At 37.4% G+C, this 71,825-nt stretch overlaps 4 protein-coding genes across 6 annotated transcripts in view; 1 reads left to right on the top strand and 3 right to left on the bottom strand.

Annotated features, from left to right (window-relative positions):
• Positions 1-601, bottom strand: part of LOC120778531 (CUE domain-containing protein 1) — a 1,629-nt gene extending 1,028 nt beyond the window's left edge. Inside the window, exon 1 of the mRNA XM_040110373.1 lies at positions 1-601. This exon is cut by the window's left edge and continues 529 nt beyond it. Coding sequence (XP_039966307.1) covers positions 1-345 — 345 coding nt within the window. The 5' untranslated portion in view covers positions 346-601.
• An 11,069-nt stretch (positions 602-11,670) lies between these two features.
• On the top strand, positions 11,671-23,952 carry LOC120777394. Of its 3 annotated transcripts, none has more exons than XM_040108687.1 (5): positions 11,671-11,827; positions 20,725-21,021; positions 22,799-23,057; positions 23,237-23,248; positions 23,332-23,952. In XM_040108687.1, exons 2-5 carry the CDS (start codon positions 20,791-20,793, stop codon positions 23,400-23,402), a joined length of 573 nt encoding a protein of 190 aa, XP_039964621.1. In that variant the 5' UTR covers positions 11,671-11,827; positions 20,725-20,790; the 3' UTR covers positions 23,403-23,952. The 3 variants fall into 3 exon arrangements, with proteins under 3 accessions (XP_039964621.1, XP_039964624.1, XP_039964623.1); XM_040108689.1 differs by lacking the exon at positions 11,671-11,827 and adding an exon at positions 17,715-17,806; XM_040108690.1 differs by lacking the exon at positions 23,237-23,248 and having other exon boundaries at positions 11,672-11,827.
• A 3,519-nt stretch (positions 23,953-27,471) lies between these two features.
• LOC120778552 (partner of Y14 and mago) lies at positions 27,472-29,630 on the bottom strand. Its single transcript, XM_040110403.1, has one exon. The coding sequence runs from the start codon at positions 29,534-29,536 to the stop codon at positions 28,829-28,831; it is 708 nt and encodes a 235-aa protein (XP_039966337.1). The 5' UTR covers positions 29,537-29,630; the 3' UTR covers positions 27,472-28,828.
• A 1,659-nt stretch (positions 29,631-31,289) lies between these two features.
• Positions 31,290-34,705, bottom strand: LOC120777719 (BRD4-interacting chromatin-remodeling complex-associated protein). The gene is made up of 3 exons (XM_040109208.1): positions 32,805-34,705; positions 32,515-32,734; positions 31,290-31,479 (listed from the first exon to the last, which is right to left on the bottom strand). Exons 1-3 carry the CDS (start codon positions 34,638-34,640, stop codon positions 31,439-31,441), a joined length of 2,097 nt encoding a protein of 698 aa, XP_039965142.1. The 5' UTR covers positions 34,641-34,705; the 3' UTR covers positions 31,290-31,438.
• Between the last annotated feature and the right edge of the window lie 37,120 nt (positions 34,706-71,825).

Raw genomic sequence — 71,825 nt, 5'->3', positions numbered from 1 at the left:
ATTCAATAACACAGCATTAGCAGCAGCTGCTGCATTTTGTTGACTACTTGGTGCAATTGTAGAACATCCGTCAGATGTATCAATTAATTGTGCTGTTGGAGGCTGATTATCTATGCCATGAAGATTTATAAGACTCCGTTGTGGTGATGTTTTTGCGTCCAATTCATTACGCAGCTTTTCATTTTGATTATCCGTCGACATAGCTAATAGCTGATCAATTGTGGCATCTACAGCCCCTTGATTTGCGCGCAAAACCGCTTCAATTACTTCGCGATCCATGTCTGGAAACATCGTCTTAAAATCAGACATGGCCTGCGAAAACTCTAGCTGCATTGTAGAGGCCATTCTTGTATGTAGTCGATTCCTATTAGACAGCGGTGACAATAAGTTATGTCGTTTTTTGACAATTCACTAGCAGGCCAATGTATTGCAAGAACTATTACTAATATTTTTGTTTTTATTTTTGTAGGTAATTTCCTGAGCTTGTCAGGGGTTTTACACACTTTTAATTCTGATGGACTCAAATAGCTGCAATTAAATTCGATGTAAAATACTGAGCAGCGCAAACGAAAATTTTTGACACCGAAGGAAAACAATGCAATAGCAGCAGAATTGAATCATTCACAATGGAGCAAATGACAGTAAAACATTTTCCTACGATTTGATGGTGAATGGATTATTTATTGGCGGAAACGGAAGATATAATCAAAAATATGCAGACATATATTTCAAAAATACACGTTATAAAATTAATTATTGTTATACATACATACGTATAGTGGAAAAGCATTTTTAAATGCTAAAATAAATAAAATCTAAGACCCAGGACCAGAGTCAAGTAACTTTTTACAAATTGTATGTTTATCAGGTACATAAATGTAAATGTATATGCATATTTGTATACATATGTAGTTGTACATACATACATATGTATATGAGTTCAAGACTTTGCTACATTTAAAATGATTTCTTGGTTGCTATGACCGTAAGTAAGTTAAAAGACACACGAGACTTATCTCTTTGTTTGCATTTACTTATGGATGTATGTATGTATGTGCATATGCCTAACGTGTTTTTTTGTGCTCATATTTGGCTTCGTATGGTTTGATTATTTTATAAAACAGCTTAACATAAACTATTTTTTTGTAGTGAAACCAAAAATTAGTATAAATTGTTTCTCCATTTTATGAAACAACAGCCAAGAAGCTCTTATAACTCTCATCTTTTATCTTCGAGCTTCAGAGACAAATAGAGAAGCTACTATCTTATATAAGAGTGTACAACTGCTACGTAAGCCCATGACATCGATATCATTGGCCATGACAACCGCGCCGTTAGTCCTACTTCTCCAGGTTTCAATAAAAAAATTTAGATTCCTTATGAAGATGCACCAAACTATTCTAGATGTCTACCTTAGATATAAGCTTCCGCGTAATAACGCGTCTATTCGAAGGATAGATAAACTGAGACTGCACTTCACTCGCTAATCTTAAATATAGAGAGAGCTCTAGACTACAAGGAATATGTCCAATAACTTTTTATTGACATAAGCGGGGCATTTAAGAATGGCGCAATCGTTAATAGTGTTAAAAGAGCCCAGATACAGCCCGCCACCACAATATGGATAAAAGCTCTAACGAGCTGCAGGGAAATTAATGCAGAATGCAACGATGCCACATTGCTTATAGTTATTAGCTTGAAAGGGACTCTTCAGGGCGCTATTGTAGCAAATGAGCTTCTGGAAAAATTTGAAGAAAGACCACCCAAGCTGATAGTTTATGCAGAAGACATAACTATACTAGTGACGGGTAAGTGTATAGACACAATTAGTAGCATAATGAAGCGTGCTCTGAAAGTCATAAACCGATTGGCATTATCGACTAACCTAGAGGTAAATGCTGGTCAGAAGAATACGCTACTCTTTACAAGAAGGTACAGGATCCCGACATGGAAACCCATGAGGCTTAACTAGCTAGAGTTAACAATTAAGAAACATCCAAGTACCTGGAAATTGTTTTGTACAGCAAACTCATATGGAGACTTAATGTGGAAGAAAAGGAAAAAAGATTTTTGGTGCCCTCTACGAATGTAAGAAGATATAAGAGTCTACGGTCTATCACCTGGCCTCATGACAACATTGCTTTACAGAGTTTTGGTGTGGTGGACCGCTGCCATTAAGAAAGTACATACATACTTACATAAAGAAAACAATTGGGGTGAATTCGGCGGCTCGCTGTTCTCTGGATAGCGTAAGCAGTAAGATCCACTACAACAGCAGCACTACGGATGCTATTACACCAGTCGACATTGCAGTGGGAAGTTCTGCAGCGAAATAAGCTTTAAAATTAGCGGTGTTATGTAATTTTTTCAAAGTACACAGAACTAAAGGGTGATCCGTTTCCCTACTTTTTAATGAAAACACACAGAAACTTCAAACTTGTTGGGGAATGTTTATGATAATTCGAAAGAACATTCTTTGACAATTATTTTTTGAATATTATCTCTTTCAAATGTTGGCCGCGTCTACATCTCAGATGGTCAATCCATTGAGTCCAATTTTCGATTACTTGTTCGAGCATTTCGACTGGTAACTAGCGAATGACACGAGTGATGTTTTGTTCCAAGGTCTGAATCGAAGCGGGATTGGCCGCATAGTTTAGACTTTATATATCTCACAGGAAAAAGTTTAACGGGTGCGATATCACAAGATCTTGGTGGCCAATCGACCGGCAAACGTGAAATTATCTACTAGCGGAAGTGTACTCTTGATAAATCTATTGATTGAGGCGATTTGCTGTCATGTTGAGACCAAATGTCGCCGAGTTCACAAACTTCAGTTTCAGGCATCAAATAGTCGGTTATTATGGCGCGACAATGGTTGCCATTGACGGTTACGTTCTTACCGGCATCTTTTTTAAAGAAATGTGCACTGATGATTCCACCGGCTCACAAATCACACTATACTCTTGTTTTTCTGGATGAAATGGCAGCTTTTGAATCTCTTCAGGTTGCTCTTAGTCCCAAATGTGGCAATTTTGCTTCTTTACATACCCATTGAGCCAAAAATGGGCCTCGTCGCCGAACAAAATTTAGCATCTTAAATGTCAGACCTTGAAAATTTTCAAGAAGCGATGTCGCTTGGGTCGAACGGCTTCAATTTTTACAAAAGGTGTATTTTGTACGCTTTCAATTTAAGGTGTGGACGTAAAATGCACCAAGTCGTTCCATACGTTGCGTGACTTGGATCACCCGTTATTATCACGCGGTAACACGGTGTGAATTTTGAATTAGTTCGTAGTTCTTAAATTTGGATGCAGTTTAAAAAAAGTGACTTCAGAGAAGTTTTGCTGAGCGTTTGGGCAAAAATTTTAATAATAAATATTGTGAGAATTGGATCGGAAACTCCTAAAAAAAAAAATGCATCACCACATACTCACAGATCGACGATGTGTTTTTAGCTTAACACAAATTTGTTAAGGCGGCTAACACTCGTATCAATTCCAACCAGAACTTTACGTTCGGTGAAAGTGTACCTACCGGGAAGTAGCCAGATAATTCCACCTCCCTTCCCGCCATACAGCATTGGCAAAGAGCGTTCGACAAAACATTGATACCTACCGTGTGTGAACCTATTGGTGAGAGTCCAAACAGAACGCCTGCAATTGCGGCGAGATTGAGTAGCTTGCTAAGGACAAGTAGATCTGGGGCTTTTTTACGGTTCACACTTTGCCAAAAGGATCTCGTAGTGGCACAACTTCTGGTTATTGATCAGAGTTTGCCGAGTTCACTGGAGATTCATAGGTCCTGCAAACTAATCTTAAGCACACAGTCAGCGAGCTCAAGGCCAGTATAGCCGTCCGGCTAGTGGAGTGTATGCACACCGCCCTGTAGTCAGCTGCACTGTGGAGCACCACCTTGCTACAGTGGTCTGAAACTAGGGTTGGTGAAGAGCTCCTGACAAAAGACTTCACTCCCTCCCCTTCTTCTAAAGCTTGATTCAACCGTGAAAAAGCTCGCTGTACCTCTTCGCCTCTTGACAGGTGTGTGTGTATAGAAGGAACCGCCGGGAGAAGATTCCACGACGCATTGATCTAGATTTTCATGAATAAATTCTACTAAAATAAACACAAAAAGTTTCCGTCCTTGGGCACTATGAAGACTATAGGCTCTATAAAGTACAATATAGCTTGGTTAGTCGGTTCAAAATTGCATACAAATAATTTCCGCAGCTGAAGAGTTAAAAAGTACTAAGTTGAGTTAAGTTTCTTTGTCGAATTATCACAGCTATATGCATATCCGTTATGTTATATAGATACATTCACGGTTACGATTTCAAATTCATGGATATATTTAAAAAGTACAGCGTGTTGGCAAAAAATAGTAAGCTTTCATATGCCTTTCTCTTCCTTTGGCATTTCGCCGAACCTGAACCCACCACAGCACCAACAGAAAGAGGTGAAACCGTAACTAAAGAACCGCTTTCACTTCTTTTGCTATTTCGCCGAGCCTAAATCCACCACAGCACCACACAGAAAGAGGTGAAATCGCAGCTGAAGAACCGCTTCAGTTCGCTGAACATGATCACGCATTGAGCGGGCGAGTGCTCGATTGGTGCACGTGAATGATACCGATAATACTGATTATGCCGCGCCAAGCACAAACACATCCCAATATTCCATTTTTTGGTGATTTATTCAATGTTCTAAAAAAAAAACGCTTGGAGTGGTGTGAACTTTTTGACTTAATCAATGATGAATTGCGCGATGGGAAATCGACGCGATGTAGATGCCAAGTTTCGATGTAAGTGTTTGGTGGGCCAACGTTATTGTTTGGCCGCACATACTGTATGGTATGTACATATGTATGTACATTTGTACATAAGTCGACGTGTGCTAGCATAATATTACAACAACTACATAGAAATACAAAATACAAATGATTAAAGCTAAAAGCGAACATATTTATTGGCAGACAAGCTTATCGGCCAGACTGTGTGAGGATTTAATGAGAGCGCATACAAATTAGCAACAATAGCATATGATGATGCAAGAACTTTTACTATTTCGTAAAGAGCGTGGGTGCATAAAATGCAAAAAAAATATCTAAATTTGGCTCACATAACAGGTGCCTATTAGTAGGTGTCATTACACTGAACGCTGGCAATGTTCGGTAGCTAATTTAGGATATGCGTGCAGCCGGACTTTGCACTTCAACTCAAATGATAACAGAATCTGAAAATTAATCATAATGCCGTCTAGTACTGAAAGCACAGTGGCGTATGCGCTCTATGCGAATTGCATTTTTTGTAGTTGCGGATTTCAAGCGTGTAGTTCATAAGACACTTATGGCTTTAAAGTGTAATTTCGTGTTTTTGCTTGTATTTTTATTACTTTTAAACAAGTTGAGGAAATAAATTCAAACGTTAGATGAAATAAACCAGTTATTAACTGGATAAATAACTTATCTAACAGAATAAAGTAGCCACTTTACTACTTTTAACGCAGTGAATAATCACTCATACGCCATGTTGATCGTTTAGAGGTTGCGATAAATAGCTACGTTAGTATAAACAAATTATACAAATATCCAAAAATGCATATTTTATTAGTGCTTTATTTATAGATAAGCTTGTACCATTATCCTCGGAACACCGAAAGTAAAAGCATACAAACAGACGACCTTTATAAATGAATGAAAGTAGTAGTATCCAAACAGCGGACCTTTGTAAAGCAATGAATGCTAAAAATCAATTACTTTCGCACTTCTCACACTGTTTAATCATCTCTAAATACATGTCTTATTTCTTAATGCTATTAAAAATTTTACAAACTCGCTTTCACACCAATAACTAACATAAAATCTTTGGCAGCGTCCTTCATTTCTCTGGCCCCTTTTCGAATTGTGGGTAACCTGAGTGCTTATGAATACGCCTCTGTCTGCAAAAAAAATTGTGCAAAATCTCAAGGTTGGCGTGCGTGGTCAGAAACATGTCTCATTGATAAGCAAGGTTAAATATTTCGAAATGTATAAATAGGTTCCTCAAAAAGTGATCACCAACTGCAAATATCTGCACTCAGAATAATCGAAAAATATTAAATAAATCAATATTGTGTGGGATCTGTATGAATATGAATGATTTTAATAGAATAAAAATCAGTCGAAATATAACAATTCTTGTAGAATTGTATTGTTCTTGGTTCTTGTAGAATTGTTATAACGGGTGATTCAAGTAGAACTACTTTTTCCAATAACCTTTTTTGATAGATCACGAGTGAGTTGTGCCAAGTTGTGATGTTATTTTTCTTCAGTACTGTTTGGCATTCCATCATGGAGGGACTTACGCCTGCACAACATTTGCAAATTATTCAACTTTGTTACAAAAATCTATCTTCTATAAAGAATGTATTTCGCGCGCTTCGCTCAACTTATGGTCTACATAATCAGTCTACCGAGCGTACTATTCGAAACACCCTCCCCAATCTTGAGACCCAGCCTTCATTATTGGATAATATTCGACCGAATGGACCACGTCCGGCGCCGTTCGCAACAACTCGGACTGACGTATGGACCGACGTGGCGCATTTTATGTCAAGATATTCAATTGAAAGTTTACTTTTGTACAAATTGTGCAAGAACTGAGACCGCTCGACCCTCCCAAGTGACATCGCCTTGCTCTTTGGGCGCTTGAAATGTTCCAAGAAGAGCCGACGTTTTCGAGCCAAAATATGTTTAGCGATGAGGCCCATTTCTGTCTCTATGGGTATGTAACCTGAAGATATTCAGGAACCGCCATTTCATACAGAAAAAACAATGGCTTGGTGTGGTTTGTGGGCCGGTCGAATAAACGGTCCATATATCTTCAAAAATGATGTCGGTGAGAACGCCAAGATAACCGACTATTTGGTGCCTGAAATGAAAGCTCATAATCTCGGCGACATTTGACGGCACTTTTCACAAGCCGCATCAATCAATGAATGTATGGAGAGAAGACTTCCTTTTGGCCGGTCGCCAGGATAGTATGTTAACACACCGTTAGACTTTCTTCTGTGGAGATATAAGTCCAATGTTTATGCGAACGATCCCGCTTCGATTTAGTCTTTGGAGCAAAATATCACCCGTGTCGTTCGCCACTTACCAGTCGAACGAATCATCGAAAATTGCACTCAACGGATCGACAATTCGATTCGATTTTATTGAAAATAGACATTCCGCAATAAATTTGAAGTTTCTGTGGTTGGGAACCTCGAAATGGATCACCCTTTAATTAAAGATTACTAAGAAAATTATGATTTTAGAACACAAGATGGGCTCATGTTATATGCATATGTTCTCACAAGGAAAAAAAATATTTAAATTTCTATATTTTCCAAATTTGTCTGCTATTTAAAATCCTAATATATTATCTTATATCTAAATCTTACATTTCTAGTTAATAATTTTTCATCAAATAATCCAGTATGAATTTGTGACACTTGTCCAATCTCACTCCCTTCTTGAGCGGTAGAAATTGGGCATATATTCTTTCAGTGTAGTCTGAGAGCCAGAAAGAGCAGTCAATGGACTATTCTGCTGACATATATGAATATCTGAAGGTCAAAGCTGATCTTTAGGTGGGTCTCTCTTGACCACTGCTTAGTTCTTTTTACAACCCTCGGTAAGCTTATACTCGTATAGCGTGTTAAATAAAAACAGTTCAGCAACATTTATTCGGTTTCAGTAGTGGTGCAGAATTAATGTACGTAGTATAATTAGTTGAATGAACAATGCGTTGGAGTATAAATGTACAGCGTTAAAAATGAAAAAGTCATTAACATACGCAAGTATTAACATATGTACATACACACAAAACGAGGTCTTGGCCTTACAGCAAGCATCTATAGACAAGTACATGTATGTTCTAAAAATAAAACCCACTCTACTCTCATTGATAAGCTTCAAAGTGTTGAATGAAATATTTGTTGTGTTATATAAGTATCAAGTGTAAAAGTGTGCGTAGATAAGTATTATCTAACCGAACCGAACTGATGATCACTGGCGATCCTTTAAAGAGCGTATAGTTCTTGCGAATGAATTATTTTTTAAGGGAACTGGCTTTGACCTACATAAGTATATACACAAAACCACATTTAGACAATATCTCGCTTAATTGGCATTAACATGACGAGCGATTAATTGATGAAACTACAAGGCGAGTAATAAACATACACATACATGCATACATACATGCCTATGCATACAAATGGAAGCTATATACTATGATGAAAGAATTGTAAGAATTGCTGTATGGTGTGTATGATCTATGCTAGTACTAGTGTACTAAACACGATTTCGAAAGTTTATTCACACTAATTACTGCGACCAGTAGGGATTTTAAGGTGCATTGACCCACAATTTGATCGCTTGGACTATAAGGCCAAACAGCCGATCAAATTTACAGTTTATGGTTGAAGGATTTTGCTTCTATAATAATAATGCTCGATAAAGAGCAATGAAAGTTTGGCATAGTTGCTAAGTTATAAATTCGTTCAAGTTTTTTCCTCAGGTCATTGTCATGCAATTGGCGCGCGAGACACCTTGGTGGAAGATTACCAGTGACTTTCTCAAATTTTAATCTATGCCTTATTGTTATTTGACCATTATACTTTTAAGCACTCTTGAGTAAGCATTTGATATTAGATTGATCTTAATAAAACTAAGAACACTGTTAGGACTCGATCCTAATGATCTGCCGATGAGACATGGGTTAATGAGTTTGACATGCGTACAAGTCAACAATAATTGTTAATTGCAAATTATTAGCGGAATGGGACCCGTTTTCATAAATATTTATGAATTATTATATGTTTTGCGTTTTATTTAGAATTTCCGGATCCTTTTTATTCATAATGTATATTCCTGTATTTATTATTAATTTTATTTTACAGAGGAGTCAATTTTTCGCTAAAAATCAAGTTTTTTTCCTTCAAAAGGTTTTAAAAAAGATTGGAAATTGGAATTTCGAAAAAGCCTTTTGACTTGACCTAGAAACAACTATTATGTAACGAATGAAAGTTGATTTTTTTTTTTGGCTGACCCAGCTCCAAGTCATAAGCGGCAGCGCAATCTTACATTTTTCAGAGATTCGTTCAAATAATTGCTTTTTTTGCGATATACAATAGGGTGATCCCAGAAACTTCAAATTTAATGGAAAATGTTTATTATCAGTTATTAAATTAAATTCTTTGGCATTTATTTTTCGAAGATTATCTCTTTAAAATGTTGTCCGCGGCTACGTCTCAGATGGTCCATCCGTTGAGTTCAATTTTCGATGAGTTGCTCCAGCATTTCAACTGGTAACTGGCGAATGACATACACGCGTGATGTTTTGCTCCCAAATCTGAATCGAAGCGGGATTGTCCGCATAGACGTCAGACTTCACAGGAAAAAGTCTATCGGTGAGATATCACACGATCTTGGTGGCTAATCGACCGACCCAAAAAGAGAAATTATCTGTTCATCGAAGTCTTTTCTCAATAAATCCATTGATTGTTGCGATGTGTGGGACGACTTTCAATTTCAAACATCAAATGTCGGTTATCTTAGTGCGATAATGATCGCCATTGCCGGTTACGTTTTAATTCGCATAAATTTTGAAGAAAAATGTACCGATGATTCCCACGGTCCACAAACCACATTTTTTCTGAATGAAATGGCAGCTCTTGAATCTCTTGAGGTTGCTCTTCGTGCCAAATGCGGCAATTTGGCCTGTTTACATACCCAACCAGAAATGGGCCTCATTGCTCAACAAATTTTGGCTCGAAAACGTCCGATCTTCTTGGAACTTTTCAAGAGCCCATGAAAAGAAGCGATGTCGATTGGGAAGGTCGAGCGGTTTCAGTTCTTGCACAAGCTGTGTTTTGTATGCTTCACATTTAAGATCTCGAATAATTCAGTCCGAGTTGCTGCGAACGACGAAAAATCTACTCTCCATAGTCTTCACGTACATTCTCAGCAAAGGCTGCTATATTTTCTTCACTGCGTGCTGGACGTGGTCTATACTGTCGACTATTATCCAATATTGAATGCTGGGCCTCAAGTTGGGTGATGGTGTTGCGAATAGTACGCTCTGTAAGCCAATTTAGCGGTTTGGCATCGCCAGTTCGCGCAAATAAGCAGCTTTTTGTGAATAATAGGGCGTGTGCAAAATTTTAGATCGCTATCTCAAAAACTGTGGGTCTAGTTCCCGAATAATAGACGGACAGAGAGACGAAGATGCCTAAATCGATTCAGTGTGTCGTGTTGTTGCATACAATCTTTAGAAAACACCGCTTCGATCGTAGAGAATTTTTTCAATTGACATCACTTTTTTCTGACAATTATCATCATCTCTTGGGGTATTCTAAGGCAGTATTATTAGTTTACGTTGAGTGTATACGTAAATAATCAAGGGTGCTAGCTCTTGCGACTTTTATAAACAACCGTTAGGTGTGTGCCGGGTATAGAGAGAAATAATATCAAACATTTATTTCGGGTGTGTTCCGAGTTCATGTGCCGTGGGTGAACATTCATCAATATTTCGTTTAGATGTACGAAATAGTAAATATACAAATCTTGCATTATCAGTGATTAGTCAACTTAGAACCCAAACCAGCCAACAATGACGAGTTGACATAGAAGTCGAAACTTTGACTGCTAAGAAGCTACGTATAGATATGAAAGTGAAAACAGCTTATGTGTACGCTGGCTGCTACATTTATATTCATGCATTTCGGGTTGCTTCCGAATCGACGAGTCGCAGCTCGTTCCAACGCTTACTGATCGTCCGCGAGATACCAAACGATCCTCGGTTGTTTGAAATTAGAAGCTTCATATAAATTATTGGCGTGTGCCGTGTTTGGCTACAGTTTCATCTACGTTTTGAATGAGCACGCACTGCTATTATTATTGGGGAATCGAACTACGCGCCACAAAAACGCAATAAATTAACGGTGAAAGAGTGATGGAATCGCAAAATGCTAATTTTAAAAGTCTCAATTGCAAAAAGTTTGACAAGACATTGGAAACGTGATTGCGTGCGCCATTAAATATTCGCGGTCAATTTGTGCGATGGTGAAAAAATGCAATCAAAGATGAGTGATTAATGGAATATGCAGAAAAAAAGGATATTCATCCTAATATCCTACAAACGCGCAATCACTCAAGTGATTTGAAAAAAGAAAGCAACGCCAAAAGACGTCAATTGGCATATAGTACATACATACATACATATTTTCAAACTAATAACTAAGTGAAAGCTCAAAAGTGAGCATGAGCTGTAACTCAACTTTGTTAGAAGTGACTGTTGCGAAGGATAACTGTAAATCAACGAGTACAATCGGGTCATTTGACGACATGCGAAGGGGTTGAATGCCATACCACTGCAAGAGACTAACTTTCTGTTAAATACACCTACGTATAGGTGTGTGCGTGTGCATGTTACAGCACCGTGTTTTTGTTGTGTAATCTAACTGCTTTCGGAATTTTAGAAGTGTCAGCCGCGAGGATAACACTTGAACAGTGAAGTGGTCAACAAAAACGAACATTGAAGCACTTGTTGCTCAGTTTCTGTTTTTTTTATATTGAAATATGAAGACAACAACAATCACAGTTGTGTCGCCATTTGCATATAAACCGAGCCTGAACCGAACCTGAAACATTTTAGTGCTGACCGTCGCACACTTAACAGTACGCGGTTTGATACGTGACGGAACCGGAAGTGCTTGCACGATAGAGCATTCCCTGTTGTGAATTTAACAAGTGTTTGAAGCGAAATTTGTAAAAGAAAATCGTTGGAAAACGCAAAAATTTGGTAAGTAAAGGAGGAACTTACTACGAAAAATAGCAAAAAAAAAATAAAAATTGTTAAAAATTGTATATGCAATTTATTTTTTTTTTTGCATAAACTACAGATGGATAAGTTTTGCTTAAAATTTGCGTAAATATTATCAAAGTACTATATCTTTGTGTGATTAAAACATGTATAATAGTGTTTACAATAATTTTTTTTTATTGCGGTATGAATGTTAAATTCAAACAGGCTTGCAATAATGTTTTATCATGTATATGGGACTAAATTAAATAAAAAAAAAATTGTATCTAAAAATAATAATAATATAATTAAGATTTGAAACAAAGTTTTTAGAGCATAAAAATTTCCAAACCTGATGTTCGGAAAAATTTTGTTAGAAAAAAAAAATTTTTTTTTGAGTATATAATTCGAATTTAAAATTTTTCAAACATGATTTTGGGGAAAAAAATCTTGAAAATTAAAAAAAAATGAACAAAAAAATTTTGAAAAATTTAAAAAAGAATTTGTTTTCATGCTGGAAAAAAATTTTCAATTTAATATGTATAATTGAATTTTTGAAAACAAAATTTAATTTTGGGTGTGTTATATCCATTTATTTATTTTACTTGAAATAAAATTTAAAAAATTCGAAATCAGTTTTTAATACAAAATTTTTCAATCAACAAATTTTCAAACCCGAATCCTGGTAGTGTAAATTCGCAAATCAAATTTCCGATTTCCGATTTATAACTTTAACAATGAAGTTTTTAAAGGCTGAATTGAAAATTCTTTACCCTTGAATATTATTTTTTTTGTTTAAATTTAGTTTAAATAATTAACTAACTATTATTATTAAGCATATTTAAATCTACACAAATTTCACTAATTGTTTTTAAATTAAATTAAATAATTTCAGTGTGAAATTAATTAATTTTAATTAATTAAAAATTATCAATTAATATTTTATATTTTTAAATAAAAATTAATTAATTAATATAAATAAAAAAATTCCATTATAATAATTAATTAATTTTTTAAATTATACTAATTTAAAAAATGAAATTTAATGAAATTTGTTTACAGTTAAATACATATGATTTTTATAATTAAAAATCCAAACGATACTGAAATATAGCGATACTTGAAAATAGCTTAAGTCGACTTAAGGCAATTTACGTATGAAATTATGCTGAGAAATTCATGAAAAACTTTATGTTTGGTATTGTTAAAAAAAAACACATAAAAATGTTATGCTACCAAAGAAAATAAAATAAATTATAAATATATTCAAAACAGAAAGTGGATCAGATTTTACTTGAAGATTTTTACAAGAAACCCAACTTCAATTAAATCGTCGTAAGCTATTTTATCGCGACACATTTGACAAATTTCATGAAACAATCTTTTTATTGTGGATTTTGGGGCGTTTTCTCATAAGCTCAAGCACTTCTTCTTCTTCTTTACTGGCGTCTTTCAAGCACTAAAAGCTCCAATATAAGTGTTTAATGTGATGATCTACACATTCAATTATTATGGAGATGACACGAAGCCAATCGGTTTATTCAATGCACTAAAAATTCGTGGTCGCGCATAACGCATTAGAGATAAAGCAGTTTCGCTGTAAAGCTTCGGGATTTACCTATATACAATTGAGGTTATGGCCATCACTGATGCGGCAGCAAAGTGCTCGCTTTTACAAGAAACCGCATTTCTGATACAAGAAATCACTTAACTGGTACCAATGCTAGTTAAGACCATATTATAGATCGGCGAAGAGTTTTCAGAAGAGAGAAAAATATTAAACCATTAGCCGTGCTCTCAAGGGCTATTTGCCTTTTTTCTTAACACAACATACTTTCAGGCACCAATGTGTGTACCATAAATTTTTAATGTCCAATAAATTATATTTCAATACTCTGCAAATTAAAATTAGCTAATTAAGTCTGCTGAACAAAATGATTATTGCTATTGTTGTTATAACAAGCACCTTGATAAGCTTAATCACGTATGTTATACTTAAATGTATAAATGTGGGTATGTCGCTGGCGCCTAAGTCCAAAAAAAAAATGCAAACCGGATTATTTGTCTTGCTGAATATGAGACATACATATACCATATATATGTATATGTATATTTTATATAGAGCTATTTAAGTGCATAAACATCTTTCGTACACAATTATACAGTTAACCGATCAATTCCCGCATTCATATTTTGAAAGATTTCTTCATGGCTTATCGCACATTGTATGTCAAATAAAAAAGTTTTTCACACAAGGACTTGATTTTGATCGCTCAGTGGCTATAAACTATAGTAATCTAATCTGAAAATTTGTTCAGATATTATACCGTTGCATTCGAGAATATTCTGTGCTCAATTTCGTGAAGACATCTTGTCAGTAGAAAAGTTTTGATTGTTCAGTTTGTATGGCAGCTATCTGATATAGAAGTCCGATACCGGCGGTTCCGATAATGAGCAGTTTTTTGGAGAAAAAAAGATCGATATCTCAAAGACTGAGAGACTAGTTCGCGTATATAAGACAGACGGATATGGCTAAATCGACTCAGCTTGTCACGATCAATTATATACACATATATTTTTTATAGGATTGTTGTTGTTGTAGCGATTTCTGAGATTCTGTTTGGGGGAAAGTAACAAGTAAGCTGTCAATGAAGTCATTTAATTGGAGGTCCAGGAAACGAGCAGTCTCGACGGATTCTGACCATAGGAAAAAGGGGTTAAGTGAGTTGGGTTTCTGGTACATGCAAAGAGGTGTTTAGTATCGTGCGTGAACTCGTTGCATGCAAGACATAATTTGAGTATGTCGTGGTCTATTCTGGATAGATAGGAGTTTAACCTTCTACAGTATCCGACGATACTGCGCTAAAGTCACTCTTGCTTCACTCAATTTCTACGACAGCGGGTTCAACGTACCAGAATTGACCCAGATTTTATCCGGGCAAGGGTTACAATTTCGACGATCTAACTATGTTTGGATCGGTAAGTCACATATTTGTAGGATCTCCGACGTAGGCTTCTGTGTTACATACTTCATCGTAAACTTAATTTAGCCCGTTCAGGGTATAAATATGGGTTGGTATGTGGCATGTTGTGAAACTTGACACACAAACTTTATTGATTGACCTCATGGTGCAACTTGCAGCAATCGTTGGAAAGCATACTAAACATTGTACAAATGATTTCATGCAGTAGGCTAAAAATCCAGTCGTACGCAAATTGTCAAAGTTGTATGGAAGAAGGTGAGGGGGTAACACGCATACACTTTCTCCTCCATTGTCCAACCTTTACAAGATTAATGTTGAAACATCTCGACAGGAATACCTTCAGCTACCTTCAGAAACACCAGATGTACATAGAAGAAACTGCCATTGGCCGCCTCAACAAATTTGTGTTGGCTTCAAAGCGCTTTCTCGTTTTAGGAGGGTCTTTATGACACCTTTTTATAGCAGTTCTAGGTACCACAAGGATCTTTTGTTATAAGCTGTCCAAGTGAGATCCCCGTTTTAAGATCGACCATTTAACCAATCCTAACCTAATCTCATGGAATATATATTATAAAATAAAATCAGTCATCAGGATTCCACTTTAGCACTTTGTGAATATTGTTCGAATTTTGTGAGGAATACGCAGAAATATAGTATTTCCATAAAAGAACACGAAGCAATAATTTAAAAGGAAGCTCAGTAAAAATATTACATTAGAGCGCAGTTATTACCTCTTTTTCTTTATTTGCATGCCTCTAGGGATTTACTTGGTAGTGATTTGTCCACAGTGTTGCCAACACGCCATCAATTCTTGTTTGTACACAAAATTCCTATTGGCACTCGATAGAAGAGACTGTAGGCACATGATGGGAATACTAACTGATTACTGTCTGGAGGCGGCACACGCCCGCAGGATAGTACTAACAAATCGAGAAGACTGCAGGAAATGTCTAGAGCAAGACACAAGGGAAACCATCATGTCTTGTACACTTGTTCAGTATTGGCAAGACTACGCTGTAATCATTTGAGGTACCCACAGTATGATACACTATTGGACGTCTCGATAATGAGGCTGCAGAGTCTGTTAAAACTCGAGTCAAAGCATCTTAAACGATGACTACTCTTCTTGGACTTAGCTACTGAAATCCATCTGGTGTCGCAAATGACCAAACTGGTTTATGTGTGGCACATTGGCCTACCGATTAAACTAATCTAACCCTTGTTTACCTAAACAGCAGCCAGCCTGGAACCGAAGCGGCATCCAGAAAATAGAGTAGCTTTTGGTACTCATTCTCTGGCTCCTTGAAAATTGCGGATGTGAATATATTTTCCGAAAACTTAGGTGTCATACATTCCACATCTTTATCGATCTTACAGAGCTTTTTGTAGTAATTTGTTATTTACTTAATACGGTACTGCGCTCAAATAAAGTGCAGCACATGTGTTTTGTGTAATTTTAATTGCATCACGGTTGGAAATTTGCGTTAAATAAAATCTGTACATATGTATGTATGTAAGTTTATGTATATAGAATAACATGGTGCGACGTGAATCACGTGAAACCACTTGCTGGTTGATCTACTCGGTCCTAAGCGGCATTTAGCGGTTTCTTCCGGTTTGATCGGCTTAGCTAATTCTTATATACTAGCCACATCTTGATATATGTTTAATCTATATAATATTTAAACGAGCGCATGCATTTCTAGTATAAACTACAGCAAATTAAATGAATGCTCTTTATTTATAATGCCGAGTGCTACAGCCTATTTGGTGGGAATATTAATTGCACAGAGCGTGTGATAAATGCAAATTAGGTTACATCCACGCTCTAACTCACAACTACATATGGCACGCTAAACAATCAAGGCTCCAGTCAAATAGCAACATGCGACAAAATTGCGTAAGAAAGTCAGAAAATATTCGGCAATCAAAATACTTCCGCACTCGAGTGCCAGCAATCGTATCGTCGTGTCACTAATTATATGACAATTTGACAGCTGTGATAAAATGCTGCATAATGACATAAAAACAAAAGCAAAACGGCATATATGTTTGAGTGCTGGAAGTAGGAACCCTTTGCTTGCTTGGCCACAATTACCAAAGACCTATCCAGTTTTCGTGCTAAGAACTCAGTGTAGCTCCCGTTGCTGCCTGGCTAACCGACCGTTGAACTGGCGCTTACTAGCTGTTGACTAGCGGTTGACTAGTCGCGTAGGCACTATCGGCGCGCCAAAAAGGAACTGAGAATTATGTGCGCTAAGCACATCTTATCACTGGAATTAAATTTTGCTCTGATTATGCTGATTGACATGGACGAATGTACAAATACCAGGCGACAGGTGACAATAGACAATACAACGTACGGACAAGGCATCTGCATAACCGAGGAACACATAATGGAGTGCAAACTCAAAATTGCCAAAATTAGTTATCAATACGCACATTTGTATGTGTGTGTTTTGTGCGTTGGCAGGGCGGATACTACCACAGGCGCGCTTTGTGTATATTTGTAGTTGGCTTTCTCAGTTCCGTGTGTATAATTGTACACTTAAGTGTAAAACCCATTGACCTGTTGCATGTATTTTGTACAATTCGAAATTAGTGATGTACGTATGTATATGTATACATACGTATGAGCTTATTGTGCACATTTAAATGTGCTTGTAGGAGGGGTTTACATTGTGATTACAGTTTCGGTCTGATTTCAAATCATTTGTGATAGTACCTGTCAATTAGTATACTGTAGGTGTTACTGCTATTTGCCTTTTTGTTGTTGTTATTGTTGTTGGTGTTGTCATTATTCATGATTGCATTGTGTGTGTGTTGTTGAGATGCCATCATTACAGTCACACTATAAAGCGTTTGACCAGACAAACTGGAGCTTTATTTAGCATTGACTACTGCTAGCGCAAACAGCTTCAGCTTAACGGTGAATAGTACAATTGTTGCGGTGCAATTTAAGGACTAAAAACTCTTACTAGCGATTCTACTAAATGTAAGTGCAAAAGTGTATAATTAGCTTTCGGTTTGGTGGAGTTTTTCTTAAGCAAGGACAAGCGTATCGAAGCTTCGAGTGAAAAAAATATATTTTTTATAACAATTTTCTTTAATAACGGTATATGTATTGCAATTGTGTGAATACTACGATGTTTGGCACATACTTCGGGTTCAGAAAAGAATACAAAATATAGCATAGTTGGTTATTATGGCTATAAAGCTTCAAATGTTGCAGTTTCTAGCGTTAGTAGTTGAATAGTTACCAAGTGCAGTCAGACAGTAGGTGTACTAGTAGTCAGCCAATGTAGAGAAGTTATTTCTTTTTTCTTGACTTTGAGCTCACGCAGTAACACTGGTACCAGAGCTTGTATGCAGACGAACCGCGAGTATGTAGTTATCAGAGCCAAATAATATAAATAAATATAGCAGCCAAAAGCGAAAATAGAATCAAACGCATGATAATCCAGCAGCAACGGTGGCAAACCTAACCCAAAGGACGTTGGACCTACAGACTGGGCATCCATTCGTCGATAGATAGACGCCAATCGCTGGATATCTACCTGACCGAATTATTAAGTGGACATGAGTGCTTTGGAAGCTAACTGTACACATTCTATTACGACATTAGAGCTGTCAGCGAAGCGGCACCTTCAATTATGACAAAACTGAGACATACTATATACAGCTGATTAGGCGTCCTCCAGTCCGTACTATAGGGGAGACTTAAAATGTTTCATCACTCCCACGAAGTAGTGCTTAACCGGTCGTTCTGTGGGAGTGACATGGAGTGGAAGTAGGTTAGGTTTAGCGGATTTAAGTTTCGCACTCTGACTTTCGATACTTCCCGCTGCTATGAAAAGAGTACTAGAGTTTGTGATGGTACGTTTAGCAATGCCGATGTCTTTGTAAAGATCTCGCTGCTTAGCTTTGCACTGGCTGTGGTTTGAAGAGTGCAAGCGGACCTATATTATATTATTAATTTACACCAGCTTCCCGTGGTGCTACTTGATGTTATTGAGAGAGATATCTTTGCTGTCAACAGCAACATAACATCCAAGCCTAGAACTGGCTGATGACCTCTTTCTTTGGTGTTCATTAGGCAGATGATATAGGTTGAAACAGCTCATCATACTTGAGTTCATTTCTGTGACAATGAAATCTCATTTGCTTCCGTATAAAGAATGGAAGATTTGCAGAGATTTCAAGTTCTTTTCTTTTCAAGTGTCGTTATTTATACTTTTGATGCTAGTTCTCCATCAAAAAGCAAGCAATCTTATACAAAACGACTTAAGAGTTTCTAGAAAATGGTCGCCTGTTAACGACGAAGATGATATTATTCTAGCGAGTTAAATGTAAATGAATTACTGAAATCTTTGGAGAGTGGTATTCGTCACCTAAAATTCAAAATAACGTTTCAGAAAAAAAAATCGAAATTGAGTTTTTATGGCTTACGATTCTCTACAGGCTTTCGCTATCAGTTATAACCAATATATAACCACTTACACTAACCATTTTATAACTAAAACTCAAAAATTGTTTCAAAATGTGTGGTTTCTATTATATTGTTATTCCTTCGTCTGAAAGTGATGTTACGTTGTTTTGCATTTTAGGTGACGATATGTGAATACTTAAAGATAATTTTTAATGCAAAACGACAGCTCTTCGGATTTTTATTTATTTTTTTTTCAAAACTCATAGTATCAATTTTGATAGCTTCAAATAATTTGGTCTGTAAATAAACATAAATTCCACATTGTTTTGTAAACAATTTTTATAAGCTACCACTAATGGCTCTGCTATCAGAATGGCATCAATATTATCAACGAATTAGTGGTGTTACTTTACCTATCAGCAGTTCATTGTGTTAATAAGTTACGTAACCTTGAGATCCGCATAAGAGACCCCCAATGAATTTTACGAATTTTAATCATAATTAAAGCTATTATAGCAATTACTGACGCGTTGCTTAAAAACTTATCATAATATATGCACTCGTATGTACATACATACAATGGAATGTATGGTATGTGGTGGAATATGGCTTAGGCGTCAATTAGGCGATCAGATGCGATTAAAAATGGGCGTGCGAAAATAAGCAAAATTAAACAAACATATAAACATAATATTTGTATGACTTACGAGGTGATATGATAACTGAAAACAAGAAATTATAATAAATTAAAAATGTATTTTTGAAGAGGGCACAATAATTAGGGTGTGGTAATGAGCACATTTTGTTTTTAAATATTTTAAAAATATTATTTACATATATAAATAGCATAACTTTGAAATATTTGAGTGGAAACTTTCTTTTTCTTTGAAAAAGTCTTTATACAAACCCTTTTTCTTGCAAAATTATTGAAACTCACCGGAGGAAACATGGCTTCTTGTGCAACTACAGTTACGGTACTTACGTGTGCCGCAAAGTTTCACTAACTTTTCGCTGCCGCTAAATGATGTTTCAGCTGTCACGTGCAAATGTGCGTGGTACGAAGCGTTGCACATACCTTCCAACTGACTTCATGCAACGTGAGAGCTGTCAAGTGTTGAATTTTCTACACTTGTTGAACTTTCGGTTTCAACTTACATGTTTGACGCTTGTTGTAATCGAAACCCCTTAACGCCACCTAACTGCTTAAAACGTGTAGACGCACCTGAATTCGGCTAAGCCTTTGATATGCTCACTTACAAATAAATTTTTAATTTTTAGCGAAAACACTGGAGTTTAAGCATTATTTAAAAATTGTAGCATACTTTACAGCGCCAAATGTAGCGCGTCATTAAGCGTGACGATGTCACATGAGTGTTGCCTGTTTATTATCCTCCAATTAGTCGCTTGTGCTGACGTGTACATTTTGTTTACTTTTATTCTTATTTATTTCATTTATATTATTTTACATTTTCTTTCTTTTGCAGCGAGTGCCCTTGACCACGGCAAGTAACCATCAACGGACGTAGCACCCATTTTATCACCATATTAAAATGGCACAACAACATAGACCTACTGCATTGGCAGCCGTCAACTATCAGCGGATATATCTCACTTTGGTGCTGTCAATTGTGTGGCTGGTGAGTGACGCTTGCGCAGCGCCGATGGTGAATGCGTTGGCGGGCATACCGCAGTACGGCACGCGTCAACAAGCCGATAAGCAACTGACATTGTTGAACGAATTGTTTAACAACGTTAATGAGGAGGCACTCCTCAATGAATTGGTGAGTATAGCAGAGAGTCTACTTTATAATACATTCGTGAATAGAATAGAATTTTAAATATAATGGGAAAATACACACACTTTTGCAATATAAGGCTGCTAGTCTTCAACTAAATCTTCGATACAAGGAAGGCAAGTCGCAGAAACAGCTGGTTTCGAATCAAATAAAATGTTTTGAAATACAATATTAAGAGGTTTTACCAATTTAACGAGGTATTCTCATACCAGCTGTGTTCGTTTAACCAAAACTTGGAGATTGTCGAAACCAATAAGCAATAATATAAGATAGCAAAGTTTGAAATAGGTCATACACACCAGGGAGTTGTTTTTTTCAATAAGCGCGCAACAAAAGTCAAAATATCAATGAAATTCTCTATTACTGTGAAAGTACATTCGATGCTATTATGTATGGGACACAATTTCTTTTACATGGGCACCAGGTGCATGCTTGGAGAACCCAATTTTCGACTGTTTCCAAACATAAATCGGCCGATACTGAAGTAATTTCAGGTTCGATATTCACACGAAGTTCAGTAATCGTCGCTAGCTTTTTGGCATAGGCAATTGACTTGACGTAGTCCAAGAGGGAATAGTCTAATGGCATCAAATCGCACGACCGAGGCGGCCAATTGACTGGACCAATTCGTGAGATAACACGTTCACCAAACTTGGTTTTCAATAAATCGATTGTGACATTCGTTGTGTGGCTTGTGGCGCCGTCCTGTTGGAACAATATTTTGTCAAAGTCCATATCATCCAATTCGGGCCAAAAATATTCGGTTATCATTGAGCGGTAGCGATTTCCATTCACAGTAACGTGCCGGTCTTGATCATCACGAGAGAAGTACGGCCCAATGGCGCCGCCAGCCAAGAAACCGCACCAAACTGTAATTTTTTCGGGATGCAATGGTGACTCATAGAGTATGAGTGAATTACTGCCTGGTCAATATCGCATATTTTGCTTATTAATGAAGCTATTCAGCCAAAAATGAGCCTAATCGTTGAAGATGATGAAAATCCGGATTCACTTTCAAGTTGTTGCTCAGTCCATTTCACGAGCATACGACGATTCTGGTGGCCAAATGGCTTCAGTTCATGCGTTAATTTGATCGTGTAAGAATGTAGGCCAAGATCTTTTCGCAAAATTCACCACAATGACGTCACAGGGATGGCCAACGCTTGAGAACGAAGTGTGAGTGACTGATTTAGGTCTTCCTCAATTGATCCGTTAGCTGCAGCAATATTCTCGATACTACGGGCACTTCTTTTTCTCACTGGCACGGGAGCATTCTATACTGTGCCTATGGATTCAAATTTTTCCACTAGACGCTTAATTGTTGATCTGACAAGACGATTATGATGACCATAAATTGGACGTAGTTTAGTTCACTGACTCCGAATTTCGGTAGTAAATTTTAATAATTTCGACTGGTTGTTGGATCGCATATCTTTCCATGATGAAATGGCAAACCTTATTGAACAGAAATGTCAAAAGAGCGGGAAAAATATGGTGTCGTTTGCTGTCCCTATCGGTCTACCAGTTCATTTTGCCCCATTACGTCATGTTTTTTTCAAACCTCAAAAAACTTTGTGGATTTTGAGTGGCAAACTCAACTTTTTAAACATTTTTCAAGTCCTTGCCTTTTTTCGTCTTTTTTTGAAAGGTGTTCTAGTTTCGGTGCAACCAAATCTAATGTTTTGCCATTTTTTTTATTTTGTTTATATTCAATTAGTCTGAGATTTTAATGTAAATAACTATTTTAACAATTGTCTTTTAGAAAAAATATCGTCGGGAGCAGCCCAATTATCTGAGTAAGTGGCCCGGTTTACGCGATCTCGTGCTAATGCCTGACTACGCGGATATCGCTCTCAATAGCGATGATGGGGACGACAACTACGAGCTGCCGAGTTTCGAGGAGCGTCTAAAGCAGATATCAACAAATGCGCTAGATGGCGCTGAGGTTGCTCATGATTCTTCAGCAGGCAGGAAAGATAATAATACATATAAAACTCAAGGTGTAAAGAAGAATTTACAATGTAAGTCGAGAGTTCTCATCATAAATGATCTATAAATAATTTCGTTGCATAACATTGTCTGACTAAATAACCCTTTTATCTCATTATTTCATTCACATGGCGCTGCGGCAACTAATCGAACTGCTATTACTAACCAAACTTATTTTTGCATGTCTCCTTACATTATTTACGACATACAGTACATAAACAATGTAAGCACCACATAAGCATTTAATTACCGTTATTTATACACTGAATGTAACCCCGATATTAACACTGTGCTCTTTCTCAGCAGATATGTCGCCTTGCCACTTCAAAATCTGCAACATGGGACGCAAACGGAATGCCCGCTACTTCGAGGACTAAGTACAGTTAGTTACACGATGTCGCTAATGTCACATTTGTCTAATAAAGAACAAAATTCTGATCGGCCAAAGCTACTTAATAGTTCAACTACATACGTACATACATACAAACATGCACTAACTTATAGTATAGAGAATATAATGGAGTTGTTGTAAATTTGTAGGGAACCCAATGGTGGGTGGGGGGAGACGTACGAAAAGTATTTAGCTGTAATTTAAACAAATTCATTCAAATTTATGTACCGTTTTAAAAATTAAGAAGAAAAAACAACAACAAAAAAGCAGTTACTGTTTCAGAAATTGTACAGTAACAAACTAGAAAGTATTTATTGTCTTTGAATGTATTCACACGCACACTTGTACGTAGCGTTAGTTTTACTTAATATTTAAACAAATTATACACGATGTGAACACACATGCATACATATTTATTGAACATAAAAACATACCAAATTGGCGAGAAATGTACCACCAAGCTAAGAAAAATATATTAAAATTTGTTGAATACCGCAATGCATTCATACTTACATACATACATACGCATATGCTAAAATGCATTTGATTTTTGTTCAAAAATTATATGAAAACCTCAAATTGGTAAATTTCTTGTTTTAATTTTGTTATGACTTACGAGTAAGGAAGGAATATAATCGCGTATTTGAGGAATGTTCTACGGATCATTCTGAACAAATTTGTTCAGGCAAAAGTTGAAGAAATCTGAATGATCGGTTGCAAGAGATATGTGCTATAAAGGGTGATCCATTTCGTGGTTGCGTACTTTTTTAAAGAAAAATTTCAGAAGCTTCAAAATCGAAAAAACAGTCTTTAGCATTTATTTTTTGAAGATTGATTGAGAAGAAACGTTGGCCGCGGCTACGTCTCAGTTGGTTCATTCGTTGAGTCCAATTTTCGATTACTCGTTGGAGCATTTCGACTGGTAACTGGCGAATGACAAGCGGAATGTTTTGCTTCAAGGCCTGAATCGAAGCGGGATTGTCCGCATAGACTTTAGATTTTACATATCCCCACAGGAAAAAGTCTAACGGTGTGATATCACACCATCTTGGTAGCCAATCGGACGACACAAAACGTGAAATTGTTCTCTAAATAAATCTTTTGATTGATGCGATGAGTGGGAAGTGGCGCCGTCTTGTTGAAAACAAATATCACCGAGATCACGAGCTTCAATTTCATGAGAGCTATCAGATAGTCGGTTATCATGGCGCGATAACGGTCGCCATTGACGGTTACGTTCTCACCGGCATCATTTTTGAAGAAATATGGACCGATGATTCCACCGGCAAACAAACCACCGTTATTTTTTCTAGATGAAATGACAGCTCATGAATCTCTTCAGGTTGCTCTTTGTCCCAAATGGCGCAATTTTGTTTGTTTAAAAACCCATTGAGCCAGAAATAGGCTTTATCGCTGAACAAAATTTGGTTCGAAAATATCGTAAATTCTTGGAATTTTTCAAAAGACCATAGAGCGAATCGATGTCTCTTGGGAAGCTCGAGCGGCTTCAGTCCTAAACACGACTCACGTTCAAAAAACGGCTATTGAGAAAAGTACATCTACTTGGATCACCCGTTAGTTGTTCGATCTGATTGATTCCGACAAAAGATTAATAGAATACCAAAACACACCGTATTTTCATTCCGATATCTCAAAAACTGATGGACAAAGTCTTATGATCCCCACAAAATTTCGGCTTAAAATCGCTAGCTCGAAACCGGTGTCAGACCCTAGGCAAAGGTTTCTCTTAATATACATCTAGTACACTCGCAATTTGAGCTTAATCTTAAAAGCTTTGAAAATTATTTCGATATTTCTCGCGGAGATGATCAGATTGCGATACATAGTCTCTGCGACTAAGTTATCTCTGTTTTAATTGTTATAACGGATACCTAATCCCGTTAGGATGGAAAGGATTGGAAAAGTTGTCATTCAGGTCGTGCTGTTTCGACGGGGTCGGACATATGGAGAGGGGTATTAGGTATGTAAGTTTGGTAGGGCATGCAAAGAGGTGGTTAGTGTCATGCGGGGACTCCTTCTGGATAAGTAGGAGTTTAACTTGCTACAGTATATAGAACGAACCTGCACAAGGGTCATCTTCGATTCTAGCGGCAATTCGAGATCTTCGTCTGCACAGTTATGTATCTTTGTCAAAGTAACTCCAAGGAAATATAGTTAGTAGTGCTTGTCAAACAAGGTAACTATAGGTAAGTGGTCAGAAGAGAAAACTGGCACATGTCTTCATGTTACGTAACCTACTGAACGGTGAATTGAGGTTAAGGTGTAATCAGAGACATGAAAAAATAAGTAATAGCTGTTTGCTTTGATCCAGTTTCGATGTAAGCTCCATGCGGGGACTATAACCAATCTTTGAAGACTCATCAATCGGATAAAAAAATTAGTTTTATTATTATATTTAGTATTCGTTCTTCGAGGTTAATTTTCCAATTCAGTTTGGCATCGATTTATTTCGTTGAGTGAGGGTAGATCAAATCGAGGTATTTCTGTTTTACTCGTTAAAAGCATCAGTTTCGTTTTATTAGGGTTAACGCCAAGTCCGTTGTTTGCAACCCTTAGGTGGAACCTTTGTAGGGCTCTTTCCAAAATCTCACATTGTGCATGGAAACATCCCTGATAATCAACAGTAGTAGTCCTCTTCACTGATAAAAGCTGGGAAAGGACACCTCCCCATTTACGTATGTATGTAGATCCGATTGTTGCGGGTGAGGATAATCATTATGTTGTTGTTGTTGTAGTGGCAGAAAATATTCTTGAAGTAATTTCGAGGAATGGTGCCAAGTAGACAGTTCTTGACCGGATAAAAATCTGGGCCTGTTCCGGTTACGTAGACCCGACTGTCGCCGGATCGAATAATCATTCTGCTGCTGTTGTTGCTCTAGCGGCAAAATTCTGCGTAGTTGACAGTCTTGGCCGGATAAAAGTCCGGGTCTGTTCCGGTTAAGTAGACTTGATCTGCAAACCATGCCTTTTATGTCGCCATGTGACAGAGAATCAAGAAAATGTGTTTATTTCTAATATTGTTGAAGGTTCTGATGTTGGTTGAAGTTTTAAGAAGGTTTTGTTTAAAAAATCGAGATAAAAAAACCGTCGTTTTTCATGTTTTCAAAATTTTGTATAATTTTAATTGAAATCTATAAGCAGCAAAGACAAGGATCATCAGTTCAAAAAACATAATTCTGATATAAACGCACACACTCTTATAAAATAATGTATCTTTTCTATTCAGATCGAATTATTCTCTCCAAGAGTAGATTGAAGAAGTCGCACGATATGGAGTCGCTTTACCTGAAACCACGTTCGGTATCGAATGGGTCGGAGAAGCCCTTCCTTCGTATAAATTTTGCGAGGATACCAAATTCAGACATCGCGGTATAAAGGAAGCTCCTTTTCGACACATAGTTAATATCTCGTCAGTTGTTAATTTTCCAGGCCTGCAGCTATATTGATGAGGTCCAATCAGTTTGTTGACGGCGGGGCTTTAGTCCTTCAAACAATACGCTCGATAGAACCTTATATGCTGGCGGCTTATATGAGGAGGCTTATCTCCTTGCGCAACTTCGTTCTGGATACTGTAGCAGGTTAAACTCCTACTTATCCAGAATAGACCCTGACATACCCGACGTATGTCCTGCATGCAACGAGTCTCCGCATGATACTGACCACCTCTTTGCATGCCCCACAAACCCCACCCATCTAACACCCTCCTCCCTTTGGTCCGACCCCGTCGAAACAGCACGTTTCTTGGGCCTACCGTTAGATGACATCGACGACAACACAAATGACATTTACCATCCCAACGGGGATTGAATTTCCGTTAAAACAACAACAACAAGGAGGCTTATCCCACGGTAGTGAGCACAGATTGTGGGGTCTCTATTTTTGTGACATCCGATAAAACTTTACTAATTATTAAATAATTCGAAAAGTATTTGTCGGATTTGCTGCAAATTTTCAGAGAATATCTTTAAGATATTACAACGAACATGGGCAAAATTTAATTGCCATTTGATATAATATATTACTGAAGCTATAAGTAGTCATCATAATTTAAGCATTTTATTGATATTTCATTGTACATAATATGTATTTTCTTACTTAGTTTTACAAAAACTCTTTATTTTCAGTTAAACATTTATTGAATTCTAAATGTCGCTGGAGCTTATATGATTCACAACTTTGTTTGTATTCAATATTGATTTCACCGCTACAAACTATACATAAATACTATATATATATATATATATATATTTGTTATTTTTTTTTTAATATTTGCAGTAAAAACTACAATAGACCTCACATAAAATTGTAAAACTAATTTTAAAAAGTAAAAGTACATATTTATAATTCGTTTTTACTTACTGTTATTTGAAGCATCTTCGTACACAGTTAAACTCTATTTTACAAATACATACTACAGTTTATAAAAGTAACATGGCTGCTTTATACAGTTACAGTTTGATTTATCGTCTTCTTTGGATTAATGTTCACTTATTTTGTTTACTTACTTAATATGTTTTTTTGACAATCTCTATATTGGTATGGACATTTTTTAAATGCTTTTCGAAATTTTTACACAAGCTAAAACACCCGATCTATGTTTATTCTTATGCTAAAACCATGATAATTTCGTTTATTACTCTATTAATTTGTCTTTGCATGGAAATTGAATGCGCAAGTTTTAGGCAGTTGTATACTTGTATTATTATCAATATAAATAATTGAAAACTTAACTATATATATGATCATTAAATTTAAAAGAGCATCACAAAGATTTTTAACTTTGCGTTTTACAAAATAAAGATTGCCTCACTCTTTTGTTTTTGATAAGCTTAGTTTATAATGCACAAATAAATGTATGTACATGATGAAATTATGCAATTTGCTATAAACAAATATTTAACATTTTTGCAGATAAAACGAAAGCACAATATCAAATAATTCAATTGACCTAAAATCATGCAAAATTCTAACACTTGCATAAAACAGTACACACATAATTTAACAATAAATTAAACTCTGGGCAAACAAGGACCGAAATTTTGATGAGATTTTAATATGCGATATTTACCAAAATGATTTTGCATTCACAATTTTCTTGGCAGACAAAATAAATTTTTACACAATAATATTACATCTACAAGTCGGCTTACTTCAAGGAAAAAATAATAAGCCCAAAATTGTATGTAAGTGTAAAATAAAATAATAAACTTTTAAAATATTAACACTAGAACGGTTATTTATGTGTATGTATGCATATGCATTAGCTGTTATCCGTTCTGACAGACAGATAATCAGTGGGTGGTGACGTACAGCAAATATAGTGTTTCGCTTAGTTGTTCCATGGCACTTTGGAGTTTTACAGTGTGCGCATAAGATTTTGACATGCCAATTTTAGTCGGTCCCTTTGACTTTACCTAGGGCTTCTTCTTCCTCTTCAAGCTGCTTAATTTCTTTAATAACATCCTTTTTTCGCTTCACTTTATCTAATTGATCTTTTTCGGGTTTCTTAAGTTCACCACTTTTGATTCTTTGCTCGATTGTCTCTATTTCACGTAACTTTTTTCGAAGCTTTTTCAATTTTTTCGATGTATCAAGTCCTTCATCTGACTGCATCTGCAGGGAGGCCTGCAAATCGCTGGCCAGTTTAACAACAGCATCGTTATTATTTGTACTTGTCTTATTAGCGTTGGTATTAACTTTGGAGACGGTTGCCTTTGACGTTCCGTTGTTAGCAAGAACGAGTAATCCAGGTATTTGTTGTGTTTGTGACTGAGGTTGCTTAACTTTTTTATTGTTACTCGTCCCACTATTAATTGATTTAGAACCTACGGAATTTTCCTGCTGCTTTGCGACCTTCTTTGCTTTGGCACGCTCTTGCTTTTCTCGCTCTTTTTTGGTCTGCTCGGCCACAAGTGGACACATGCCAGGCGGAAGCGTGCTCTTACGTTGCGCAAATTGCTTACCTTTGCTTTCGTACAAGGGCACCTCTTCTTGTGGTACATAGCCGTCTTTAACGCGGCGAGCTTTGCGCCATGTACCATCCGGTCGTTGAGTCGCTGGGATAAATTTTCCATCACTATCGGTTAGATAGGTAGTCATTTTTTGTAATGTTGGTAATGTTTTCTTTAATAATAGGAAAATCACAAAATCGGCGACAAACTGCTTAAAATTTTTGCAGTAAAACAGCAAAAAACAGTGAATGTCAGAAGTCAAATGTCAAAATGTATGGAATAGTGTTGCCGGATGTGTCTAAAATATTGGAGCAGTTTCATTGACAAACTTCTTTAGTAGATGTCGCTGTGCATGGAATTATCATGCTAGAAGCAATTTAATTATAGCGAGTTTTTGTGTAGAAATTTAAAAACTTTGTAAGTGCCTATAGTCACATTATAAGACCCATGATTAGAAATTCTTAATTTTTTTTATATTTCACTATTTTGCTACTCATTAAGAATAAATACTCTTTTGCTGTTGTTGTTGTTGTAAAAAGTACATAGACCCCGTTTGATGATAAGGATTAGATAAGATGTCATCCAAGTAGTCCAACGGTAGGTCCATGAAGCGTGCTGATTCGACGTGTTCGGAACATGGGGAGAGTGGTGTCAGATGTGTAGTGTTAGCAGGGGATGCTAGAGTCATGCGGGGACTTACTGCGCAATATCCAGAGCGAAGCTGCACAAAGGTCACTCTCGTTTCTCGTGGAAACTCGATATCTTCGCCTGTTGTGGGTGATAGTGTGGCTCTAAGTATGCCATTCACTAAGAGGGAGTCGGTGAAGGTGTTAATGGCTCCGCTGTGAATGAGGGTCATTACTCCTCGATATGACTCCCTTTTGTTGGTGCGTTTCTCAGGTTTCAGTAGTGGAACCATTCTTCCGATTTTCCACACATCGGGTATTTGAAGAGTGGTTGGCGACATGTTGAGGACATTGGTTAGGTATCTAACTCCCGTCGAGCCTAGGTGCTTTAGCATCAGCATGTTTATTCCATTGGAGCCAATGGATTTAGAAATGTTGCTTTATTGATCATACTCCGTATATTCTCATCGGTGAAAGTAAGTGGTGTGCAGTCTTCTGGAATTTTTCGCGGTTGTCGGGTAACATAGCGTTTGGCTTTGTCTACCGTAGGGTGTAATGTAAATTGTCGGCTAAAATAGCTCGCGCACTTCTTTGGGCCCGAAGAGACATGGCCATTGAATTGTATTTTAACTTATCAGGTCTCTTCGGGGTAGACAAAGCCTTGACAATAATTAAAAGCTTATTCACGCCAGTGGAGATATTGCAAGACTTCAGGTGCTCTATCCATTTTCTCCGTATGTGTTGATTTCCTATTTGCCGAATCTCCAAATTGAGACCTGGAGTCCATTGCAGTTGAATTGTAGAATTCGTTTTGTAACGGGTGTCCGTGGGTGATTCTGGAGATGAAGGATGGGCGTGTAGGTGGTGGTTTTTGCAGCAGTAGAACCCGTAATGTGGTTGTCGCACTGTGGTATTGGTTGCCGATGCCACTGTTGAGTGTTGCGGGGAAAAATTCTTGTAGAACACCAGCCAGAAACCGTTTCGTAAATAACTTTGATGTACACTTTCGAATTAACAGAACTTCGTCGGATATAAAATCAGGACCTTTCCAAATATATCGACTCGACGGTCATTGGAACAATACGACCCTTTCGTCGACTTTAGAACGTTAGAGTAGAATATTTTGGGGTTTGTTATGTATTGTGTTCCTTTATTGCGATCATTTGGAATCTCCAATTAATCCCAAGTAAAAATTATTTGTAAGTAATTTTTTATATTTCATGTTTTATTATTTTTAACACCATTATATTTTAATGGAATACATAAATACTTTTTACAAACGAGTCTAGTTAGATATTAATAAAACTAAAGTAAAATAAATTAAGATTAAATAGAAAAATAATTAAATAAATTAAAAATTCGCTAAATGTTAGTGCGGCTTGCGAGTGATGTTTCGACATCTGCTTGCTCCAAAACGATTCGATCTACCGCGTGTTACAGGATCCTTTGCTTTGCACCGTTACATCTGTAAAATTGGAGAGCGAAAGTCAAAAGTAAGAGTGAGTTCAATGTTTTCAAATAAGCGGTTAGGGGTTAGTTAGAATTCCCAAAAACTTTTTTTTCGCATTTTCCTAAAGTATAATATCTTAGCAATATTCTCAGAAAATATAAAATAATTCTGATAAATATTTTTCGAGTTATTCGGTAAATAGCAAAGGGTTCTCTGGAGGATGGAGCCATGTTTAGAAGTTCACGCAAGTGAGGAAAGTTCTCTGAGCGCCATTCACTTGGGAGTGGCCAGAAACCATTCTTTTACATATGGCTCAAGCAGCTCACGACTTCTGGTCTTAGACCAAGTATTCTCTGGTTAGCCAAAAAACATCCGTTTGAAGACGAGCTAAAGTGAAAAGGCGAACCATCCCTCCCCAGGGTTGTGCGCTAAAAAACACTGCCAATGAAAAGAAGAAAACAGCCTCGGATAAGAGACCCCCCTTTTGATGACGGCCCCTTCAAACGTGTTAAGGAGTTACTGAGTTTGACTGCATTTTTTTTTAAGCTATGCTTTTTGAACTGGTGGTCGAAAACTGTTCGGTAGATTTCAGTGATATCGCATGATCAGAGGATTTTTTTAATTTCGATTTTCTATAAACAATTAACTATTGGTTTTTTCCAAAACACTTTTATTTAAGTCCACCATTTTGTTAAATTAAAAAAGATTATCTCTTCATAATTTTTTTTGTCCGATTGATTTTAGACGAATATCCAAGCATTAGTATAGTGACCGCAAGGGGATGCGGTTGGACTGGATCAACCCAAAAAACCATTATCTTTAAAATTATTAAAGTTTCTTTATCAAATTCTGTTAACTCAAGTCGAAACCTTATTTAATGATGTTCTGTTTTCCCCTTCATAAAATAAAATAATTTACTGGCAACAAAAAATATGTTTGGAATTGTAATGGCTCTGACTACATGGCTCTGACTACACCTACCTCCCTAATTCAAATTATCGCAAGTTTTGGGAACCTTGTTAGAACTAATCAGTATTCATATTAACTCACCAATGTGTAGACACGAGGCATAGCATTCCATTTGAGACTCGCTTGTGTACATGTAACCATCCGAGCCACAGACGATCTCCTCATCCTCGTCGTGCACATTGGCGCACATGCGCTCGCAATACTCTTCGGTGTCCTTCTGTTCAACCGGTGCTGGCGATGTTGACATCGAAGGTGCATCACCTGGGGTTGATTGACGTACTGGTACGCGTCCATAGAAGTCCTTAATTTGACAATTTTGACTATACTTTTTAGATCTACTTTTAAAATATGGTGGAGTTTTGTGCACTTACCGAACTGGCGCTTTGTACATCCTCATCGTCCTCTGGATCATCCGCACTGAGCGAAGTGTCGCTGCCGTAATTGTGGGAACTTGATATAGGCAAGTTTTGCGTAGTGGATGTGGAAAATGCCGCGGCCGAGGTTCTATAACGTAAATGCTCATTGTCATCGCCGTAAGCTTGCGGTGGCGAGTTTGTGTACGACGCGTGCACAGCGTCGCGTTCAGTAAACTCGAAGCGCAGCGGTTCAGGTGTGCGGCTATGCAGCGCGTTATAGCGTACTTTAGAATACGCTGGCGCCAACGTTGTGGGTGCGATTGTAGTGGGCGCCGGTATTACATGCTTAACGGCCTTATTACCGTCTGAATTTACCACGAATAAATTGTTGCCGGTCTGATAGCTGCCACGTACAATGGCGGGGACGGGATCTTCTTGATAAAACAGCTGCGATACTTGTATCGGATTGTTAAGGTAATTGTTGGCGGCGGAAGAGCCGGAGCCAGAGGCTACATTATCATTGCTTGTCGTTGGCTGGATGTATTGAATGTGTTGTGTATGCTGCTGTGATGGCAGATAGTGAGCATGACTTCGTTGGACCGGCTCTGGTGCGGCTGGTTGCTCGCGTTGCAGATACTCTTGTTGCCGCACTTGATGTTTATCGCTTTGTGTGTCAAGCTGTTTATAGTTTGGCTCATGTTTGGGTAGGAAATAGTCATTCGAGTTCATAAATTTTATATATTCTTCAGCTTCATGCGCCGCCGCGGTCTCTGTATCGGTGTGTTGTGGCTGCTGTCGCATGCTTGCATAATGCTGCGCAGCCTCTTCGGTCCGTACAGTGGGTGGATAGTGCGCATGGGGATGCGAGTACGGCACCTCTTCCTCAGCCAGCTCATTATTCTCATAGACAGCATAACCAGCGCTATTTGGTACCGGGTGCTCGTGCTTCACGTGTGGATGCAGCACAGGCTCTTCGTGCGGTCGAATCATTTCATAATGAAAAGTTGGTGGTCGGTTGGGTGATTGCTGCTTGCTCTGCAGCAATGCTGGATATCCTGGATAGGGCTGCTGTATGTGTGGTTTCTGCAGCTGTTGTTGTTGTGGTATGGGATGTTGTTGTATCATGTGGTGTGGCTTGCCAGCGTATTGCTGTAGCTGTTGCAGGTGCTGCCTATAATTTGGATCGTGTGGTTCGAGTAAGGGGCGCACAATCGCTTTGCCATTGTATGGTGGCGATGCCTTGAAATTAAACTCTTCGTGTTGTTGCAGCTGTTGCAGCTGTTGTTGGTGTTTTACCGTTTGAGATGGCGCAGTCGACTGCGACAGTAAAGCATTTGGATGTGTTTGTGGTTGAGAATGTGCGGCGAACGGGTAAGGCGGTCTGTACACGGACACTTTGCCAGCATTGAATGGGACCGGACCTTTGGAGGGTAAATGGTTTATAACCCCCTTAGGCTTTTCAAAGGTGTAACGTGGCGGCGCGCCATTTACAGGCAGACCGTTCTGTATGCGGCGCATAATCGGCGGACGCGATTTTTGCTGAGGCGGAGCGCCCGCAAGCGGCCGACGATTGGGCATGCCTCCGGCTTGTAAATTATCAGCGCGCGCAATGACACGTTGTGCAGCGGCCCGATAACGTTTGGCCGCTAAAGCCTTGGGGTCCTGCAATATTTTCATTAGTCGCGCATAGCGTGTGCCATTCGTAGCGAGTTGTGCAGCGTCGGTGCCAGCGCTTGGAGGAGCGTGTGTGGACGGCAGCTTTTCTGTGGCTTCGTCGGCGCAATGCGTGAAGCTGCAGAGTAAAGCAGTAACAGCTAACAGAAATGGAAAAATAACTGTTAATTTCGCCATTTTCGGAAGATCCGCGAGTATTTACTTTAAAAATGTTCTGTATAGTTTATTTTTGGTTTTTGTTTTTTGTTGTTTATGAGTTGTTTATTGTCCAAAACTTTATTTGTCTTAAAAACATTTTTTTTTATCGAAGTTGATATTCATTATTATTTGTAAACTTGTATCTTTATTGGCATTTTCACAAAGTAACACTTTATTTAAAGTCCTTTTGGCTTTCTATTACATTGCTCTTGCTCTCTATAAGCGTCAGCACTACTTTTTAATTTATGCTTGCATACAGCACTAATAAATCCTTTAGCGCGTTCGGTACATCCGCGTATGTCGAGCGTTCAATTGCGCGTCCAAATCACGTTTGAAACTGTGATGAGTGGTCGCGCTTGCGCTTAGCTAAGTTCCACTGCCGGCGTCGGTCTGCGCTCTGGCTTGCAGTTACTTTTACGAAAACTGGTTATATCTCTTTCTATTCTACTTCATTGTTGCATTTCTTTTCTCGGCCACTGGCTGGCTTTGTGGCTTCTCGTGTTGGCTTATTGCTCTGTAAACGCCACTCTCTGGAAGTTTATAGGCTTTCGTTCCGTTCAGCGCCGCTTTTGTATAAAGGCGCCTTCATACATATGTATGTACAAACATACTTGTATGATTATGGGCAGCTAGTCGGCAGCACTAGTTTCGGTTACTGCTCAGCTGGTTTGAGCTACTATACCAAATTATAAGTGTTTACGTACAAATGTAGGTGTATAATTTTCTTCTCACAGTGTTCAAAAATGAAAGTTCAATAAGAAGATATAAATAATTTTAGAAAAAAAGTTGAAGTTTCAAATACAGCCGAATTTTAAGGAGGTCATAACATCTTTTCCCCTCTTTTAGAGCTTTAGAAAGTAATCATTTTAATATGTTCCCTCCTAATTTTAAAATTTAGAAAAGTGTTTGATCTAGTGACTGCTCTGGGCATACTGAAATTATTGAGAGAACACTTCTTTTACTTTCTGAATGACAGTGAAAGCATAACACCATGAGATGGTGAACCCGATTCCTCAATCGATGACAATGGAGCAGACGTTCCATTGGCCGATCATGAAGAAGTTCCCAAGCGGCGGGGCCGGCGGCGAAGAGCTGATAGAGAGCAATGTTCAGCTTATTTGTAGAATATGGTCAAAAGAAAGCATGCTCGGCAATGGGAATTTAAGGAAGAACACACCATCTGCGCCAACTACCGTGGGATAAGCCTCCTCAACATTGTATATGAGGTTCTATCAGGCGTACTGTATGAAATATTAAGGCCCGCCATCAACAAACTGATTGGACTTTTCAGTGCGGCTTTAGGCCTAGAAAATCAACAACTGACCAGATATTCACCAATCGCCAAATGTTGGAAAAGACCCGTGAAAAAAAATGATTTCAAAGCAGCTTTTGACGGCACGAAAAGGAGCTGCCTTTATTCCGCTGTCTGAACCCGCGCTGTTAGTTCTTCTTTCTCCAGACTGGATAAGGAAGCGAAGCAAATGTGTTTAGAAGCACGCGCCACTTGGCTCCCACGTTATTACTTCGAAGTCGTACATTTCGTAATTTCCTCTATCTTGGAACCAGTATTAACAGCAACAAAAATGTCAGCGTCGAGATCCAATCTTGCCAACAGGTGCTACTTCGAACTGAGTAAGTAATTGAGAAGTAAATTCCCCTCTTGACGAACAAAAACCAAACTCTATAAGTCACTCATTACTCCAATTCTGCCATATTCTGCTATTCTCAACATCTGTTGAGTCGGCGTTTCGAGTTTTCGAGAGAAAGGTTCTGCGGAAGTCGATGAAAAGATGATCTATACGAGGTGTACGACAAGATTGACATAGTTCAGCATATGAAGAGACCGCGGCTACGCTGGCAAGGTTATGGCATCCGAAAGGGTGAAAACACTCCAGCTCCGAAAGTATTCAGCGCAGTAACTGCCGGGAAAAGCAGAGGAAGAGAGAGACCTCTATTCCGTTGGAAAGACCAAAGACGTTGGGGGGAGAAGCAACTAGCTGCACTTGTAATCCCCAATTGGCGCCAAACCGCGAAAAGGAAGAACGCTTGGTCGCGCTGTCTTAAACTCGGATATAGCCTCGTAAGCGGTGTCTAAGTCTATAAAGAAGAAGGATAAGAAAAAAGGTATCAATAAATTGATTCTGATCGTAAGGAAAATCAAGCCAAGGGTAAGGCATTATAAGCTTTAGGCAGCTAATAAAGGCTGCCTGTTTTGGGCTGTTTGAGTTTCAAGAAAAAATTAAAAGCATATAATTTAAAGTTATGGCCAATATAGCTTTATTATAAAGATAAGGGTTTGTCATTATGTTTTTAACAAGGACAAGTGGCCCCAGCAGATGGCTCAAATAAATTCTAATAAAATGCAATTTTACAGTGATTACCCGTATGCCAACAATAATAACGCTCGAATTCTCTCTTCGCAGGCGTCAATCGTCTCGGGCTTATCTGACAACCATTTTCAGATAACACGCCCACAAAAAGTTTCATTTAATAAATTGAATGCTTCGTCGGCTATATAGCAAGTAGCCCCGTTGTGTAGGAAACAAAGGTTATCCACATCGACATCCCCCAATTTCGGGATGAAAAAGTCATCAACCATGGCTTTATAATATTGACATACACCAAACGGTGGTTTGTGGAGGATGTAACAGAGCCTCAACAATGGCTTGTTGATTGTCATCACTCCCAATGAGAGATTTTTGTTTATTAACGTATCCATTTAACCAAAAGTAAGCTTCACCGCTGAACAAAATTTTCTTGTGAAAAGAGGGAGATGTGGCCATCTTTTTTAGGGCTCATTCACAGGAATTTTTGACGGTTGTTCGACTTGAATTTTGTAAGCTAGAAAACCAAGATCCTTCCGCAAAAGCATACATAAAGTGGATGAGCATAGTTCCAATCGTTGCGCTCAATGGCGGATGGTCTCATGCGGGTATTCTTCGATATTCTGCTCCACAAAAACAATAGCGTTTTCGGCGTCTCTGAGGATGCCTATTATCCACTAGAGTAAACGTGGTGCGAAAACAATCCATGCTTGCTCAAATTAATGACTTTGTTGGCTGATTATGTCGACCGAATATTGGTCGCAGCGTGTGATGCGTCTCGCGAACCGAACCATTAATTTGTTAATAAATTGCCACAATTTGCAATCGTTATTTCGGAGTAAGTATGTTCGTTATGAAATAACGAACTAAACTGAAACTAAATGTCATAACAGCTGTCAAAAATATCATCCCTGAAAATTTTTTAAAATTTTAAAGAAATTTGAGACGTCTTCAACATATAGAAGGTCGATGGTATCATAGAATTAAAGAATTAAATTGTAATAATTTTTGTTTTAAAATTTTCTCATGTGTGCCACTGTTCGGGTTAGTAAAAAAATCAAGCGTAGTAATTTAAGTTTAAGTGCAGCTCCTGGCATGTAATATGAAGGCAATATGTTCGATATTTACTAAAAATACAACTTTGTACAGGCGCTAACAAACACTTCTGGGTGAATTGTTAGGAGGAAGTGGGATCAATAGATATAATATGTGTACTTATACGATATACAATGAAGCTTAATGACTTTATGGCGTCAAATACAGGTCTGAATGGTTGCTGTGAGCGGTCAATTTGTAACTAAAAGTACACACATGTAAACAAGTTCGTGCTAAATTGGAAAAAGAAAGGCATGAAAAGTTAATTTGCTCGATTTCCGGCCATACGAATTCCTCTGAGGCGGTAAGATTGCATAGATCAAAAAATTCGAGAAGTTGGCAATTCCCTAGCCAAGTTGCCAGCTGTGCGCGTAGATTAGATTAAAGTGGCACATCCGATCAGGTGAACCAAAATAAAATTCTCTTCTTTTCAAATATACTTATGTACATACTTGTATGTATATGTGTGTGTGTTTGCTTGTAATATACACCATGATTTCGCTGCCGAATGCCAATAATAACTTTCTTTTTATTTTCTGACTTTTATTTCTCATTTTTTTTCAAATTTCAATCCAAATCTGCTGCAGGCATACCTCTATATAAATAGAAAGAGTCAAGTGGCCGAAAGTCCAAGCTGTCGATGTCAAACAGCGATTGGAATTGAGTCGCAAGAGCTGCGAACAATTATCGCTGGCGCGCTGCGGCTGTAGCACGCTTCTCAAGCGCCATACATATTTATATATACTCGTTCGGTCGGCAAATAGCGGTGTGCGCGTGTTCCTACTGCCTCATCTCGTCTATCATTATACGTGTGTATTTGGAATTTCTGTCAATTAATTGAACCGCATTGCTGCGGCTAACCGCCACACCTCATCTCCAATTTTAGCAGCTCTGATTCCATTACAAATGACTTTAGCTGGTTTTTGTGCGGCTGTCTACGACGCGCAAAGAAAATAGAGAAAAATGCTTTTGAAGCAACAGAAGTTTCGGTTTGCTACTTGCAGCCAAACTAGTTTATTCTGCTTCTTCTTCGTGTGGCACTGTCTCGCCGCTAGTCGCTTCATCTGGTGCATAGCAATCTGGTTTGTTGGTTTTCTTTACCAATTCAATTTTCGCGGAAGCTAAAACATTATCACATAACGGTTTTTCTGTATAAGCAAAATGTGTACAAGTGGTCAATTTGCTATTAATAAATATATACCAAGTCATATGTAAATATGAAGTTGCTCTATTCAAGAGCATTCCGTTGGTTTCGTGAACTCGCAAAATGTTTTGACCTTACGCAGTTTCTTTAAACTAAAATTTACCGAAATCCATTGGAAAGCGTGATCCATTTCGAGGTTCTCTACTTTCTTAAAGAATAAATTCAGAAACTTCAATTTTAATCGGGAATGTTTTTTTATCATTCGAAAGAACATTTTTTGGCATTTATTTTCAAAAGATTATCTCTTTCAAATTTTGGCCGCGGCTGCGTCTTAGATGGTCCATCCGTTGAGTCCATTTTTCAATGATACGTTCGAGCATTTCGACTGGTAACTGCCGAATGACACGAAGTGTTTTCTCAATAAATCCATTGATTGATGATGTGTTGGAAGTGGCGTTGTCTTGTTGAATTCAAATGTCACCGAGATCACGAGATTCAATTACAGTTTTCAAATAGTTGGTTATTATGGTCGCCATTGACGGTTACGTATCATTTTTGGAAAATATAACCGATGATTCCACCGGCCCACAAACTACACCAAACTACTACTTGAATCTCTTTAGTCCCAAATGCGACAATTTCGCTTATTTACATAGCGATAGAGCCAGAAATGGGCCTCATCGCTGAAAAAAATCTTGTACAAACTGTGTTTTGAAGCTTTCAATTCAAGATCTCGGCGTAAAATGCGCCAAGTCGTTCCATACGTCAGTCCGAGTTGCTGTGAATGGCGAAAAATCGACTCTCCATAGTTTTCGTGTACATTCTCAGCAAAGGCTGCTATATTTTATTTCCTGCGTGCAAGACTTGTTCTTTTTGGACGAATTATAACCAACAATGGTCTCGATATGGGTGATGTGAACAGTACGCTCAGAAGGCCGATTAAGGGGAGAGCCTGATTTAGAAGCTTTAAAAAATCGATTTTTTGAGGATGGTTTTAGGAAAGAACGAATTAATTGATTAAAACGAAATTTCTGGGGTTTATAGTTATATATTTAAAAATCATTGTTTGAAAACAAAATATTTTATATTCTGCTTATGGGAAGCAATGGCCTGATGCATCTCGCAAGTGCATTTGACAAAAACAAAAAACTTAAATAAATTCATATTTTTAATAACATATCTTCCAGTTAAACTAAAAAAAGTTCTAAAAAAGTGTAAAATTCTGCAATTTTTTAAAACTTGAAAAAAAAATTGGGTTTAAATAGAAGATATTTAATGTCAAAGAAAATAAATTTCGCCCCAATTCGATCCGACGTTTAGTTTGTTTTTATCCTGCCCGCCAATTCACTAAAATCGTAAAAATGAAAAACCGAGAAATCGCTCATCAAAGTTTTCGCTTTTTGCCCAAACGCTAATATATCTGCTAGACGCTCGGTCACTATTTCCCTTCTAGCTTCGAAAATATTTCGAATTTCCATCTATAACTTTGGGGACATATTCTTAGATATTTTCTAAAGAGATTTAAGCAGTCTGAATAATTCCAGGAGCTTGCTGGGCGATGGAGGTGATGTGATTCCTGTCCACGTAGATAGATCCTAGGGCCTCGACAGGCTCGACAAATTTCTGGATAATCTAGAATCAGGTGCTATGAAGTTTGCTGTTCCATGTCGCAAAACCAGCAGTTGGACAGGTGCTTCTTGAGCCTGCCTTGTCTCGGGAGAGGTTGAGCATATCTCTAAACCTTGCTAGGTTGTAACCGCCAAGTAGTATTACGGCGTGGCAAATTCTTGTTGTCTGGTACCATTGCCGTTCTCTCCCCACTCTCTCTTCCGTGCAACTCCTTTGTGGTGTGGGACCCCTTCGCAATACATGGTTTTGGCCTCATCATACTGGAATCTGCCGCAGAGCGGGCCAGTTTGTCGACCGGCTCATTGCCGGCTATCCCTTTATGCCCCGGCACCCATATCAGGTGTAATCGGTTGTAAACTGATAATCGGTTCAGCCTTTCTATACACTCCTCCACTAATAGCTATTTGACTCCATAAGCTGACATCGCTTTAAGTGGCGCTTGACTACCGCTTAATATAGCGATACGCTGGTTGTGATAGTTGCGATGGAGACTGATTTCCGTACACGAACTTATAGCAAAGACTTCTTGAAAAATGCACCGAAAACATCAAGTTGGTATGGATAGTTTGGTTTGCGGTCTAGCAATGCCTCCCGCTGTTTTCGAGCCGACAGTGTAGCACTGGATAGTACTTCCTCTTAGTAGTAGGTTAAGCGTGGAACCACTCCACTCCGCCTTACTGCCGAGAGTAACTCTAAACTTCTTTAGTAAGTTTAGCCTTTTTGTAACGCAGTCTCTTGGAAGAAGAGCCATTGGTGTGTCTTCCCCTAAAGCTTTCATTTGTTGAGACGACATTATCTTCCCCTTGCCAAAACCTTATGCTACCATGAGCAGCATGGTATGCTTCGCTGCCTGTTTGATCACTAGATGCGGCGGTGTGAGCTCCTGCATGACTTCCAATGTGACGAGCTAAGTCGATTTAGTCATATTCGTAAATCCGGATCTATATAGCGGAACTAGTTCCTTAGTTTACAGCAACCGATGAGTCGACGTTACGAGATTTCGAGAGAAAAATTCTGCGAAAGATTTATGGTCCTTTGCGCATTGGCCACGGCGCAATTCGCATTCGTTGGAACGATGAGCTGTACGAGATATACGACGACATTGACATAGTTCAGCGAATTAAAAGACAGCGGCTACGCTGGCTAGGTCATGTTGTCCGGATGGATGAAAACACTCTAGCTCCGAAAGTATTCGACGCAGTACCCGCCGGGGGAAGCAGAGGAAGAGGAGACCTCCACTCCATTGGAAGGACCAAATGGAGAAGGACCTGGCTTTGCTTGCTATTTCCAATTGGCGCCACGTAGCGAAAAGAAGAAACGACTGGCGCGCTGTTGTTAACTCGGCTATAATCGCGTAAGCGATGTCTACGCCAATTAAGAAGAAGAAGAAGTTCCTTAGTTTTTGAGATATCGATTTGATATTTTTCATACGTCCCTTACTCCGCAAGAAGGTGTTCATATGTCGGAACCACCAATATCGGATCACTTTAGCATCTAGCTGCCATACCACAAAAAAACGAACCAGTCACAATCAAGTTCTTATAACTGCCATACAAACTGTTCAATCAAAATTAAGTTCATGCACGGAACCTTTATATTTCTGAAGGATATATAGCCGAAGTTTACTCAATTACATTAAAAAGACTTACTACAAACCACCAAGGGCATAAATAACTTTCTTGCCAGTAATATTAAATGATGTTTGAATGTGGCAATTGCATGAAGGAAGCTTCCATCTTCGTATTGATTTGCAGTAAATGTAGTGAAACATAAAGTGATACAAACCTTTGTCAACGGCAAAGATAACAAATATTGATTGAAAGTCAAAGGGCCAAGTGACAAAATAACACATGAGTATAAACAAAAGAACAGTAGCAGTAAAAATGACAAGAGTATATACGTAAATATTGACGTTTCAATAAATGTATGTATGTGTGGTTGTGTAAAGGTAATCAACGGCATAACAGTTACTTTCATAAATGTGATAACTAGAAGAAAAAGTTTCACACGAACTACGCATGTGGCAAGAATAAACAAAACAACACAAAAATCAACAAACATGCCATGACACCTAAAACCAACAAGAGACTCAAGCTGACAGGGCAACGCCGCTAGCCAACGTGGACAACATGCGCGTCATTGTTTTCGCCTTACTGCCGTTATGAAAGCCATCAAGAAATAAAACCGAAAGCATCACAATAAAAATAATCGCTTTACCAACAAAAAATGTGAACAACAATGTCATATGCTTGTAGTGTGGGGGAGTAGTACTGATAAGCACCAGAAAATGCAGCAATCAGCAACAATGCCCGCCAATAAATGGTATAATAAATAAACAAACAATGCCAACAGCCACTTTCAGTCAACCACAAATACACATGTCCACACATTGACAGAGCACTTGTTTTGGTTTCAAAAAGGCAGTCACCACACGTTGAGTAGCCAACAGAAAGGGGGAATAGAATTAACTTTGATGTCTGTGTAGCTTTGTTGATATGTTTTCAACTTTGGCTTCTGTGCTGAGGGGATATCTATTTAGAACAAGTTTGTTGTTGGTGGGTTTTCATGCAAAGAGTCCAACTACTTTTGATAACTCATATCATATAATAAAAGGGGGATCATAACAATTCAAATAAAACTTTATGAAGTTATATGAATCCCCTAATTATGTATCTGGAAGGCTCAATTTGTAGTTTTGGCCCTTCTCCTACTGGCGTACGTCGATAATATTGATTTCATTGGCCTCAAAAACCGCGCTATTAGCTCTGCTTTCTCCAGACTGGATAAGGCAGCAAAGCGTATGGGTCTCGTTGTGAACGAGGACAAGACGAAATATCTCCAGTCATCAAACAAACAGTCGTCGCACTCATGACTTGGCTCCCACGTCACTGTTGACTCTCATAACTTCGAAGTTGGAGATAATTTCGAAAACCAATGCAGGATAACTCTTGCCAACAGGTGCTACTTCGGACTAAGTAGGCAATTGCGAAGTAAAGTCGTCTTTTGACGAACTAAGACCAAACTCTACCCTGTATATATGGTGTAGAGGTTGGACGATGCCAACATTTGTTGAGTCAGCGTTAAGAACTGTACGAGTTAAAGGACGACATTGACATAGTTCAGTGAATTAAGAGACAGCGGCTACGCTGGCTAGGTCCGAACTAAGACTTCAGTCGTGGGGAGCAGCTTATAGTAGATGATTTCCTAGAAATCCCAACAAAAACTCTCTTCAAGAGCTTGGAAAATCTTTGACATCAAATTTACCGGCAACGAAAAACCAAAATTGTGCATGATCGACTGTTACAGTGTCGGGATCATGAACAATATTAACATTTTCAACTGCTTGTTTGGTCTTTTGACCTCTGTCAGAAAAAATTTAAAATATGTATATGTTAAAAAATAATGTCGGTCCCTCCATCTGTATATAGTCTTTCACTTTTTGGGATAACGATCTGAAATTTTGCACAATTTTACCAAGAAGCTGCTCACTTGTCGTAACCCGCGCTTTCAGACAACTTAGGTATAAAGTTGCCATACAACTGACATATCGTCCTTTTAAGGAAAGCTTTTTCATTTCAAGATATCTTCACGAAATTTGAAATAGAATATTATCCAAAGTATTGCAGCAATTTTCGAAGATATTGTTCAGACCGTTTTGTCTTGTTTTTCATACAAAATGAAACATTAATGGATATTGAATCATTTTGACTGTCCGCGAATACATGAAAACTATTTGGCCCATTACAGTCTTTCATAAACCGTCTCCTTGTCGTGTTATCTACAAGAAGCTGTTGCCCAACATTGTCTACTGCCGATTTTGCAACATGGAACAGGAAACTCCAGAAGATCAGATTCTAGGCAGTCAAACAATTTGTAGAAGCAGCCTCAATGCATTAGGATCCATTTATGTGGACATTACATCATCTCAACTGCGTCCAGTAAGCTGCTGGAATTATTCGGAGTGCTGAACCTTTGTGACCATACTCGTATATGATTTAGGAGAGGGCACAACAGACCATAGATTGCAGTGCAAAACCTTAATTATTTTCTATTTATCTATCTAATCTAGGTTAGGTCAATGTTACCTAAACCGCACTTTTTATAGATATGTGATTAAATTTGGATTAACTTAACACGCACACGCCATTAATGACTCAATGACAAGAATAACATTGCAATGTCTAACTAATATTCTTCTAAATTTTTACAAGTACATATGTATATTCGGCTTAATTTCTCTTCCAGTTTACCATAGTTTTTCATATCGACAATTAATGTTAACAAAAGAGTAACGAATCCGCATTGTCGAAAATTTTAACATGTGTCATTATTAAATTTTTTCCTCAAATTAAACTTATTCAACTGAAAGAGCAACATATCCAAATTCACTACAACCTAAAAGCATTCATACAGCAAGGAAATTGGAGCTAACAACGAACCTGTTTTGCGGCAGTAGAAACAAGAAAAAAATGTTTACATCGATTGCATCGAGCTAGAATACCATTCATAAATAAGATAGGATATATATTGATTTTGATGGGTTAATTTATATGGAAAAAAAAAATTTCTTCCGATATGTAGCTCCTCCTTGGGCAATAATTCTTACAAAATTTCGTGAAGATATCTCGTTAAATAAAAAAGTATCCCATACAAGAACTTAATTTTGAATATTCAGTTTCTACGGCAGCTATAAGCTATGGTGGTCTGTTATGAACAATTTCTTCCGGTATTTTACCGATGTCTTAGAAAATTATCTGTGAAAAATCTTGTGAATATAGCTTGTCAAATAAAAAGGTGTTTCATCGCAGAACTTAACTTTTATCGTTCAGTTTCGAAAAAAGAGCATCTACTTTGATAGGTAAGCACGTGTTTAAAATTTCAGAGTGATAACTCATTGAGGGTCTAGTGTGCGTGTATACAGATAGACTGTTATGGCTATATTGACTCAGCTTGTCATGCTGATCATTCATTATATACGTTATATGGGCCATTCCATCAATTGGCGACATGGTTTTGTACTCGTATACCGATCAAACAAAAAAATGACTATATCTTTTATTTTTTAACGACCTGAAAATTGAGTGCAAAAAATTTTGAAGTTATACAGTTTTATGTAAAAAACTCTCAGCTTTCTGATAAACATATTTTCAAGATTCAAAAAATTTTTCTAAATCAAAAACAACATTTTTTTTCAAAAAAAACAGTTTTTTGTGCTTTACACCAACGTTTTTTCAAAACTGACTTTTCCATTCGATTCCTCGTTCAATTTTACAGAAAATCAATGTTCAAAAATATGAGTCTCTGATCCCATGAACAGCAAAAAAAAATGCAAAGTTATCGCTATACGGCGCACAACCTTCTAAGCGAACAGATTGAAAATTAGGGTATAGAGATATAGGGCGATCCAAGTAGAAGTTGAGGATGGAACCATATATAGAAGTTCACGCATGTGAGGAAAGTTCTCTGAGCGCCATTCACTTGGGTGACACTAGAAACGATCCTTTTACATATGGCTCGAGCAGATCACGGCTTCCGATCGTAGACCAAGTATTTTTTAGGTAGCCAAAAAACATCCGTTTGAAGGTGAGCTAAAGTGAGAAGGCCAAACATATTTCTCCATGAATGTGCGCTGGGTTTGGGACCAGATACGTAAAAAACACGCCCAATGTAAGGTCGGCTTTAACTGCGTAAGCGTTATTTACGCCGATAAAGAAAAGTACCCAAGTAGGGGTACTTTTTTTATTGTCTCTCTTGGTAGATCACGCGTGAATCGTGTCAATCTGTCATATTTTTTTTGTTCCGTATAGTTTGGCATTTCATCATAGAAAACCTGAACCTTGAACTCGAACAACATTTACAAATCCTTCAACTTCATAACGAAAATTAAGGTTTTGCAAAGAATGTGTTTCGCTCTACTTATGATCAACATAATCGGCCCACTGAGCATACTATTCGCAACATCATCTTGAGACCCAGCTTTCATTATTGGATAATATTCGCCGAATAGACCACATACAGCATATAGCAGTAGTCGCTGAAAGTGTGCGCGAAGACCGTGGAGAGTTGATTCGTCGTAGTTCGTAGCAACGCGGACTGACGTATGGAACGACTTGGCGCATTTTACGTTAAGATATCGGTGTTGAAAGAGTAGAAAATACAGATTGTGCAAGAACTGAAGCCGCTTGATCATCTCAAGCGACATCGCTTCGCTCTATGAGCTCTAGAAGAGTTCTAAGAAGATCCGACGTTTTCGAACCAAATTTTATTCAGCGATGAGGCCTATTTCTGGCTGAATGAGTGTGTAAGCAAGCAAACTTTCCACATTCGGCGAAGAGCAACCTGAAGAAATTCAAGAGCTACTATTTTAACAAGAAAAAAGAACAGTTTTGTGTGGTTTGTCCACATTTATTCAAAAATGATGGCGGTGAGAACGTAACCGGCAAACTTAATATCCCTGTTCAGTGTATAAATATAGAATAACAGAGAAAATCATGCACTAATTCCAACAAATAGTTGTGGAAATAGAGCAAGTAAAACGCTACAACTAATATTTCTATTTGGGTAAGTAAGTATGTATGTATGCGAACAACTGAGTGAAGAAAAGCAAACTAAGCGCCGCAACTTTGAACCTGTTGCAGAACTCACTGGCGTCTGGCTGTTCGTTTTTGAACTGTATATGTATGTAGGTGTGTTTGCATACTGTAAGTACATTTTTAGATTTGTGGGACTGACCGCCAGGTCGTTACCCAGTTGCCACAATTTTCTTGCCACTCATCGCTGATGATTGTGCTTTCATTACCAGTTAACACCTCGGTTGCCAGTTGGTTTTGAATTTTTAATGCTTTGCTTACCTCGTGCATACGAATGTACTTACGTATGGGCTTGGCTGTTAGCTGCCAATCTATGTATGTATGTCTGATTGCTTTTGCAATTTTACCATATATCAGTGTGTATGTTTACTAGAATACCGCTAATCCGAAAATTATGAAAAGTGAAATTTATGTTTTTTACGCCACAAAACAACTGCAAAAGTCACATGCAGAGGCACCTCCACACACATACACTCACCATGTGGTATAAACATATGTAAGTCCGACAATAAACGTATAACCACCGCTTGGCTAGTAGGAAATATATGTACATACATACAGACATACTTGTATGTAAGCGAATATAAGAAACAGTAAAAAATAAGTGACAGTTGTGGCGACATTGAATACTAAAACTTTCGCTTGACAGCCACAATGACCACAATAATACAGCTGCATATGCATATGTTCAAAATGTATGTTTGTATTTATGTATGTACTGTACACCTGGGACGTTGACTTATTAATTTCTTACTGAACCACATATATTTGTTGTTGTTTCTGCTATTCATATGCTTATTCGCGAGATGCGCAAAGAATGCCGTTGGCAAAGTGGCAAGACTGTTGTGGCTGACGTCTATTGGAAATCACTTCATTCATATTTTAATTTTTGCCGTTATATTGCCTGTTTTCTACACACATTCGAGTATATTTACTGGTTTATTAGTATACATGCTGCTGCTCTCTATAGAAACGGAATGCACAATGCCCCAATATTTCTTCACAACTTTAGTGGATCCAAGTAAGGAAGACTAAGTTTACACATAGGCAAGGCACAGTGTGGCCAACAGACTTAAAAATTTGCCATAAATAAGTGACACAATCGGAAAAGCTTAATTGCCGAACGTAGTACTCGTTGAGCTACTTTTGTTAAAGAAAAAACACAAAAACTGTCCAGACTTTAGACTTTACATATTCCCACAGAAAAAACGGTCTGATGCACTATATTGGTGGCCAATCGATCGGCCCAAAACGTGAAATTATCTGCACACCGATATGTCGTCTCAATAAAGCCATTGATTGAAGCGATGTGTGGGACGTGGCGCCGTCTTGCTGAAACCAAATGTCGCCAAAATTACGAGCTTCAATTTCAGGTACCAAACGTTCTCATCGGCCTCAATTTCGAAGAAATATGAACCGATGATTCCACCAGCCCACAAACCACACTAACCGTTGCCTTTTCTGGATGAAATGGCAGCTTTTCAATCTCTTCAGGTTGCTATTCGTCTCAGATGCTTCGCTTGTTTACATACCTAATGAGCCAAAAAAACGCTTCATCGCTGGACAAAATTTGGCTTGAAAACTTCGGATCTTTTTGGAACTTTTGAAGAGCACATAAAGCGATGTTGTTTGGGAAGGTCGAGTGGCTTCAGTTCCTGCACAAGCTGTATTTTGTAGGCTTGCAATTTGAGATCTCGTTGTAAAATGCGCAAGGTCGTTCCATACGTCGGTCCGAGTTACTACGAATTGCGCCGAATCAACTCTCCACGGTCTTCGTGTACACTCTTAGCTAAAGCTGCCATATTTTCTTCATTGCGTGCTGAACGCGGTTTATTTGGTTGAATGATATCCTATAATGAATGACACGACTCACTCTGTCTGATCTGTCAAAAAATTGTATTGAAAAAGTACCTCTACTACGATCACCCGTTATAAGTAAAAACTTTTAACGTAATGGATAATACTGTGGTCCAATATTAAAAAAAAAAAATCATCCAGTACATTTTCATTTCTATGACATTTTAATCGGGTAATGTTAACAATTTATCCGTGGATTATAGGGTACCCTTGGGCAACAGTCTATGCCAAATTTTGTGAAAATATCTTGTCAAATAAAAAGTTTTCCATAAAATAGTTTAGTAGCCAAATATGGCGACCCGACTCTGCTTGTCACGCCTATCATTTATTTACTTATCTATTTTTGTAGGGTCTCTGATGTTTCCTTCATTACAATTTAAAATTAAAAAGATAAAAAAAAAATTAAAAAGGTGAAATATCTATTATACTCAGTTTCTTCTGAAATCCGCCCTTTCTTATTTGCTTAATTGTCTCACTGCCTTCCATAGTGGCTCTAAGTTGAATGCGGACGACAAAGGCTACGTGAGAAAGATATACTTGTAGATTTTTGCTAGGTGACATAGCTAAATTTGGAAGAACTTATTTTGAGAATTAGAATTATTTTGTTCATATGCTATAAAATCACTAAAAAGAAAATTAAAAGGAGATTTGTCACATTAATTTATATATATTTAATTCCTAATTCTCGAATTCGAATTAAGTTGGTTTAAGTTGGTTAACAATGAAATGTATATTGAACAGTATATGCATATGTATATATAACTTCTTTTATTTTAATTTCGCAATTGTCTCAAAGAAAAGGGATTTTGACATTTAAATATTCACTTTCAGTTACGTCATTTTCAGCACGTGCGCCGTTACTTGCTTAATTGTTTTAAGATAATTACTTTTGCGATAGCAAAATGAAATTTCAAATGCTGCTTTCCACGTGTCAACTATTAAAAAGATGTTATCAGAGTCCAATGGTTATATTTAATGAGACATCTACATTAAGTTAATTATAAAAGATCTAAGAGAGATGTACTTGTATGAATGAAATATATCTGAAAATACGATTTTGGGGGTGTGAAATGGACCGATTTCGCCAAATAAAATATGTGCTGGTTGAGGAAAAAGAAAGGAAAATTAAATTGTTTTCTACTGAACATAACATATTTGTAATCTCTTAACAAATTGCGCAAATGCCAAACATTTTTATGAGCATCCATTGTAGATATAACAGTTGTCAGCCTACCAAAGCAATACACATTAATTTTGGCCAAATTGGTTTCTTATTCAACATAGTTCCCTTCACGGGTGATACACTGATTATAGCGATCCTCCAACTTTTCGATACCATTTTTGTAATACGATTTGAACTTTTGCTTTAAAAAGGGCTCAGTTTTGGCGATTACTTCCTTATTCGCCGAAATTTTCTTCTCAGCCACTATTCTTTTAAAATCTGAGAACAGGAAATAGTTGCTGCGGGTGAGATCTAGAGAATACGGTGGATGCCGAATCATCGACAGGTCGTTGTTTTTGGTCAAATGTGGGCAAGACCGGTACCCACTTTGCACAGGGCTTTCTCATACTCAAATATACGCGAAAGATATGATGTACACATTCAGTTTATATCTTTAGAAAGCCTGCTATCTCGATCAACTTCACTTTACGACCAACCAAAATTATTTTATGCACTTTTTTGATGTTTTCGCTGGTAACAAAATTTTATTTTAACATTTAAAACATTTGGAAATCGTTCAAGTTTATTACGCAAATTCGCGTTCTTCGGTAGCTACAGTATTCATTATTTCAGATGATGTCCATTTCTGGATTAATGGAATGTAATTTCATTCGAAATGAAGCAGTAAGTGTCGTTACCATCAACAGCGAGCGTTGTTGACCGACATTTTCCCGGAATTTGATGAAATAGATGCGGATGATTATATTTTTAACAAAACGATGCGCTGTCTCATGTTTTACGTTTGAAGATGGGCACATTGTCTGCAAAGTTTGGCGACTTCTTGATTTCAAGAAATGACTCAGGCAAATGCCGCCAAGATCATGCGATTTATCGCCTCTAGATTGTTTTCTCTGGGGGTATGTTAACTCAAAAGCCAAGGAGCTCAAAGATAATATTCAGCACTATAGCCGCATGGGCACTGGGCCATTCAAAATTGGCGTACTATATAACGATATGCAAAGGGAACTGTGGTGGTCATTCGGCTCCCATTTAGTTCAAATCATAAATGACATACAATTATCTCTCTTATTACAAAAACAAACAAACAGAACCTTTTATTCGAATGTTTTAATAATTTTCTCATCAAGTCATCATCAAGTTGTTGGTAGGCCTTTTAAATAGGGTCATAGTTCGGAAAATAAGAATATACATATGTATGTGCACTTGAAGTATTGTTGACCGGTATGCAATAATTTCTACGAAAAACTTAAACCATATACATACATACATATGTATACATAGTTAATATTATCATAAAATACACGTCTTAAATCATAATAAATGAAAGTGGAAGCTAAGCGTGTACTCTTGGCCAATAAAATGCACACGATCATGCGCATATATACATATATGTATGTACAAGGCGTGGTAACTGTACAAATTGGCACAAAATGTGCAATTAGTCGAAAGCGAAAAATGCAATACGAATACAATTACATACATAGAAACAACCAGGTGTAAGTGAAGAAGACGTTTCAGCACGTGAATTAATCATGATAAACCATGCTCACGTAACTCAACGTAAGTGCTTTAAATATATTAGACATAGATTTGTATGTATGTATGCATGCAACATATGTATGTATGTGCATACGTATATGCTTATGAATTTTGCCCAATGTTTTATGTTTTATACTTTTTCTTGTTTTTTAAAACAACTGTCAATTGCCAAATGGCCTTCTATAGATGCTACTGGTTTAAATTGTTTTTTTATAAAACCAAGCCTCAAGCAGCTGTGTGTATTTGAAAAATTTTAGGTATTCCAGATCAAAGTTAACGACGGCATTAGATTAATCCCCTTACATAGTAGTACACCTTCGTACCAAAGGAGCAGATGTGAAAGTAAAACTATACTGTTTGTGAATGTACAAATGCTTAAAAAGCAAGAAAATAATAACTTTTTTAAATTCTAATTTCTTTGAAAAATAATAGCTAAGTAATTTCTCATAATTAATGCTTTATTCTTCTTCTTTTTTAATAAACAAACTACACTTTAAACTATTGAACCATCAATCATTCCAAGAGTGTAGCGTCACGCCAGTTTGCTAATTCATGGCATTTAAAACTTAATTAAACGGTTCGTCCAAATTCAACCACTCCGTGCCACAGCTAAAGCCCTATTAATATTGTTTAATCACTGCTAATAAAAAATTTATAAACAACTGAACACAAATACATACATATCTATGTATAAGAAAGTGAATTGGAAGGCATAGTCAAAGCGATGATGAAAGTTTTGCTTTCGAGCTGTGAATAATTGGTTATAAATTATTCTTAGTGCGAACTCTTGTTTCTAAAACAACTAAATTATCATAATAATCAAGCTATTGTTTCAATATGAATATATGAATTTATATTCTGCTTCTTCTTTACTGGCGTAGAAACCGCTTACGCGAGCGCGACGACTGTTTGTTTGAAGACATTTACTTCGCTTCCTTATCCATTGTGGAGAAAGCAGAACTAACGGCGCGGGTGGTGAGGCCAATGATATCAATATCATCGGCGTACGCCAACAGCTGTACACTCTTATAGAAGATGGTACCTTCTGCGTTTAGTTCTGCAGCTCGAATTATTTTCTCCAAATGTAGGTTGAAGAAGTCACACAAAAGGGAGTCGCCTTGTCTGATACTTCGTCTGATACAGAACGGCTCGGAGAGGTCCTTCCCGATCTTGACGGAGCTTTTGGTTGCTCAACGTCAGTTTACACAGCCGTATTAGTTTTGCGGGGATACCAAATTCAGACGACTACCTTATCCATAAAGACAGCTCCTTTTCATGCTGTCAAAATCAGCTTTGAAATCGACGAAGAGGTGGTGTGTGTCGATTCTCCTTTCACGTGTCTTTTATTTTCCACTGGTAAGGTCCAATCAGTTTGTTGAAGGTGGGCTTTAATCTTTTACACAATACGCTCGACAGAATCTTATATGCGATGTCGAGGGGGTTTATCCCACGGTAGTCGGGGCAGATTGTGGGGTCTTCCTTTTTGTGGATTGGGCAGAGCACACTTCAATTTCAATCGTTGTGCATGCTTTCATCCGACCATATTTTACAAAGAAGCTGATGCATGCTCCTTATCAGCTCTTCGCCGCCGTGAATAGCTCGGCCGGCAATTCATCGGCACCCGCCGCTTTGTTTTTCTTCGGACAGGTAATTGCTATTCGGACTTCTTCATAGTACGTTCAGCTACCAGCTCCAGCGTCATCAAATTGGGAATCGGGTTTGCCACTCCTGATGTTATGCTTTCACTGCCATTTAGCAGGCTGGAAAAGTGTTCCCTCCATAATTTTCGTATGTTTTAAGAATCGGTTAGTAGATCACCTCTGGGGGTTCCACAAGAGTATGCTCCGATCGCGAAACCTTCTGTCAGTTGCCACATCTTTTCGGAGCTCTTAAGTTCTTCGTACTTACGCATTTCGGCCCCTTTCTTTTTTCTGTGCTCTCAGAGAGCAGAAGGGCAAGTCGAGTAGAAAACCGTTCGACTGTCTGATGTTATTCCTTGTGTTTGTTGACGTACGTATCTTTTCTGCAACATGATAGTGGTCCGAGTCGATGTTCGGACCTCGGAGCGTACGCACGTCTAAACCGCTGGAGATGTGTCTTCCGTCTATCACAACGTGATCGATCAAGTTGATGGCTTTTCGATCTGCAGACAGATATCCATATTTCGGGCTCCGGCGAAGTCGATCAGCCGCAACTCATTTGGGGATGTTTCTTCATGGAGGCTGAATTTTCCAACCGTTGTGCAAAAAATATCTTCTTTTGATGATTTCAATATTGTGGCGTGAGCTAGAAGCGTCTATACTCATATATACTCGTCTCAGTCCTTGTCCCGCCCATCGCACGAATAATGTCTTTAGTGTTTGCCACCTTCTGATCAAAAATTGTTTACGTTAAATAAAAACTGTTCAAGCCTCTAGGTACCGAATATTTAGACCCAGGTACCGAGTTGGCTTTTGATCGAAAATGTCGGTCAATGTGTGATATATGTAACTGATGTTAAAATATAATCCTTCTCTTATAATGGTTTGTCTGTATCAAAATTGAGTTGAATCGGACAAATACTTCCCTGAGCCCCCATATACTGAATATAAAGATTTTCGAACTTCCAGGTGACTTTACTCCATATGATTGATTTTACACATTAAAGTATTTCACTGGCTTTGATTCTTGCAAGTTGCAAGAGTATAAAATGTTCGCATTGCACCCGAACTTAGCCCTTCCTTACTTGTTTTTAAATCTTTCTACTTATTAATTGAAACTGATCACATTAATGTGACATGAATATTTTTAAACAAAAATTATAATATTTTCCTTTAAAAATTTTACTAAAACTTAAGCTGGTAGGTATAATATACATACTATACATAATTATGTATCAAAAAAGGTAATATCAAAAGTGCTTACAATCGTATGTCTTTAATGATGTCTAACATATCTAAACTTGTATAATCATAATAGCATTATAAAAACCTAAACATACCATGTATTGTAATAAAAGCTCTGTTGAATAAATACAAAAAATAACTATTATATACATTTACATTAAAAATTGACATAACTTTTAATTGTTTGCTTGCAAAGCGAAAATTTACTCAAAATTTTCCGGTTAGGTAACTGAAAAAGTTATTGCCATGCACAGAAGGGAAAGAAAATTAGCCTTTTGATAAAAGTTACTGGTCAACATTTTTTGCCAACAAAGTGTTTACATAATAATTGCACCTATGGATGATTGCCAGTTAGTTATTTTATAATTTTGACTGAAATTAATGTTAATTAATTTTCTCGAAATTGGACTAGATGTGTGGAAGGAGTTCTACCAAGCTTTATAAAATAATGAATTACATATAATCAACTTATCTTTGTATATTGATTGCTTCAACTTAACAATAAATATTTAGTTTTTCATGATGCAAACAAATAGCTTTCGCGTAATACGTTATTACATACGTAAACGTATGCCTTTGTCTGCCAAAATATTTGTTAAGTTAGTCTGGTAGTCATTCACGTACAACTCTGAAATAATATTAGGTGGCCAAATATTTCCGTTTTTTTGCTTTTTATTCAACGCTTTATAAAAAAGTGTTATAGTGATGGAATTTAGTTGAAATATGCGCCGTTTCGTTCGATATTCTGTTTCCATCTAGAAAACAACTTTATAATACCCCCCTCGTAGAAGCCCCCTACTTAAGTATTTGCGAAGAACTCGGACAGCCACTTTTCACAAGCTTCTTTTGAGTTCAACTTCATACCAACAAGGGCGTTCGCCATGGACAGGTACAGGTGGTAATCACTTGGCGCTATGTCCGGGCTATATGGTGGATGCGATAAGACCTCCCATCCGAGCTCCCGTAGCTTCTGACGAGTTATCAATGAAGTGTATGGTCTGGCGTTGTCCTGGTGGAACAATACACCCTTCCTGTTGGCCAATTGTGGACGCTTCTAGTCGATCGCCTGCTTCAAGTGGTCTAGTTGTTCGCAGTAGATGATAGAATTAAGCGTCTGGCCATATGGGAGTATAGGAGCAGCTCATAATGGATGATTCCCTTCCACTCCCACCAAACACACAGCAACACCTTCCAGGCGGTCAATCCCGGCTTGGCCACTGTTTGGGACAATTCACCGGCATTCGACCACGACCGTTTTCGTTTGATATAGTCGTATGTGATCCAGTTACCATCCGCTTCAAAAATGGGTCAAGTTCGTTCCGTTTCAGTAGCATATCGCAGCCGTTGATTCGGTCCAGAAGGTTTTTTGCGTCAAATCATGCGGCACCCAAACATCAAGCTTTTTTGTGTATCCAGCCTCCTGCAGATGATTTAAAATGGTTTAGTGATTAACTCCCATCTTCTGGGCGATGTCACGAGATCCCACTTGCCGGTCTAACTTGATGTTTTCCATAATTTGATCGGTATTCGTCGTCACAGGTCTTTCGCCGGTCTGAACCGTCGAAACCATGCGTTCGAAGTATTACGCGCTCTGTAGCGCTTTATACATAGCCGCGAAATTCAAAAAAAAACAAAAAGGCGGAAGAGAGATACATTATTTGACAATTTTATAAAAAACTGTAATAATTGTCTTTCACGATTTATGTTTGGATTTCGATCTCGAATAACTTTTGAATGAGTGGACTTAGCAGATATCATATCAGACCTTTTTGTAGTCCGTAATATTCCATAAGTTTGCATCTTTATTATACAACAATTTGTTCAAAATGCAAAAGAAAAAACGAGAGATAAAGAGATGCCCAACTCTGCTGTCACTGGAAATGTGAGAGCAACTCACCTACCCGACATTGACAGTTGACTGGATCGGTTATGTTTCAACGTTTGGCAATTGAAACGGCTGAAACGGCCAGATTGAAATTCGACCAAAAACGCATTTTGTTAGAGAATAAAAAACCTAGAAAAGAAAGCTTATTGCTTTACCTGAACGGGGTATGTTGACTTGATCACGAAGAAGGTAACACTGAATATCCTATAAAATGCATATATAAGATGAGTTGATTTAGCCATTTCCGTCTGTCCAGCTTTTGAGATATCGATCTGAAATTTTGTGAAAAAATGTCCAATTTCATAAGATCTCTTCACCAAATTTAACATGAACTATTGCAGAAGGGAATTGTTCAGATCGGGCTGCTAATGAATTGATCATACGAACGGATGAATTAAGTTAATGTAAAAAATCTTGAACTTGTGAAGGGTATTATAACTTCGATGCAGCCGAAGTTAAACAATTTTTTCCAGTTTTTCTTTTTTTTTTGTTTTTGCCGTGGTGTTTAAGATAGTAGAATACGTTAGATCTTGAACCCTCAGAAAAAAACCGTATGAATATTCTCAGCTGAGTTGCAACTGTTTACAAAAATACATCAAGCTGCATTAGAAGAGTTTAAATAATAATTTCGCTTTTCGTTTAAGCGCCATACAGTGACGGTCTTACTAGTTTACTTTCGAGCGCTTTTCGTGGGTCACGACAGGTCAACAAAACACTTAAATTGCAGCAACAGCTGTTTCGACAACTTAATTGTTGGGCCTCTTTCAAAGCGCATAAAAAGCGCTTGAAAACAAGTTTACATTTACAAGCATAGCTGAAAGAGAAAGGTCAGAGGAAGCGCACCACTTCGCGTCATGTTGTTCCCACGAACGATTGAAATGTTTGTGTAATCATTACATCTACATTTGCTCAAATCTACTTACATCAAGTTGAATAAGTGGATTTTGTAACAGTTCATAGCAAAAAAGTGACAAAATAAACAACGACGAAAATAAGCGAAAAGCCATTTAAAGTCACGCGGTTCATATGTGTTTGATTATATGTCTACGATGAAAACGCGTGAAAATTGCAATTCATGAAAAAAGGAAAAAAACGTTAACTTCGACAATACCGAAGCTATAATACCCTACACAGGCCAGTTTGAATGACTGCTATATACTGTAGTGATCCGATATCGGCGGTTTCGACAAATTTTCAGCTTCGTGGAGAGAAAAGAGGGTCGAGAAAATTCTGTAAGACGTAATTATCGACCTATCTCAAAATCTGAGCGATTAGTTCGTTTATATACAGATAAACAAATGGATAGACGAACCTGCCTAAATAGTCTCAGCTCATCAAAAAATAGTAAGATTTAGTTTATAATTTTAAAATTCTTAATTTATACTTAAAAATCTACATATATTGTCTATATGTATGGAATAACCTTGAATGCCCGTAGCGATGCGGTCGTTTGAGTTTGTTGAATAGCCAGAAGTCAAAAGGAGCTAAATCAGGTGAATACGGTGGTTGCGGTACGAAATTGGTTGAAGAGTTTGCGAAAACTCACAAGCAGTCTCGATCACATCTCGATAATCGATGAAAACTGTTAACTTTTCGGCTTTGGGTCTCCTTTGTCACGATACTCGGCCGATTTATCGTCTGTTTCCAGGACGGAAGCAAAGAACCAGCAAAGATGAGTCTCGCAGTAGTGGTGCGTTTCATGACATCCTGGTAAATGGTTTCACATATATTAACGCGACGCCGTTTTTAATTTGTTCTCGACAACAAATTATCACCGAACGCCTTTTCTAACATTATGAACGTTTCGGAACCAGAAATTTGATTCCGCACACAATATTTACTGGAACTTCTTTGTTGAATAATGAACTATATGTTCTACAGAAAGACAAGCGTTTACTGAACACTAATGATTATGACAGCCATAGCAACCTAGAAAAAAATCGACGAATGCGTTTTCGAAATTGTAATAAAAAAGTCTTACTATTTTTTCGCTGACAGAAGTATTCATATATGTTTATATTACAAGTTACAAGCTTCGTGGCGGACTTAATATACTTTTAAGGGAATAAAAATCGGTGTCTTTGCGCTAAGATCCTGTATGTATGCAAATATTTGACTATACTTTCAGTCAAGTACCGGCATATATGTACGAGTATGTAGTACATGCAGTAAACGATGTCTGCTGCTTGTTTGGTGTCTACACACTTGCCAATTGTTCGGATTGTAAAATATATATGGCGCTTTCCAAAGTAAACAGGACAGAAACTTTTAGAATATAAATTTTGTTTTAAAATTGGTAAAAATTTACCCGAAACGTTTCAATTGACGAAACAAGTTTATGGGGATGATTGCCTATCCCGTAGTAGAGTGCACGAGTGGTTTCAACGTTTTCAAAGTGGTCATGAGCACATAAATGACGATCAACATGTGGGCTAATCAAAATCCGTGATCACCGGCAATTCCATCGAAACTGTGCGGGAATTCATCAAAAATCTGCCGAAATCATCATTGAAAGTTGTGGAAATGGATTTGAACATCTCCAAAACATCGATTTATAGCATTTTGACCGAACATTTGGGCTTAGGAAAGGTGTGTGCACGGTTTATTCCGCACAAATTGACTGTGCAAAAAGCTGTATTGAAGCAGAAGGAGACTATTTTGAATAAAATAAATTGACTTTGCCGAAAAAAACCATTTGCTCTGTTTTTTTGCTTAAAGTCCTGTTTACTTTGGAACGCTCATGCATAAGTATATATAAATGTATGTAGGTATTTAAGTATTTAAGTATGTATATACTATACATGGATTTTCCAAACTTTTTTCGCTTTATTTTACGGTCTACATTTTTCGCCACTTTCCGTTGATTAAATAGGCCATAAAGTCTTCTTATCCCTTCACAATCTCCACAATATTATTCGCAATCTGAATCTGCGTGAAATCGCAAGAACTTCCACTATACGCAATTAAGAGTAAACAAAGAAGCGAAAGGAAAGAAACGCGAATACCAACCAATTGGTCGACGGAAGCAGAAGAAGACTGAACCAAAAGTGAAATTTCGGTAGTTTTCTGTTTTTGTTTTTGCTTTCGCGTTATTGTTCAGCGTTCAGTATGTCTGTTGTTTTTATTGTGTTTGTTTTTATTGCCGCTTCTTTAAAGCGCTTTTATAAGTAAACGTGCAAGTATTTGAATATTTTATTTTTATTTTCTTCATAATTGGGATATTATCACGTTTGTTTTGTTTTTGCTTTCTTAAATTTCAACGATTCAATTAGTTTATTAAGTGTGTCTGTTAGCTGCCATGGAAGTGTGTAAATAATGCTCCAAAGGCGGGTTAAAAAGTATTGTTGTGGATTTTAATTTTTCACCCAAGCAGAACAAGTTGCTGAAGAGCTTTTGTTATTATTGCTTTATTCGTATAAAATATATGTACATATAGATGTATATGTATTTGTAGTGATATGAAGAGTAGCTTAAGTTGACATAAGTTAATGGGAATAATGTGAGACCCACCAGCGGAACTTTCTACATCTACGCGAATATTGGCCGAAAATAGATCTCAGGTGACTCACCAAGCTGCCGGAATACCACAGTATATTCCAGGCAGAAGTCTTTCCGAGAGGATAGCTGCTGAGATAGCTAATAATGACGGACTGAATTATCAGAATAAGATATCAAGTCTCAATTAAACTTAACAAAAAGCGTTTATGCCCTGCACTACGTAAACTTTACCTCATAGTTATGAACAGTTTTTTGATGACTTAACATATTATCTTTTTCTTTTCAATTCGTTGTGAACGAGGACAAGACAAAATATCTTATGTCATCAAGCAAACAGCCATCGCATTCGCGACTTGGCTCGCACGTCACTGTTGACAGTCATAACTTTGAAGTCGTTGATAATTTCGTCTATCTTAGAACCAGTATTAACACCAGCATGAACACCAACAATAATTTCAGCTTTAAAATCCAACTCTTGCCATCAGGTGCTTCTTTGGACGGAGTAGGCATTGAGATGTAAAGTCCTCTATCGAGGAACAAAGACCAAACTATACAAGTTACCTATAATCCTGCGGAAGATTTATGATTCTTTGTGCATTGGCAATGACGAATATCGCAATCGTTGGAACGATATACGAAGATATGGACACAGTTCAGCGAATCAAGAGACAGCGGCTGCGTTGGCTAGGTCATATTGTCCGGATGGGAGACAATACTCCAGCTTTGAAGGTTTTCGATTAAATACCCGACGGTGGAAGCAGAGAAAATGTTAAGTCGGCTATAACCGCGAACATATTATTTTAAGTAACTCATTAGAGTTAAAGTCATTGGAATATTGATGCTATTTTTTATCTCAAATATAAATCCCTCTCATTAATTGCTGTTTTTGGCAGCTATTACGAGTATTTGATTTATAGAGACCTACGACAACCAAAAATCAGTGGAAATAACCGCCCATGGTTGCTCGAATTATCGACTCTATTCGAGCAACCATGTATAGTTTTCCCAATATATCTACTCTAGAGATAACGTACATCCTCAGAGACGCAGAGTATTGAAGCAGATCAGAAGCAGTCCATCTGCCATCTCATGCAGCTACTGGAATTGTGCCTATCAACTTTATGGAAGATTTTGCGAAAGGATTTTGGTTTACGGGCTTACAAAATTCAACTTATGGAAGAGTTGAAGCCGAACGACATCAATCGCGTCGAACGTTCGGTTAATAAGCTCGCCGCTCCCGATTTTCACAAAAAAAAGTTTGTCCAACTATAAAGCTTACTTTTATTTGAATGGGTATGTTAACAAACAAAATCTCTGCCGTGGTGTTTGTCCGGCAGCCCACCACAGTGCGACTCCACACTGAACTTATTTTTCAATTCTACCTGCCTTTACATAGGTTCAAACCACAGCCACCACGAATCTCTTCAATGAACAGATTGGAGCGAATTCCAAGAGCTAACTGCTTCCCGTGGTATCAGACGTCTTCGGTCAGGCCTGCCAGCTTTTGCTGTTACAAGCTGAGCACTCATCAAACTCAATGACTGGTGACATTAGTCGCTTGAACTTCAAATGTCTTTTTTTTAGAAAGAATCTCATTCAAATTATATAATATCAGTTCAAACAAGATATAAACAATTCATTTATTGATTAAATTTTGGCGAGCACATTATAGTGCATCGTTGGCCTGTCTAAGATCATGCGAGCGCAGAAGTAGTTCTTAAGGCTGTATCTCCAAAACTATTACTTAGATCAACTTGAATCAGGACAATAGGACAATATTCTAGTGGTGTTGTAAAACTTGATAAGACAATAAAAAAATTTGAGTTTTTGAAACCCGTAAACTTATATACCCTTTAAACACCGATGGATAATTTTTTGTGGGGTTATGTGAGCTCGTTTGTCTACGCAGATATGCCTTTTATAATCTTAACATCAAATTATAAGCGTTTTGTCTGTTTGAAAACCACATGTCCAAAAACCACACCCTTTAATAACATTTGGAACTTCTTAAAAACTAAAGATACCGAACTGGACTTAGTTGAGCTCGTAGGATTTTTCATATGCGCAGTACTTGGAGTCAACATCTGCGTCATTGTAAAATAAATCAGACCTAAATTGCATTTGTATATTTATTCACCCTGTCGTGAACAAAACTGAATAGAGTTGTTTTAATGTTTCATTTGAAAATTTTCTGTTCTTCAATTATCTGTTAAATCTTTGACTGATATTAGTTATAATGCGTAATATCAAACAAGAGTTTGGTTGAATTGAAGATGAATTTCTTTAACCTCAATCAGTTGCAAACCGTAATAAGGATGCGGCGTCTCCAGATAACATATATTTCCATATGGAATTTTCCAGTTTGTCCTTAACCACTTATTTACCATATTGATCTGCTCCAGAGATTCATTTCGTTTACTTGATTTCCCTTTTGATTGCAAACTGCCGAACAAAAGGTTGCCTGTGGCTTGTCGTTTGAAGTTTCATTGATTTCCTCTGCATATGACCTCTGTCACTTTTCCCTTGTAACTGTTTCCCTGTTTTGCATTAACTTTATTTATTTTAGAATGTTTGTCGGTTGTTTGTTGCGATATTCTTTGTTTCCTTTTGGGCTTCCCCCTCTGGGTCGAACTGTTGTTGTCGAGTTAAAATGTAGGTTACAAACAAGCCGTCAGTTTGATGTTGACCTTTTGTTGAATTTATGGAGTATTAACATGTATTCAAATGGTGCGCACTAAAGAAAATCTAAATAAATGTATCTGCATTAAAGTATGTGTAATAATTGGGGAAACAAAATTTATGTTGGCATCCTGTTCTGCTTTCACTGGTATCTTCAAAAAGGAAAAACTAGAAAGGAAAATAAGTAAATTTTCAGGTGCTGGCAAAACTTTATATTAAAGAAATAAGGGAGGACTAAGTTCGGCTGTAACCGAGCATTTTAAACTCTTGCAATTTGCGCTCAATATCAACGGCATAAAAGTCAATTGAAGGTCTAAGCTTCTTGCATTAGTTACACTTGTGGGTATATTAATCAGTCACTTCACTAACGTTTATCTTTGGCTGTAATATTTTTATACCCTGAACAGGGTATATTAAGTTTGTCACGATGTTTGTAACACCCAGAAAGAAGTGTCGGAGACCCTATAAAGTAGTATATAAATGATCAGTATGTTGAGCTGAGTCGATTTAACCGTGTCCGTCTGTATATATGCGAACTAGTCCCTCAGTTTTTAAGATATCCTTCTGAAATTTTGCAAATGTCATTTTCTCTTCAAGAAGCTGCTCATTCGTGGGAACTGCCGATATCGGACCACTATAACATATAGCTGCCATATAAACTGAACGATCGGAATCAAGTTCCTTTATGGAAAACTTTCACATTTGACAATGTATCTTCACCAAATTTGTTATAGATTATTTTCTAAGGCAACAATGTAATCTCCAAAGAAATTGGTCAGATCGGTTAACTATAGCATATAGCTACCATGCAAACTGAACGATCGGAATCAAGTTCTTGTAGGGAAAACTTTCACATTTGATAATGCATCTTCACCAAATTTGGTATAGATTGTTTTCTAAGGCAACGAAGTAATGAAAAAATTGTTCAGATCGGATTACTATAGCATATAGCTTCCATAAAAAATGCAGCTGTGAAGGGTATCCTAGCTTCGGTGCAGCCGAAGTTAACGTTTTTTCTTGTTTTTCTTTTTCATTAAAAATTTCTCTTATATATTGTCTAGTATCGTGCCATATCATTCATACAAATTCAAGAGGATAGCTATATTATTGCAAAGGATGATCCATTTCGAGGTTCCCCATTTTTTTTAAAGAAAACGCACTAAATTTTAAAGAACATTTGACATTTATTTCTTTGAAAATTATCTCTTTGAACTGTAGGCTTTGATTACCTCTCTGATAATCCATCCGTTAATTTCAATTTTAGATGACTCGTTCGAGCATTTCGACTGGTAACTGGCGTATGACACGCATGAAGTTAGACATTACATATTCCCACAGGAAAAGTCTAACGGTGTGATATCATATGATCTTGGTGGCCAATTGACCGGCACAAAACGTGAAATTATATGCTTACCGAAGAGTTCTTTCAATAAATCCATTAATTGACGCGATGTGTAGGAAGTGGCGCGGTCTTGTTGAAACCAAATGTCGCCGAGATCACGAGCTTCAATTTCACCCATCAAATAGTCGGTTACCATGGCGCGATTACGTTTGCCATGGACCGTAACATTCTCATCGGCATCATTTTTGAATAAATATTGACCAATGATTCCATCAGCCTACAAATCACACCAAACCTTTTCTTTTTCTATATGAATTGGCAGGTCTTGAATCTCTTTAGGTTGTTCTTCGTCCAAAATGCGGACATTTTGTTTGTTTCCATACCCATTAAGTCAGAAATAGGCCTCCTCGTTAAATTGAATTTGCCTCGTAAACATCGGAAAGCCGAGCGGCTTCAGTTTTTAAACAAGCTGTATTTTGTATGCTTTTAATTTAAGATATCGATGTAAAATGCGCCAAGTCGTTCCATACGTCAGTTCGAGTTGCTGCTTACGGCGCCATATCGACTCTCCACAATCTTCGTGTACATTCTCAGCTACGGCTTCAACACTTTATTAACTGCGTGCTGCACCTGGTCTGTATATATTCTTCACAGAGCGTGAATTTTCGTAATGAAGTTAAACGATTTGTAAACGTTGTTCAGGAAGGAGCTCTGTTTGGATTAGCCGTTACAAATCAATCGTGGCTTGTCAGTTTAAAGCTTCTAAATTCACTTTTTTGTTGGATTACAATAAGGCGCGCACAAGTAAGGACGGTTACACTCTAGCAATTCAAAACTAATCGTAGATTTTGATATTTTTGATGTTATGCATACTCAACACGTCTTAACATATGAGCGCAAGGATCTCCATCAAGTAACAATGTTTATAAATGATATGGTATTTCAATCAAGTAGATCACTTCAAGACGAATTTCGTGAAGGAAAGAACAGTTGTTGTTCTGAAAATTAATGATACTGTGCGCAAACTAACATTGCAAGATCGTCATGTAACCTGTCGTGAGATTGAGACTATTGTTATTAATGGAACCAGTATATACAAGGTGTGTTCCAAAGTAAACAGGACTTTTTTAATCTAGTGCCCCCAGTGGTGCCATCTATATGTCGACTGGTGCGTTAGAATCTGCTTTCTTTGTCGATTTTCCAGTGAGAATTTCATGACATTTCATTGATTGGAATTGAAGTTATTGCGTTTTAAGTGTTAGTATGTTTGTGTTATCGGTGCGAAAATGAGCTTCGAACAATGAAACAACATTACATTTTATGGAAATGGAATGAACATCTCCAAAACATCGATTTATCGCATATTGACTGAACATTTGGGCTTAAGAAAGGTGTGTGCACGGTTTGGTCCGCACAAATTGACTGACGACCAAAACGATCGACGCTTGTGTCCGACTATTTGACCAAAAATCACATTTTAACCATTAACCACTCGCCGTATTCATCTGATATGGCACCGTGCGACTTCTTCTTTTTCAGAAAAATGCATTTTCCCATGAAAGGAAAGCGTTATGCAGACGTAGAGGCCATTTCAAAAGTCTTGCACCGGCATACTGGCGGCCACACCGGCCAACGAGCTAAAACATGTTCAACAACGTTCGACATGCTTTTGGACCGTACACAAAGCGGTATTGATGTGAAGAAGACTACTTTGAATAAAGTAAATTGATTTTACCGAAAAAACCATTTGTTCTGTTTTTTAAAGTCCTGTTTACTTTGAAACGCACCTTGTACTCAATATTGCATGAACATTTGATGGTAAAAAAAGCGTGGGATCCAATGTTTTTAAATCCATCAATTTGTTAATCCCACAAGAAAAGGCTCGTGTCGTTTAGACGAGAGAACTATTAAAAAAAAACTATAGTGGTGCTTCGAAACATGTCTATGACATTGTGACAGGTGATGAATATGGAATTTACAGTGTGATTCCGAAAGTTAACAGCAGTCGACTGTATGGGTGTTATAATATGAGCTGAACCTAACAAAACTTGTTCGGGCACAAAGCCCTTCCAAGCTAATGGTTGCCTGTTTTTTATGGAACAACTGGAGATGTCACAACCGTATACAGATATACAGCCGTTTGTTTTTCACAGGATCAAATTGATGAGTTATCCACCGTATATTCCTGACTTATTTTTATTCCCGCACGTAAAACATAAACGAAGAGCTCAACGTGTTCTCCAGAAGGGGCGGTTGATGCGTTCCGAACACATGTTTTGGAGATACCTCAATCAAAGTGGCAAGAGTGTTTCAGCAATTAATTCAAACGTTTGTTAATCAGTTATCAGTTATACCCAAAAGGTATTCGGTTGGAGCTAATTGTATCATAAAAATATGTGTTGGAGATTAATTCATTCTTGACTGTGTACTATGAGAGTAATTTCCTTGTGCTCTCTTGAAAGATTACATGCGCAAATTTTTCAGAAATATATAAATTCATATATAAATATATATAAATAAATCATAAATATGTACTATATGTATACATACATTATCTAAGATTTATTACCCTAAGATTTGATTATTTTTCCTTAATTGTTTAGTGTAATCTTTTTGTTTTGTACTTAAGTATATGTATCTGTAAGTGTTTAGTGTGTTATTAATTTGTTTATTGTGTTTGCACTATTTCCCTTTCATTCGGGAAAGTTTCTTTCTCGAGCAAACTTCAACGGCAGCTGGCAGCTGTGCGAGTAAGTAGAAAGTGGACTGAGAAGTTCACGGGTTTTTCTAGCGCACTTGAACATTAACATTGATGTAGGAATACTGCGCATTACAAATAGATCAACGTTTTTTTACAAGAAGCAGGTTAGCGAGAAAAAGTATGATCTTTCTTTGTGCTGCCATAAATTCTAGGGTATAAGATGGCAGGCGATATATTCGCGTTAGCAATGCGAAAAAATATCGCCGCCTAAAACGTCAACAGAAGCATGAAAGTCTTCTGACAAAAAAGAAACCGTGACCTATATACCTATTTGGTAAATACGTACATACATATGTGTTCATCATACTTTGGTCGCAACACTTCGAAAAAATATTCGCTCAGTGTGGCGTTTCGCATCGAAATTGTGAAATTGTTTTGTATCCTGGCGCTTTAAAATAAAAGCCTATCACAAACATGCACGTCAAAACCCAGACGTGTATGTGGCAAGGGGTGACTTCCGCTGGTTAAATTGACTCTGTCGGTATGAAGCGCGGATAAATAGAATTATAATAAAAACCATGAAGCAGCTAGAAAAGCGTCCAACCTTGAAAGTCTTGAATTTCGTGAAGAGTGGAGTGTGTATATGTTTTTTTCTAATTTTATATTCTTTCTTTTTATCATTGCTGAGGAATGCACTAACCAGTGATTGGTGTACTGGTCGTATTTTAGTATTTTTGTAGGTTCTTATTAAATGAATTTTCTGGGTTACATGGTGTTTTTTTGACTTATGTATGTATGTATATACATAGTTTTCGATCCTCTGGCGATGTTTGCGTACCCAATGAAATGCAATACTTCCAGTGACGCGGCGGCCTCTGACTTTTTCTTTCTTCGCTAGCTAATACCATTTTGAATAGTTTTAGGTTTGATTCCAGCCACGGGAACTACCTTAATGAGGATGTTAGGAGATTGCAGCTTTTTCCATGTGATAAAGTACGTAATCTAATTCATATAGTTCTATTAATTTCAGGAGTTAGAATAGATTTCCAGAGCCTCTTTATCAGAAACTGGTGAACATAATAAGCGCTGTTTAGTATAAAGTACACTTCTTTCATAGAAAGATCCAATCGACTCAATCTTATTTATTTCTCGTGGAATAGACTGAACGGGCTCTGAGAATACTTAGAACTAATATTGTGTCTCTGTGTCTCTGCGTCTTTCTAATAAATAACTAAAAAGACTAAAACCACCCTGCCTGAAAATTAGGATAGCAACTTACGAATTTAGGTTGAGTTTGTGAACAGTGTTATTCTGCATAATGTTTTAACAACAAGCTACCAGCACTACATATGCTGCCGATGTATTCATACATACAGTTCCAGTGGGGATTTGTATATTATGCTTTACATAGGCTCGAAAAAATGCTATGTAGGCGCTTCTAAGCCACTAAGCCACTAAGCCTCAAATCAAGTATCTTTATTTAATTCCCATTAAATAAATCAAAATCGCGAATGCTTCTTCTCAAACATGACAACAGCAGTTTTATTTATGTCTCACTGTAGGGTTTTATCCCCTACTATTCTCTGTAAATTTCAGTAGTCTTATTTGCCCACTGTTCTTCATCTTATCTTCCAAATGGCACCCTGTAGGTTTCTACCATAAGTCATGCCATTTATTGTTTCGAGGCTCTGCTGTTTCATGTGAATAGCGATTTGGAACAATGATTGATAATGGATAATCTTCAGTCACAATGGGAGGTATACTCGTATAACTCTGCTTCATAGGGGCAATTGCTCTTTCATCAAAACAAAAAATTAGGAAGGCTGTAGGAAAAAAAATAAAAAATGTTTGTTGTTTGTTGTAGTGACATTGTAGATTTAGATTTTGACAGGGTTATGTATTAATGTGTAATATACATAAGCATATTTTACATGTGTATCTGTGAAAATTTAAAAAAGTTGAAAAATTTACCAAACCTATTAAAATACTGTAAGAGTATTTCCGATTTCCGATATTTCATTATTAACAATGCTATGAAAACAATATCATGTATTCTTATTTGAAATTCTTTTAGTTTTTACTCAAAAAAAAATGTACCATAATGTAATATATGGTATTATAACAATTTATTTGAAATTCTTTTAGTTTTTACTCAAAAAAAAAATGTGCATATGAAAACAATATCATGTATTCTTATTTGAAATTCTTTTAGTTTTTACTCAAAAAAATGTACCATAATATTCCACATTTATGGTACTTAGATAACAATCTGGTGACTGACTCGAAAGTATATTCAAAAATATTTAACAAAACTTTTGCTTGCCGACAATCTGCCTCGGTTTTTTCCAGCCTCTTTGCTCTCTAATCAAACGTTGTTAGTGAGAGGTTGACATGTAATATTTTAGTATCTCCTCCATCTCACTTGCGCAGGACGGTTGAGGCGGCAACCAATCGCTAGCTGTAGGGCGTATCGGAAGGTTCGATTTCTTCAGTGTCTTTAATCTGGCTGCCTTTCATACCTCCCCCACCCGCGAGGCTGCTTCCTTATAGAGGACCGCCAATTGTTCATCGGCACGTCTGACTAAGAAGACTGCGGAGTTAGTTGCCGTCTTTCACTTCCATTCTTCTCGGTAGATGGCACATTCTCCTTGCTACAGAGCTAGCGAGTTTAGCGAATTCGCTAAATGCTAGCGAAGCTCCTGTTTACGGTTGGAGGGTTTCAAATTTTGTCGTTTGACCGTTGGTTTAGCAGTAGTCGCATTCGGTTTAACCTTGCCATCTACGTTCTCACTCAGCACCCTCTTGGCCTTTTCGAGTTTATTGGCATGCTGCTGAGAAATCTGTTTAGAAAGTTTGTTACCGACGTTGGTATACCCTCTGCTTCTTAGCTAGTGACCTGTTTCTGCGTCCTGTAGAGCTCCACATGAGTCTAACTGACTTTCTATTGTAAGTACTGGCGATGCTGCTGCTCTACTCACGTCGCTTTTCGGCAGATTTTCATCGCCTTCCGCCAGCCTATTTTTTGTAGGAGAATCGAAGTCCGAAATTGCTAGGACTGGAGTAGCGGGCCTTTCAATCGTCCCTTGGCGGGGTAAGTCTATTTAAAATTGAGAAATCACTGTTTCCGTATTTTGAAAATTCTGTTGAAACACAGGGCTCTCGAATTTCAAGGAATACTATGTCAGCTAGAAGAATGTCTAATTCCAAACCGTTTGAGACTCAAATTATAAAATATCCAAGGAAATTCTAGTTTACAACAATTAAAATATTAAAAAAGTAATAAATTTAAACACAAATTTTTGCTGTGTAAATAATTTTTTGATGGCAAGGAGGTCAATGTCAAAGGTAAGTGTTAATGTTATGAATTTTAGTGCTACGCATACATACAAATGTATGAAATAGGTGTGGAATTTTTTGTGTCTTCAATGTGGAAGGTAATTTTATCGTAATGTGCGCCAAAATCCATGAGTGGTTAAGCGCAGGCGCAGAAAAAAAAATTTCCCTCTAAAATGGGAAACTCTTATACCGATTTATTATTTATGTACAATTTATTGTTGAAGGAAACTCATTGCAGAAGCGTACTATGTATAACGGAAGTGAACCGTGAAGATAGATAGACACATAGACATTATAATATTTACATTTTTTTTAATTTAAATTATTTCAATTTTAGATATTCATAAGAAGCTGCGTATAAATATATAATAGTGGGGGAACTAAGATAGTATTGTGCTGGTGCGGTTAACAAGAGTTCAAAGGATTCGCCGCAACATTTGAATTGAATTTTATTACGGTTAGTGGTCGAATAAGCGGGTAATGTCATTATTTTTTGGCTATAAAGACATATTTGGGTAAGATCGATTCCCGGATGTTATGATATTAATATCATTCTCCATTTAAACAAGAGATGAAAAGTATTTGTACAAATTTTAAAGTTATTAAGTCAACTTAAATCATAAAAGATATTTTGATATCCGGTAGGAATATAATGAAGCACTTTTAATGAAGCATGTTAAATAGATAAATATTTGTTGTGAGCATGTTGTTTTTATTGGTACAAATTATTCACAGAGGTTAGAGAATGCGTTGACGACGAACCAGGATGGCCATCAACATCAACTGGTGATAAACACGTCAATAAAATAAAGGAATTGGTGCTTGAGGATCGATGATTAACATTAACAAATGTCGGAAGGAAAGTGTGCTTAATAATGTACAAAAGATCCGAACAAAATTACTCAATCCCTATCTTAGAAATAAATTCGCAAAAAAAGTATTTTTTTTTAACATGAAAACCTTATCACGTCCCTAAGAGATATCGAACCGAAAGTTTTCTGACATCCTTTTGTCCTCAAGACGCTGCTCATTTGTCAGAATCGTTGATCCGCACTGCCATTGGTGGAGTTGGTGCTTCGTCGGAAATATTGCAGAGTCCACACTCTTGAGAGCTTAATATATTTGACACATTTTTTGGCTCAAAATAAACGAGATGAAAATATTAGATATTCCCAAAGTTTGTAAAAATGGAATATTCTAAAAATATAAATATGTAATTCCAAAAACTTACAATAAGAAATAAGTCAAAAAGGTCACACCCATGAAAGAAAATTTATGAAAACTTCATATTTGTATTTAGAATCTTTCTTTTAAATCAAAAAACTAGTAGTATTTTGTTTTGAATTTGCCTCCTATACAAATACTCGTAAGGTCACTCAAAATCACATAAATTGATATTTAATGCAGCCAAGTAAATGTGATTAAGGTATTATTCTGGTCTTGGATTTTGAAAAAATCGATTTTTTTGGCATGTGTC

The sequence above is a fragment of the Bactrocera tryoni genome, chromosome 5 (genome assembly GCF_016617805.1).
Source record: "Bactrocera tryoni isolate S06 chromosome 5, CSIRO_BtryS06_freeze2, whole genome shotgun sequence".
Taxonomy (NCBI): Eukaryota; Metazoa; Arthropoda; class Insecta; order Diptera; family Tephritidae; genus Bactrocera; species Bactrocera tryoni.
Note: the sequence above shows the minus strand (reverse complement) of the source record. Positions and strands in the feature narration are given on the sequence as shown.

Excerpts from the sequence above, each read along its gene's own strand:
- LOC120777394 (XM_040108687.1), top strand. The coding sequence starts at position 20,791 with ATGGCACAACAACATAGACCTACTGCATTGGCAGCCGTCAACTATCAG. Across the intron at positions 21,022-22,798 it reads AGGCACTCCTCAATGAATTG|AAAAAATATCGTCGGGAGCA; the intron begins GTGAGTATAGCA and ends ATTGTCTTTTAG.
- LOC120778552 (XM_040110403.1), bottom strand. The coding sequence starts at position 29,536 with ATGACTACCTATCTAACCGATAGTGATGGAAAATTTATCCCAGCGACT.
- LOC120777719 (XM_040109208.1), bottom strand. The coding sequence starts at position 34,640 with ATGGCGAAATTAACAGTTATTTTTCCATTTCTGTTAGCTGTTACTGCT. Across the intron at positions 32,735-32,804 it reads ATGTACAAAGCGCCAGTTCG|GACTTCTATGGACGCGTACC; the intron begins GTAAGTGCACAA and ends TGTCAAATTAAG. Across the intron at positions 31,480-32,514 it reads TGCCTCGTGTCTACACATTG|ATGTAACGGTGCAAAGCAAA; the intron begins GTGAGTTAATAT and ends CCAATTTTACAG.